General features: G+C 36.2%; 3 protein-coding genes across 5 annotated transcripts; 2 read left to right on the top strand and 1 right to left on the bottom strand.

Moving 5' to 3' along the window:
* Positions 1–10,112: 10,112 nt before the first annotated feature.
* Akt (AKT serine/threonine protein kinase) lies at positions 10,113–34,286 on the top strand. 2 transcript variants are annotated; one of them, XM_089642813.1, is made up of 9 exons: positions 10,113–10,278; positions 13,390–13,712; positions 21,719–21,890; positions 24,305–24,502; positions 29,791–29,958; positions 30,986–31,138; positions 31,640–31,708; positions 32,075–32,308; positions 33,857–34,286. In XM_089642813.1, the coding sequence occupies exons 2-9, from the start codon at positions 13,393–13,395 to the stop codon at positions 34,091–34,093; spliced, it is 1,551 nt and encodes a 516-aa protein (XP_089498939.1). In that variant the 5' UTR covers positions 10,113–10,278; positions 13,390–13,392; the 3' UTR covers positions 34,094–34,286. The 2 variants fall into 2 exon arrangements, with proteins under 2 accessions (XP_089498939.1, XP_089498940.1); XM_089642814.1 differs by lacking the exon at positions 10,113–10,278 and adding an exon at positions 10,314–10,645.
* A 12,006-nt stretch (positions 34,287–46,292) lies between these two features.
* Positions 46,293–49,267, bottom strand: LOC149415686 (protein transport protein Sec61 subunit gamma). 2 transcript variants are annotated; one of them, XM_089642526.1, is made up of 3 exons: positions 49,188–49,267; positions 48,975–49,076; positions 46,293–46,510 (listed from the first exon to the last, which is right to left on the bottom strand). In XM_089642526.1, exons 2-3 carry the CDS (start codon positions 49,066–49,068, stop codon positions 46,398–46,400), a joined length of 207 nt encoding a protein of 68 aa, XP_089498652.1. In that variant the 5' UTR covers positions 49,069–49,076; positions 49,188–49,267; the 3' UTR covers positions 46,293–46,397. The 2 variants fall into 2 exon arrangements, with proteins under 2 accessions (XP_089498652.1, XP_089498653.1); XM_089642527.1 differs by lacking the exon at positions 49,188–49,267 and having other exon boundaries at positions 48,975–49,181.
* A 6,465-nt stretch (positions 49,268–55,732) lies between these two features.
* On the top strand, positions 55,733–58,697 carry LOC149415685 (ecdysteroid-regulated 16 kDa protein-like). The gene is made up of 3 exons (XM_089642416.1): positions 55,733–55,814; positions 56,301–56,417; positions 57,726–58,697. The coding sequence occupies exons 1-3, from the start codon at positions 55,733–55,735 to the stop codon at positions 57,983–57,985; spliced, it is 459 nt and encodes a 152-aa protein (XP_089498542.1). The 3' UTR covers positions 57,986–58,697.
* Positions 58,698–60,948: the final 2,251 nt, after the last annotated feature.

Raw genomic sequence — 60,948 nt, 5'->3', positions numbered from 1 at the left:
TCATATTTTCTTCCTTTTATGATTAATTGGACGCACACTCCAACGTCGTTTTTTCCTTATTTTTTCGTCAACTGTGCGTCTCCTGTTGCAGTGTGTGCTAGGACCAGAATTGACAAAAACATTCCATATGCAACAATGTCTGATGAATCCATCGTTTCAATATGTATTTATATAAAACAATATGACTTTTTTAAGATGGAGAAAGAATATACTCTCGGTTGACAGTTGACATAGACAAGTGACAGCGGCATAGTCTCTTCTATGGGCGTATTCTATTTTATTCCTATTCCAATTATAAACGACGATGTAAAATATTACGGATTACGGATAACGGCACCGGCCTATTCTTACAGCTTATTCCTATTATAAACGGGCCTTAATTATCATATTAATTATCCCCCGTTGCCAGGTATCTAAATGTATAACAGTAAATCAAATTGTTCTTCCGAAATTCACAAATGATTTCGCAGTGAAGGCTATCGCTAGCCTTCGGTATCTTCTCTCTCAATATAGTGTTAGAAGCACCCAATTCGTTTCTCCATAATATCTATTTTATAGCCCACATACGACGTTCTTTGCATATTCTAAAGTTCGTTTCGTAAAAGGTCCGAAATCATAGAGACGCACGAAGTGATAACTTCACTTCACGCCATCTTCGGCATCTTCGCCAATATCGGTTCGAGTTAAATTGAAACGTCTGAACGATATTTTCTTCAATTTTTGTCGTTCAATAAAAGTCGTTCAACTAAATTTGCTCTTTCTGAACGGGGCATTGGACGGATCTACGGTCGAATTTGCAATAGTTTAACGTATTACTAAAATCTCAGACGTTTCTAACATAATTCCTCTGGAAGTTACCAACTACTGATAATCTAGGAAAATAAAATGTATTAAATGAAAAATACACTTCGTAATACAAGCTTCATCAGGGCTTATTATATTATAATTTTCATTTAATATATAATGTCACACCCCAAAGTGTTTGCTTCCTTCGAAAATAAAATAAAATCTAGTGCTTATCGCTAATTTTATAGTTTTACAAAAATATTTTAATCGTAAGGTATGCCTACTGTTTTTTTTAATCTCAATTATAATTAACTTATATCCCGTGTGTAACTGACTAACTAACCATCACGCCGTTTCCCCTCAGGGGTAGGCAGAGAGGACGGACCGCCAAACAACTCGGTCTTGGCACACACTTCTTGCCTCATTCACATTCGTACATCGTCTCATACATACTCTTCTATTATTCTGACTCTTGACATGGCCCAACTCGAGTATCTTCATCCTAGACACGAGAGACTGTAGATCATCCATACTATTAGCAATCAGCACCGCATCATCAGCATACAGCAGGCTACATACTTTCGGATTACTCAAATCCGCGCCCATTCCCACCTCTTTCAATTCTTGGATACAATTATCCATGTATAGATTGAATAACCACGGTGACATTACGCAGCCTTGTGTAACACCTTTTGTGATATCAAACCAACCCGTAAAACCAATCTGTATGTATCAGTCTGAAAAAGAGAGCTTATAGTTACGAATTCTTCGGAATTAATTAAAATGTGAGCTTCGAGCAAGCCCCCGTTATTACCTTTGTTGCGTCTTAAATTTTTCTAAATGTAAATTTACTAAACTACGTCTTTACAATGAAACTATTTCGACTGCTGTTGAACAATGCTTCATATTACATGCTGGTTACTAGGCTTGTTGGACATAGTTATTTGTAAAAGTGACGCACTGCCAAAAGAACATTAAATGTTGTGTTTGCGCAGGATGCGTTTTTCTCGCATATTTTGTGTTTATTATTTCACCCGATAAACAAATATTATTGAAAAATTGAAACACCAATAAACTGTTATCGCCCATTGATGTATTCATAGGCCTCTAAACGTTTATTTTATCGTCGTTTTATTTCTCTCATCGTCATAATACAATCCCACATATCGTACACCGGCTACATTACAATAATAATAATGGCAACGTCAGATGTGACGTAGGGCATTATTATTACTGATAATCTTTAATTATATTATTTTATTTAATCATTATTCTAATGATGATTTTTATTAACACGTGTTCCAATATCGCGTTTTTTTTCTATTATTTCTGGCTTTCACCCTGCAAGGGTGTTCTTGGCCATCATTTAAAATTATGGAGAGAAATGAAAGGTGAATTTAATTATTAATTTTATTTAAATAGGCAAATTTCAAAATTATAATGAAAATTGGAGTCGAGTTCAGACTTAGAAGAGATGAGATGTTGAATGGAGGGGAGGAAATTTTAGTTAAGGCTTGATAGAAGAGAGGATTTTTGTTTAGGGATATCCAAAAAATATATGTTCTAAAGATCCCACTTCTAGACCACAGAATGTACAATCTGGGGAGTCAAGGACGTGAATAAAACATTCCTTTTTCATATTAATAATAATTCAACATAATTCACAGTTAATTTGCACGTTCTGTGAACGTCCTATTTAAGTTCAGTTATGATGTCCTTATAGGCCAGTTGCTTCACAGAACTGAAATAACAACAGAACTTAAACAGAACGTTCACAGAACTTGAAAATTAACTTTGAAATTTGAATAATTGTTCAAATTCTGTTGCACAACCCGTCCTAAAAGTTTGACATGAAGCCTAACAATTCAGTATTTTTAACTTTTACTTACATGGAGAAAATTGAGAATGGCTGATTTATTTTTAAAAAATCTGTTCAAATTAATCGTAATACGGTTAAAACGGGATTGCAGGCCGTTCCCGGTTAAACTTTTAGTGCATTCGTAATATATTCACCTGCACCATGATAATATGTAATAAAGAAATGCGAACACGTGTTCCGACATCGCGATAATACATTTCTCTTTTACTAAAAATTTAACAGGAAATCTATAAAATCATTCGTTAAGGGCCTGCAGTCCCGTTTTTGACCGGATCACGAATAATTTGAAGGGATTCATAGTTAATTAGCAATGGTTTATATCAGTAAGTTTTCTCGGTGTACCTTCAGCACCTGTTCACAGTAAAGAACGCCCAACACGCCGTACTCGGTTCAAATATGTCAAATGAGAACAGGTCGCTTCTACGACTCGTTTATGTATTCTAGCTCGGCTGTTGAATGAATTGCAGAGCTCTGTGTTTCCTCCCTCCTGCAACATGGGTATTATCAAGACCAGGTTTACTCCTTCCTTTTCTCAAATAGACCCTTTATACAGCATCCAAATAATTTTCTGTATTGAGTTAAAACAAAAATTGATAAAAAATAATAATATGTGTAACCGCACAAGAGTCCCAAGTGCTCCCAACCATCTGGAGCCAGTAAGATTATAGCATCTTCAATGGTGGTACGTTGCGAGGCTGAAGGTAGTGGGAAGGGGAAGGAAGGTGGGGAAGTACCTGGCTATTCAGATATGGTCACCAAACACGGCCTTCTACAAGACTATACGGTGAACTGGCACCAGGGCGATGGTTAGAGTGTCTTCAACTCTGAAGCGTTCCACAAATCTACTATTTACCATTTTAAATGCGTAAATTGTGAAATAACACAAATAAATCAAATAAAATTCACTTGCTTACACCAGGATTTGAACCCACGACTTCAGCTTGCTAGTCGAGAGCCTTACCACGACCACGGAGTTACAATGATTACAATTCGGACAGTGATTTTTCTAAATCTTCATGGCTTTCATTAACTACTAATTTCTCATATTGAAACACACAGAACCATCAATTTCAATCAAATAAGTATAATAATTGGAGAACCGAACAGTCACCAACCTGACTAAAAGTCAAGTTAAAAAAATAAAAATTTCCAAACGTCTACTTTGGTAGATATTATCTCATCCTGTAGGTGGTTGCATTTAAATATGATTCTTAATACAGGGTGTCCGGGACTAAAGTGCGCTATCTTTGGGAGGTGATTCTACATAAGAAGTTAAAAAGTCAAATAACTTTTTTTAAATTACGATGTTCGTTTTCCCATATAAAACTATTTTTTTATGTGAGAATATTTATTTTCCCATACAAACAATTTATCTTTTTTTATCTAACTACGTTAAAACATTAGAATTGCGAAATAAGTAATTTTTCTTTTTTACTTCTAAAATCCGAAGTTAGCGCACTTATAATTAAGGAAAAAAAAAACTAAATATTTGTATAACGTGAATTACCTAACCACAAATAAAACCGCAAAATAAATCGCATTTGTGAAAAGAAATCAAATCATTGAATATTCGTCAACACATATTTGTCTCAGTAGAGGTAAAGTTACAAGGAGGAAATCCACAATTGGTTTTATTTTGTCGATTTCCCGAAAATTAATAAATAAATAAACACTATTATATCAACATTAACTGTCCCATAACATTGAAATTCATTGACAATATTCTGGCAAATGACTGTGAACAGTGAATTGAACTGTTATTATTATAGAACACATTTTAATGCGTTAAAATATTTGTAATTCAAGTAGAAAATAATATTGATATCTCACCTTAAATTAGGTAATCAATGACGGCCGAAATTCGATGAAACTCACAATCAGCAAATGTCGAAATATTTATCGTTATTGTGGCGGGAATGAGGATTTCAACGGAGCCGAAAAAATAGACGCCACAAAAAAGACTTCAAGCTATAAGAAAACAAAAACATGGCTTTTCTAAATCGCTACCGTTACGGTAAAAAAAGTTCATGTTAATTTGAATTAACACTGGAGATGAAAGGGTTAAGTGTACATTTTGCAATTTCTATGGTATTTGATTGGAAATCAAATATGGTATTTTTCGATATTTTGGCATTTTTTGTCGTTTTCACGCAAGATGTTTGAAACGGAAAATAACCATGGAAGTATATTATAATGATTTACATTATTTTTGTCGATAATTCACGGCGGCCTTCTGGGGTTAAGTATAAGAATATTAAATGCCAATGCCCAGTAGATCTACAGAAATTCTATTGTAACATTGTCATCAAATAAACTATGGCAACCCCGATTGGGGTATGTTATGAGGCTGGTGGTTGGGGGGAGGGGAAGGAGATGCGGAAGAGGGTGGATGGGGAAGTACCTGGCTGTTCAGATCTGGTCACCAAACACGATTAAAGCCAACTAAAGGCAACTTTTCAATTCTGAATGGTGGTCTTACACCAGGGCGATACTGAGAGTATCTTCCACTCTGAAACCAGTGGCGGCTCGTGACTTTTGTGTGATGATAGGATGCTAAGTTTGACAAATTCAACATTATTGGTGTTGTTGTATTCGAAAATGATTTTAAATTTTTTTAGAAAATTCAATTTTTTCAAACTGAAATTTCCCAAAAATATTCATACAAAAAACCGAATTAAAAAAAAATCATTTTTTAATACAACAACATCATTAATACCATTGTGTGTAATATTAGCACTCTAGTACACCCAAAAAACACAAGCCGCCTCTGTCTCGAACGTGCCGCAAACATACCATATATAATGGAAATGATAAAATAGTGAAATAACACAAATCGCTCAAAATAAAATTTACTTGCGCACGCCGGGACTTGAAGTCGAGAGCCTTACCCCTAGATCACGGAGACCGTCGAAGTCGATGCTTTAAATATGTTTTATTATTATTTACCCAAAAATAATATAAGTATCTACTACGCAATTGAAATGAAATTGTATAGTACGTAATTGTATATGTGTTGCTTCCTACCAGTGCGGTTTTATGAATGAATGAAATTATCAAGAATATTAATTTTATTGTTATCAAATCGTGGTCCGTGGTTCGGTAAAAACCCAAACACGATATTATCTCGATTTGGTGAGTAAGTACCTACCTATTCATTAGGTCGCCTTAAAAAGTATTAAAAATTATTGTGGTATTTTTACAATACGGTATTAATAGAGTAGTTACATACGTAATCTGCAATCGGCAGCCCAGCATGGATACGACAAATAAAAAGATTTAAAAAAGAAAACAAAAATTAAATTCAAACAAATGTATTTAAAAATACATGCAAAACGCTGATTGGTTTTTCTTTTTGTCCACACAGGAGGCTCTGAGGAAATAATTTCTTTCATGACCTAGTCATTTTTAGAGATGATGTATTGTGTATTGCACATTGAGTTTGGTAATCTACATTCTGCATCCTCGATGGGCGTTTTTGGGCTGATTTATGCAATGAATAATATCTAAGTGGGAAATATGAGAAAAACAAAACATAGATAGTAAATATTATAGGTACGTATATTAATATGCTGTGTTATCTAGTTACATAATAAATTGTCAGTACCTATCTTTGTTATTTTGTAATATCCCGTAGTATCTACCTACCTTGATTCGATTAATTCCGGGAACCGATAAGCAAAGCATGCCAAAAAACAGGTTTGGCGCATTTTCGATAGATTCTACTATTAATAGAAGTCTGTTTCACTTATTATTGTTTTATAAATATCTTGGTTTTCTCTCCATATTTACGTCCAGCAAAAACTGATTAGGTATGTACATATTCCAGGCCTCCCTCTTTACTTAAATGCGCTCATATCTACTTGTGTAGGTACCTACTTTCATTATTTAAAAATAAAAGAAAAGGTTCAACCCTATTGGTCGAAATTTTAGTATGTAAAAAATTACTTAACGCAGTACCTAGGTCAACGAATAGTGTTGCCATGACGTAGTACCTTACATTACGGTTATTACGAACGTAGGAACCTACTTACCTACCCAGTCATAATCGAGGAATCAAAATGAATTTCTCATTGTTTTTAATGAACAAACAAACGTACGCAATGAGTGACGACATTTTATTGTGACGAAGGTTGTGACGACGAATGCAAGCAATCTAGATTAAAATTCTTAATCTAGATATAATACCGTTCTAGAATTCCTTGCGGCTTAGAATGTTGGTCACGTTACGTAGGTAATGTATTACACATATTTATACTTCTGGCCGAATATTTTATGAGTGAAAAATAAGTCCCTGGATCTTAAGTTCTTAGGAAGAAGTAGATGATAAAATGTTTGGCATTTTTCAAAGAGCAAAATATAAATAACTAGTAGTCGCTTCCTGTTTTCAAAATGACACAAAACAAACAACTTCAATATATTCTCAGCTTTATAGAAATGTTATGACCTGGCGCGCGTAAAATTTTGGCGTTCCTCGTCAAAACCAGTAAACGTCTATCTAGGTAAGTGATCACTGTAATCAATAATATTTGAGTGATTTATATTTTTGTCTAGCCCTTAGGACTGTTAGGTGTCAAGTATTATCAGCGCCTTGGAGCGGACTGCTCCAATTGCGCCCGTGTAGGGCCGGCCCGGCATACTACTATAATTATAATTAGCTATTATAAGCAATCAATGTAATTACCAATTTTTTATGGTAATATTATTAAAAATACTAAGTTCGGTTGCCGGTGCATGCATGCATGCGTGATGTGAAATATTCCTGCCCATTCCCGCGTAATGCGTTAAATTAGAATGACTGGTTGAGGTAGATCTTCTTACCTCTTCTGCAGGATTCTCTCAACAAGTCACCTTCACCGCATTGGGGGGATGAATTCAAACTTTCGATACTGACCCTCAGATTCCTACAAAACCTGCCATACCTTTTTTCCTTCACAGACCTCCCTCTCCTTCATTTCATTAAAAGCCCTCCACACAGCATCCTCAAAGATGGCATATGTCCTGTGGGGAGCTAATGTAAAATAAACCTTTTTTTTTATTTGGTACAATATTTTTTACATTTTAAGTTTTCCAGTAATGTAGGCCTCACTGGGTGGCTTGCCCGTGCTGATGCCTTCATAAATAATTTATAAATGAGTATTTAAATAATTCTTATTTTTTGGAGTTCCTCAGGGGTCTATTCTTGGACCGCTTGTGTATCTGCCATTTATTGACGATATTGGTTGTCATCATTCATTCGCACTATTTACTTTTCGCGGATGACTTGAAACTGTATCGTTCAATTAAAAAACCTTCTTGACTGCGTACTTCTTCAACGTGATATCAACCGTGTCTCCAACTCAGCCAAAATAAACGGCCAAAGCTTCAGTACACCTAAGTGCAATATCGTCTCGTATACAAGATCAAATAATCCGGATGTTTTTGATTATGAAATTATTCTCCAACGCTTAAACCAAATCAAAGAGCTTGAGGTTATTTATGACAATAAACTAACTTTTCACCAACACATCAACGATTTAGTTAGGAGAGCATTCAAGCTTCTTGGCTTCGTAAGTAAAAATTCGTATGCGTTTCACAACGCACAAACCTTGCAGCTCTTATATAACATACCAGTCTTAAGTGTATTGGAGTCAAATTCAATTTTTTGGGCCTCACACGAATGAACTTACATTTTATGCATTGAAAGAGTTCACAAGTAATTTTTAAGGTTTTGTTTTGCGTCTCTACCGATATAACTCCTGGCTATACCCATCGCCGATATTGATAATGACCTCTCCTATTTGTAGCAGATTATCACTCTAGAAGAAGCCGCCATAACCCCCTTTATTGTTCATGAACTCACCCGTGGAAAAGCCACGTGCTTCTTTAATGTAGTTGATCAAAAGATCTACATATATGTTTTTCATGTCCTACAACGCTCTTACAAAGATTTTTGTCACTGCAAATACATTGTATAAACGGTACAATTATAGCGACCTAGATCCCAATCTGTAATGTTATTAAAAAAAACGTACAAATCGAATTAAATAAATAAATTAATATAGTACTTTCAGTTTCACAAATCCTACAATTACAATATTCCAGGATTTTTTCCTGCTATGCGCTAGTAATATAATAAATGTAGAGAATTCAGTTCACACCTAGTTCATCACACAGCGTCTGTGTTAATAATAATTTTTCTTTGTTTGTCACCTATAGACTCAAAAACTACTGGACCGGTTTCGCTGAAAATTTCTAAGTTTGTTCTTATTAGTGCTAGGAGTGTTTAGACAGTGGTTTGAATTGTAAAAGAAGTCGGGGACTCCGAGGAAGAATTTATTTATTATTTCTGCACTGGAATGAAATATGGAGACGAATTATAGTCGATATAATGAAGATTTTAAAAGTAAAAATTTGGATTCAGGATATTACATTAAGTGGTAAAATGAAGAGTATGTGCATAATGAAAGAAGTAAGAGGTGTGAGGACAGTGTAAGTCTTGGAAGTGAATGGTTGAAGATATCTAGGACGCCCGAGGAAGACATAGCACGATCAATTGAAACAAAATATACTTATAATAATAATAATAGTTTTTCCACTTTTAAAATGCACCCAGTTGACAATAGTAATCATAACCTCAAACCATTCATAAGTCCCGAGCAACCTCGGGCACACTGGTCAGCTAGTTTATTATAACTTTGTCTTCATAATATAATTTTGTAATTTTTTGATGTAGAAGTATTTCTCTGAAAAACTTCATTATGATTTTTCTCTAGATTATCATTCTTGAAGTATCGCGAGACCATCATAATTCGATAATCAATGCTGTGCTACCTGCCTACTTGTAAATTATATAAAAGTCATGAAGGCGCCAGAAATCTCCCATAAACGAGTAATTGCATGTTTGCTTGGTACAAGTATAAATAGCGCAGCTGTGATCGATGACGATTTGCTTTCCAGGAAAAAATGGCACAAACAACTATTTTTTAGCGTAACGTGCTTATCTGTCTGATTACGATAAATGCTTTCTGTTACTTTTCCATTTTCATTCACTGTTTGGGTAGCGGCGCCAACGGTAAATCGTTATAATACAACCTGTATTTTGTTTTGAGTTACTCGTATAATGTTTATCGTGCTTTAGTATTCAATAAGGTGTATTTTGTGTTTGATTCATTAAATGTTAAAAATGCGCGCTGTAAGTTGACTCTACGTTTCTTTTGTTTTTCTTTATATTATTGAGGGTTAGCTATCATTCTAGAATTATAAAACAAATGTTACAAAATTCACAGATGCAGACGCAGTGTACCATGTGCCTTTATAATTATCAATTTGTTTTATTTTATGGTTGTTTTTTTGTTAATTACAAATTTCGAAAATAGCGCTTACAATTGTTAGTTCTGAATTTTACCACAATGGGGCGGCGAATCAACAGTGTAGCTATCGCCTCTAGCGATAGAATCTCAAAGCATTTTGTCAAAATAGGGCTGCCGCAGAAGTTGTTGCGAGATTTCACTAAATAATCAGAGAATTTAAGTCGTAAAAAGCCAAAAGTTGATCCAAAATGGATTAAACGTTGTGTTCGGACAGTGTATCCGAGATTTGATCAATTAACCGCTGAATAATCACCGTTTAAACGGGTAAGTAAGCGCACACTGAAGGACCATGTGATGTTATTAGCTGTCTAGACAACACATTCATATCTCCGCATGATATTTTGGTATTAACGGGCTTCTCATTCCCGGAATCGATGTATTTGCGTAGTGAATATTGGATTATTGTCTCGGCTGGTAGTGATTATAAGTGCGTATGGGCGTATTGTGGGCTACATTACCGAAATTCGCAATCTTCAAAATTCGTGTTTGGTCACGTGACCAGACATGAATGTCGCTGCCTCGCGAGGTCACAGCAAACTTTATAAACATCCACTCCCTTGTCTGCCGTCAGCGTCAGCCGTCACCGTCTGTCTTGTTTACATCTCGCAGTAGCACCGACCAGTGACACGAGGTGAACAGTGAACACTTATTAACAAACAATAACTGACAAGCTCGGCCCGTGCACACTGCACGCATCTGCCGCAACTATTATCCAGGATAATAATATTATTTCGTTACCATAAAGATGCAACATGCAACCAACCAACCAACTTACAACTATTTGTGTTCACTTTCGTTTGATTGAACGCTGAAATTCCTATTATTTACAATGTCTGGTCAATTTATAAAAAAAACTATTCTTAAATCATCAATTAACTTTTTGTGTTTTGACCAAATACTTGTCAGAGTAATATTATTGTGCAATTTCATTTGTTTTTTTTTTACCCTGAACTGAAATAACATTAGTAGGTGTTTGGGAAATTTTTGTATTTTTTATTAATTATAAATAATTTGTTCAAAAGATAAACATTTATAGGTGAAAGCCTCACATCTCACATTATGTTGCTTATCCTATGCTACCATAAAATTAAACTTATTTTTCTCATCGATCATGCGTCTCAGTATGAAAATTTTGCTCTTTAGATCAATGTACCAGATTGTTTCGGTAGTTTATCCTCAGCACAGGCAAAGTACCCAGTGAGGTGCACATTATCATATAATGTTTAAAAATACATGATATTGATATTTATCAATAAAAATAAAAAGTTACATGTCCTACCGTTGGCTTTTATTTATCATGTTCACTGTTCAAAAAAGCGAAAAAAAATTCTCCACTGACTCCAATCCTCTTCTACGCAGTCAGTCCACTTCCTCCTCGATATACCTTTAGGATGCTTCCACTGTGGCATCCGTTTGGTCATGTTTTTCAGTATCCTATCATCTGGAATTCTTTCAACATGGTCAGTCTATGGCAGTCTTTGGACCCTACATAATCTTACAGTGGTTTAATTCTCAATGTACAATTTTGTACAATCAGTTATCTAATGCAGTTCCAAAACATTTCAGTGTTAAAATTTGGGTCTCTAAACCATAGACATTCTAATACATAGACCTGCCAATCGGGGAAAGGTGAACAAACCAAGTAAGTAGTGCAGAGCGTAAGAGACGGCGTGACCGTCCATACTCCTGTGATTTGTCAATAAATGAATCTGACAGTGCACAGGCAACTCGTATTGTAATATCACTATTTAGTCCTTGAAAATAAAATCTGCTTACGAATTACTACTCATTATTACAATGGCGCGCAAATTGGTGGCTGCATAAAAAACTTAACTACAAATCCCAAATCGGGTGAACAAAAGTTCAGGCTTGTCTCCAAAGTATAATATTTCGTTACCCTCTTTAGTTGGACACTTTTACAAATGTGTTATTATTTATCTACCTCATTCATTTTTAGAGTCCTTATGCCAGGCGATTTGTTTAAAAATGAACACTTAGTTCCTGCGCAGAAATGTTCCACAATGGAGTACGCTGCACACCTTTGCCTTACTTTAGCGAACTTTACTTTTCTGCGCATGGTCTCTTTATTTTAATGTATGCTCTTCGGTGGACTAACGTCGTAGTTTATTCAAAGAATTCCCAAACATATGGTCACGTGGTTTGCCATCAACTCATTGAAAAGATACCCAATTTTCATGTTAAAGCAAGGATATCAATTTGTGTATGTCAATGCTGTAAACCAGAGCTTCCCAAAGTGGTCTATATGGACCCCCAGGTGTCGATATCGGCTTGCTGGGGGTCTATGTCAGCGAGAAAAAAATTTGTGGGTTCACGAGATTCAAATTGGGGTACATACAAGGGGACCCCCATTTACTTCAAGTCAACATTTAGGAGTTCCGTAAATGACACAATAGACCTAACACAAATATAATAGACTGAAAAATTACTTATTTGATATTTGCATTTTTGTATTTCGTAAAGTTGTTAATTGAGGTATAAAATAGAGTCTACGTTCCTTTTCTCGTCAGAATTAATATATTCAAGCAAAACATTGCACATTGGAAGCCGCGAATTTTCCTAGTTCCCCAACTTGTTTTTGAAAAACGTCCAGGGTAATAATGAAGTTCAACATTTAAATGTACTTTACACAGACTTCAAAACTAAGTTTGAGGACATTTTGACTATCGAAATGGAACATTGAAGAATCGGAAAACATGTCACAAGAAGAAATGACCGGAATAAGCACTGACAAAGAACTTAAGAGGCAGTTCTGTAGGGCTAGCTACAAAAAGAAATTCCCGTTGCTTATCCTGCTTCATTTTCATTTGGTGTAATTCCTCACAAGGGTGCCCCTGTCTGCACAATGTAAAGACAGAGCAACTATACCGCCACCCGGTTGTTGGACAGGCAAGGGAAGGGAATCTTTTTACTAAAATAAATAATTATCACATGGGACGTTAATAGTTTAGGAAAATTCAAAATTCGGCATGCAGGGGCTCTATGGAAAAAAAAAATTTGGCAAGTGGTCTACGGGGCAAAAAAGTTTGGGAACCTCTGCTGTAAACCATTAAAAACCGGTGATATTTTGTCTTATTTTGATGAGCAGAATAGTTATTTTACTCAGTCTTCCTTCGATTGATGAATTAACTATATTGCGGCTACTCGGTTTTATTGGTCGTCCCCTTATTGCTGAGAATCATGACCTCTGCTCCAGTTGTCCTGATGAACAGGCTCCTCCACTTTTATTGCTGAATAGATTCGCTTCTGATATACATATATTTATCAGGTCGCCGAGGATGATAGATTCTTGAAAGAACTCTTGTACTCGATGGAAATGTATTTTTAATTGTTATAAATGTAATGTTTTTGCTGCAGGTCATGGCAGACGCGGTAACAACAGGCTGCGCCGCCATCGGTGTGGATGCGGAGATCATCAAGGAAGGATGGCTCTTCAAGCGGGGGGAGCACATCAAGACCTGGCGCTCCCGCTACTTCATCCTCTTCGACAATGGCAGCCTTGTGGGCTTCAAGAACCAGCCGGAGAAGAACAACTATAATGATCCGCTGAATAACTTCACGGTCAAGGGATGTCAGATCATGCCGGCTGACAGACCCAAGCCGTACACGTTCACCATTAGGGGGTTGCAGTGGACGACAGTTATCGAGAGGAGGTTTCACGTTGAGAGTGAACGAGAGAGGTAATAGTGCAGTATTATTCACGTTGAGAGTGAACGAAAGGGGTAATAGTGCAGTATTATTAATATCAATGGCTCCTATGTATCACTGCAGTTAACTGCACTTTTAAGTATTTTAACTTTTTCAAAAACACAAAATACTTCATTTTATCGGCTAAACAAGACAAAGTCTCTCAATATTTGATACCTAAAAGCGGTCACTTGCATACTTTTTGAATAAATCACGACTTACAAACTTGCATGTCAAGTTACACTTTTGTTCGGCGTTCCCCTGAGAGTGCAATTACGGCATATATGTGAGCAACGTTCAGTTACCGACCGTCTTTTGGTCGGAATGCAGGATTTTTTGTCGCACATGTGGATAAAGATTAATTATTTTTAATGATAAACTAATGTTTTTTAAGACGAAGATTTTTTATGCGCAGCACAAATGATAACTGATATGTAATTACAATTGAATTTTTAAAACCTCCAGAGTAAAAATAAGGCTGCTGGTTCAATTCCTTCCCGTCAGCGGCATTATTTTTACGCTGGAGATTTTTTCAATTTGCATGGGTATTTCAGGCAAATAATTTGATAAATATTCAATTTATCAATAGTTTTTGATAGTTACAAGAAACATAGTCTCATTTCAATGTTATTTAGATATGTGATGATTGTAATCTCCAGCATATATACAGTAGGGTGGATCGCCATTGTATGGAATTTTTTTATTTTTATAAATCAGATTTCGCGGGGTGCGGAATAGATGCTCTAGGTACATTCAATTAAGCATACAAAATATCAATTTAAAATTTTGATAACAAATACTGCCCCAAAAGTTGAATTATTTAAAATCTGGTAAAAATTTGTCTCTTTATAAAACAGTTTTGTGTCAATATTAATACTTTAATTTGTACTTTTACATTTCATAATGAATAAAAATTGCCGCGCCTTAAATAATAATATTAAAAAAATGTGATAATATTTATTTTCCCGCGAAAATTTGACAAATTGCTGAGTCCACTTTCGCGCACCGCGCATTCCCGTGTGCAGTCACACGGGCCGCGGGGGTGTTGCATGCGTTATTGCAATCATCAGTAAAGAATTGTAATTAGCAGCTAGTGTATTACCAAGTTAATTTGGTAAGAGATACTAGTGAAATTGTTGCTACCAAAATAGAAAATATTTGGAAACGAGCGTCTCTACCGATCTTGGAACATCGCACAATTTTGGCACGAATAAAGGACTACCATGAAAAATATTGGGCGATTCTTAAACCATGCAAAGGTAGAAAGCATAATGAGAGTTACCTTAAAAACTGGATGATTTCAAAAGACGCAGCCAGACGTTATTTGATATCGCTGCTTGCAAATGTACTTCCTTTAAAAATTGCTTTTGTGCTCAAGATCGAAAAGTACCTATTAAAGAAAGACATTTTTTGATAGATCAAAGAGGCGGCAGAAAAAGGATGATTGGTTCCTTAGATAGAAAAACTACTAAGCAAAATGAGAGCAAGGAAGTAATGAAAGCATAATGTTAAGAAAATTAAAGCGCAAACTATACCAAGAAACTCAACAAACATCTTTAGATCAACCGTCCACATCTCGCAGTAAAGTTTCAAGTTTTACTAACGTTGATCTTCCAACTGACCAACAATACTTAGCTTTATCTACTTCTTCTTATGTTATAAATCCAACAGACAGTGGACTATCTGTTGTATCCAGAACATTGGCTCTATACAGTATTTCTGATCGGGCAGGTGCTGCCATCGTCTGCGCTACATTGCAAGATATTGGATTAGTGACAACAGATAATCTAACAAACGTGATCGATCGTAATAAGATTCGACGTGCTCGTGCCAAAACTAGGACCACACTGACCGCCATCAATCAGCCCCATTTCGATTCGTGCATTTACATATCGTTTGACGGTCGAAAGGATAAAACATTAATCATGGAGGATGGACGCAGAAAAGTTGTGATAGAAGTACATATCAGTCTTTTGAAAGAACCTGGCTCACAATACATTAGCCACATAGGCGTTAGTTCGGTGATGCTAAAACAATAGCTCACAAATTGTTTGCATATTTTGTGGCAAAATCCATTGACTTAGCGTGCATCGTGGCTATCGGATGTGACGGAACAGCAGTTAGAACTTGAACTAAGTCTGGCATTATTCGACTTGTTGAAGGAAAGCTCCATCGTCCACTTCAGTGGTTGGTCTGTCAGTTACATGCTAACGAGTTAAGTTTGAAACACCTTTTCGAATACCTTCATGGAACGACAACAGGTCCTAGAAGCTTTAGCGGCCAACTAGGAAAGTTACTCAAGAACTGTGAACATCTTCCTGTGATAGAATTTCAAGCAATAGAATGCAACTTACCGGACATTACAAAATCCCGTTACAACCTTAGCACAGAACAGCTTTATTTATTGGAAATGTGCCGAGCAATCGCCGATGGACAATGTAACAAAAACTTTGCGAAAAGAAACCCGAGTAAAATCTGTCATTCGCGTTGGTTAACAACAGCCAATACTATTCTCTGACTTTACATTTCAACCAAGAATCCGACAGAAAATCAGGTGATATTGACTAAATTTGTGCTAAGAGTGTATGCTCCGATGTAGTTTAAAATAAAAACAACCTTCGTGTGTTTATGGGGCGAGACACCTCCACGAAACCATAAAATTGTCTCCTTACCTTCCAAGAGCAGTTGAAAAAGGTGGTAAATCCCATAATTCAAATATACTTATTAGTATGTTAAACGACGAACGAAGACAAATTAGAGAGTTGGCACTGAGGCGAATTTTAAGTATCCGAGAATGTACGTCAGGGTTCTCTCCAATAAGAGTATTTATGCTACCTTCTTTTAATTTCAACGCAGCAGACTATATTGACTCGATCTACTGGGAAAAACCATCAGAACCACCTCTTACAAAACTGATATCTAGCGAGACAATAATTGATGCCATTGCAGACCACGAAATTATCGAATCCAACATTTTGTGTAGGTTCCGATTGATGCCCTGTCACACGCAAGCCACGGAAAGATGCATCGAAGTGGTAACGGCATCATGCTCTGCTGTTTGTGGCACTGAAAGACGTGAAGGGTGGATACAAAACAAATTAGAATCTTGTCGTATAATGCCAATATTCAATTCGAAGAAGGACTATAAAACACAATAACTTTTATGATTTTTGACTTTATTTTTTAACATTGTTTGTGATTTTTTGTGAAGCAATGGTACTTTTATTGTTTCTTGATTAGTAAATGAAAAGTTTTTTTTTTTTATATTTTTACTATTTTTATTGAGCAAAGATTAAACCCTTCTTTTTCTAGTTTCTCGCTGTTTTTTTTATTAATTTGAATTGACTTGGGGCAGTACTTGCACTCGAAATATCTTAATGCTGTCATAATGACTTTTAAAAGTATTCCCATAGAGCATCCATTCCACACCCCGCTGCTAAGAAAAACAAAAAATCGATCCACCCTAATTGTTTCTGCTATCGTGGTACGAGAACACGCCGTCAGATGGAATGCAGGAAAACACTTCTTCTTCTTGACATATAAATTTATTAATTCACAATATAATTGCAGAGGATCTTATTTTCCTCTGCTAAAACTTAAACTGAAAGAAATAAAGGTCTAGTTTCCTCTATTCTTCAGTTTTCCCTAGGTTTACATAAACCTAGTAATTATCTCACGACTGACTGCCTAGGTACGCATGTACCTACCAGTTATATCAATACTAGCTCCTGCGTAGGTACGTCTGTACCTACCAGTTATAGCAATACTCTAATACTGTCCTTTTTCTGGGAGGTATCTGTATTTAAACTAAATTCTGAAGGACATTTTACCAAAATAAAGATGTTCCACCCGCTCGTTGGCAAACAACATTCTTAACATAAAATAAAATGCACTAAACTATTCTTAATGATACAAACGTGACTTAAACAATAGAAATATTTTAAAGGAATTATTTTGAGGGAGATGAAACTTTATTTGGGGTTTTTATTACTATGGGACAGGGGTGGGAAAGGTATTGGCAAATATTTTTAGGCATAATGGTTTAACTAGGGTCATCATAAAATAGATAGCGCACAGCTCTATTTGAAAACTGCCGCCGCTTGCAGTAAAATGTCACCAATTCTTAAATCATAAATGATACAAACAAGGCAATATGTTTATAAAAATACCAGGCCAATGAATTGTTTTATTGTAGGGTCGAATCTGCAAATGTGGGAAGCTACATTAACTTTGAAAATACGAACTATGGGAACGGGCCTCCTGAAGGCTAAATTTTATTGAGCAATATGTAATAGTCGCATTCTGGAAGATACATACCTCCTCCCGTGAAGATACTTCACAAAATAGGCAAAGAATGCGACTGTTATCTTTATTAGGTACCTACTGCTTGTCTACGAAAACTACCAGTTAAATTTATTAAAATGTCTAAAATACAAATATTTATGCTACTTTTAAAACTAGAAATTCCGTGGAATATGTAAATCTTATGACTAAAAATTGTGTAGTAGGTAATGTCTTAAAACTAGAAATTCCGTAAAAAATGTAAATCTTATGACTAAAAATCGTGTAGTAGGTAATTAATGTCTTAAAACTAGAAATTCCGTAAAAAATGTAAATCTTATGACTAAAAATTGTGTAGTAGGTAATGTCTTAAAACTAGAAATTCCGTAAAAAATGTATATCTTATGACTAAATGATTGTAGTAGGTAATTTCGCATTCACCTCCACCCTTAAACCCGCCTTGAGCATGTATGTATGTAATATCTTGTATTAATTCCTTCGCACTTTCTAATGAATTTACACTATCTAAATAGTCGTCCATGTAATGTTTTGTTTTTATCGCTTTGACGGCCTGGGGATACTGAGATAAAAATTGATCCGCGTTTTTATTTTTTACGAATTGCGCCGAACAAGGTGATGATTTTGCGCCAAAAATTATAAGAAGGGAAGAAACCGCGTCACGCGTCTCTCCTTTTAACGTTTTTTGTAATCTATATAAATTTTCGCTGTCAGATACTTTTAAGAAGTCTGCGGTATGATGGAATATTGATTTGAACGCAATCCATTCAATTGGATTGCCGTTAAATGTGGGAAGATCATTAACTTTGGGCCTGGTATTATATAAAGACATTGCCTTACCAATTGATTCCGCGAGACGGTCTTCAGTTATAGCAGGTGTTGGTCCCTGGAATCGGCCCTGCGACTCTGTCCACTGTTGCCCGTCGCGTTGCTCTGCTAAGTTGAATGGCTGCTCTGATGTAGGAAGCTCCCAGCAGCTACTGCTTGGCTGCTGATGCTGCGTCGACTGCAGCTGAAGAGATTGCCCTACAAAGGGCTGCTGATGCGATGTTCCTCTGGGTGGGAGTAGCTCGTACCGCCCGCCCTGCTGCTGCTGCTCCAACCGCTGTCCCAAGTGCAGCGGAAGAGTCTGTTCTGCCCGCGGCTCCAATTGCGATGGGAGAGTCTGCCCTGCCAAGGGCTGCTGCTCTGAGGATCCTTTTTGTGGGAGTAATGTGTACCGCCCACCCTTGTGCTGCTCCAACCGCTGTTCCAATTGCAGCGGATGAGCCTGCTCTACCCGAGGCTCCATTTGCGACGGGAGAGTCTGCCCTGTCAAGGGCTGTTGCTGTGCAGTTCTTGTGGGCGGTTGTAGTGATAACCGCCCATCATGGAGCAGTTCCTGTTGCTGCTCCATTTGAACTCGAAGAGGCTGTTCATCGTGATCTCCAAGTTCTGATGATGAACTGTGATGTGACTGGTCCACCCAGTCATTGACTCTATCCTCGAGAGTCCGTTGCGAAGTCCTTGATGCAGCTTCTAAAATGAGCGCCGCATGTTGCTCCTCTGCTTCCAGGACTGACATTGCTGCAGCCATCTTTGCTTCAGAAGCCTTTGCTTCGGAAGCCTTTGCTTCCGCGGCCATCTTTGCTTCAGCCATCTCCGTAAGTAGGCGGGCCTTTTGTCTCGTGATGTGCACCTTGGTTGCTGAAGCTTTTATTTGAGCCTTCATCCAGCTGCTGCTGGTTCCCGCCTTGCTGCCGCAGACAGATGACGTCTTTGAGTGTTGTCCCGCTTCCATGATGCTGCTGTTCCCGATGCGGCTCGAAGGACCATATGTTTCTGCTATCGTGGTACGAGAACACGCCGTCAGATGGAATGCAGGAAAACACTTCTTCTTCTTGACATATAAATTTATTAATTCACAATATAATTGCAGAGGATCTTATTTTCCTCTGCTAAAACTTAAACTGAAAGAAATAAAGGTCTAGTTTCCTCTATTCTTCAGTTTTCCCTAGGTTTACATAAACCTAGTAATTATCTCACGACTGACTGCCTAGGTACGCATGTACCTACCAGTTATATCAATACTAGCTCCTGCGTAGGTACGTCTGTACCTACCAGTTATAGCAATACTCTAATACTGTCCTTTTTCTGGGAGGTATCTGTATTTAAACTAAATTCTGAAGGACATTTTACCAAAATAAAGATGTTCCACCCGCTCGTTGGCAAACAACATTCTTAACATAAAATAAAATGCACTAAACTATTCTTAATGATACAAACGTGACTTAAACAATAGAAATATTTTAAAGGAATTATTTTGAGGGAGATGAAACTTTATTTGGGGTTTTTATTACTATGGGACAGGGGTGGGAAAGGTATTGGCAAATATTTTTAGGCATAATGGTTTAACTAGGGTCATCATAAAATAGATAGCGCACAGCTCTATTTGAAAACTGCCGCCGCTTGCAGTAAAATGTCACCAATTCTTAAATCATAAATGATACAAACAAGGCAATATGTTTATAAAAATACCAGGCCAATGAATTGTTTTATTGTAGGGTCGAATCTGCAAATGTGGGAAGCTACATTAACTTTGAAAATACGAACTATGGGAACGGGCCTCCTGAAGGCTAAATTTTATTGAGCAATATGTAATAGTCGCATTCTGGAAGATACACTAATATACCACTTGAACTGATAAGTACAAAGTAAGAACCAACATACAAACTTACAACTACACCCTTTCTCAAAATATAATTAATTTCATTTCAAACAGAGGCCGGCAAGTCATTCCACACCCGAGCTGTTGAACGCAAGAATGAATCTGGTCACAACATTGCTAAAGCCATTTAATGCAACAACGGGGAAGGTTGTCTAATTTATTGTATGTGGATGGTGCCTACTTTAGACCTAATGATAATAATGCATTAATCATTATTTCTTGTAGTAATTAGTCAACTAATTGCTTTACTTTCATTCATGGAATGTTCATTTCCACATTGGATAGAATATTTTCTTTATTTCACAGTTCAGTTAGTAGCAATACCTACAATTGTATGCCATAAGCTGCCAATATCCCTCAAGCTGCCTGTGCAAAATTTGCCTGTAAAAGGAATACAATAAAATTATGTGGATATTGAGAGTGTTGTAGGTTTTATTTTTATCGATTTACATACTTGTAGTAATCGTAGGTGATAATTGATAATGATATGAACCGCTAACAGCGTCGTGATGAAATAATAATTCTTGCTTGCGGATCTCTTAATGCATTAGTTATTAAGAGAAAACCAATTGACGAGTCCAGTAAACGAGGGTTTCGAGAAAACCAATTTTCTGAAAATTCTGCATTTCTGGCAAAACACACAAAATATCTGTAATTTTACATTTTCTCAGTTATTGATCCACATTTAATTTACGGTAAATCCACAGTATATCGAACAGTGTTATTCTGGCATAAATGAACCCAATTGCGCTAGAGTCTCACTCGGGGAAGTCGCCACAACTGGTTATATTGTTTTAAAAGTCTCTACATAATAAATAAATAACGGTACTTTTACAGCCAATTACGTATTGTTATATAACATGTTATGTTGTATTACTATGGACACAAATAAAATAAATATTAATTGAATGGAAAGGACCAACATGCCATGAAGCTTTTAAGTTTTAGTGAGATAGGTTTCACTGTAACAATAATGTGTCGTGATATTTGCAGAACCGACTGGGTGATAGCCATCCGCTCTGTGGCCAACAAGCTGAAGGAGACGGACGCGGAGCAATGCAGCGCCAGCGACGTGGATATGGGCACCATCGCTGACGACGATATGCTCACCAAGCTGTCCATGCAGGGCACTTCCATGGGCAAGTCGGGCGGCAAGAGGAAAGTGGTAAGTACATCCTTACAACCTAACCCCATTCATTTCTCCGCCTCTGCGACAAAATGTTATAATCTCATTATCACCCGGGATCGAAATATTGCTTGACATGGCTTTAAGTCCTTCTTCTTCATACAAGTTTCCGATACTCATGTTATGTACTCCCTTGGCAAACAACTTGTAGCGCACAGGCCTTACTTGTTATATTTACTAGCATTGATCTGAAACACACATATTGGTACAAAATGTCTGACACAAGTGAGGCCATGTTTAAAGTCTCAACGAGGTGAGTGAGAATAACCTTGCCTGACTGGTCGCGGGAGACTGGTGTCACCTACAAGTTTACAAAATGTCGGTAATATGTGCATACAAACGAACCTTCGCGCAGATGTATAGCGGTGGTCGCCAAGATACTCTAATCGTCTAGTATCAGCTACCTGTAGAAGAAGGGCCTTAGTTGTGTTTGGTGACCAGATCTTAATATCCAACTTTCCTCTACAGCATTTCTTTCCCCTCCCAACTCCATTCAGCCACACTTAAATCACCAATTAAGTGTGCCCACTGGTTTCGGACAGGTGTAACTCTTACGCAGTATTCACATTTAAAAAGAGCAATAAGATCCTTGTCTCTGGGTTCAGGCATTCCTGGTTCAAAACCCAGTGAGGTAAAATAAAAAAAAATTAAATACTCTCAGTATCACCCTTTGAGGAACACCAATTGTAATCAAAATGTTGCTTCAACGGCCTCCGTTGTCGAGGGGTAAGGCTCTCGACTAGCAAGCTAGAGGTGGTGAGTTCAAATCCCAGCCTGTGCAAGTAAATTTTATATGATTAATTTGTGTTAATTCACAATTTACTCATTTTAAATAATGTATTGTATATTTGCGGCACGTGCCAGAGTAGAAGATACTCTCAGTATAGCCCTGGTGTAAAACCACCATTTAGAATTGAAACGTTGTTTGGAATGCCTTAGGCCGTTTTTGGTGACCACATCTGAATAGCCAGGTACTTTCTCACCTTCCTCATCCCCATCTCGATCCCACTACCTTTAGCATCACAACATACCCCAAATGGGGACGCCATCGTCTCACTGGCTCCAGATGGTTGGAAGCCGACATTAGCTATATACATCCCTCTTCTCATTCTGTTAGCTGTAACATCATCACATTTGAAGGATGCCGTAGTGTCATTGGCTCCGGGCATATTGGACTGTGCGGTATTACATAAATATTTCAACTTTTAAACAGCTAGTTTCGGAAGAAACTTCATGTCAGCCAAACCAGAATAAAATTATTGAATTTTCAACAGTATGAAAATAATATTTCATCAGTGAATAAAATTCAATATTTAAGTGACAAATTATTTATTGATTGTTGAAGGATCATTATATTACTCTAATTTATTAGCAAATTGGAGGCTAGTATTACAGTGTTATTCTGTTCATTTTTATGTGTGTATATTCTATAACAACAATATCCAACCTTGGTTAAGTGTTTGTCATCTGAATAATTGTAATGGTGAATGAATCAAAAAAGTTATAAAATCAGATTACGCATGTTTGTTAGACAGATAAAAAAAAACTGTCGAGGTTATGGAAACTTGACATCTTTCTCCCTCTTCCCCCCAGATTTTTTTTTCTCTCCACCAAATACATGGTGCAGGGAATCAATCCAAACTTCAATCTTTTAAAGCTTATTCTATTTATTTTGTTTGGATACCATAGAATAAAGAAGAACACAAGAAATGCTGTGTGGACGTGTTTCGTGATCAAATATTTGGTCAATCGGGCCTTATATTTCCAATACAAAACTTTGCTCCACCATTTTTATGAAATTCAAATGGGATGGCGATATACAATGTCATGACAGAGCATGCTGAATTTATTTCGTTCAATTTGTACAATTTTTTTTATAACATTATAGATTTGCAGTCTATGTCGTTATAATTGTACCATTTATACAATGATTTGCAGTGCCAAAAAACTAGTAAAAGATAAAAATATTTAATCAGAGCAATACCTATATGTGTCTCTATGTAAATGGTCTAGAACCAAAAGGTACTAAGTCAGCTGCGACATTTGTTTCCATTCAAAATTGTACTCTATGATATAAATACTCTGTATCGCCTCTATTGGTGAAAGACCACCACTCAGAGTAGAAACATTGCTTGTAAAGGCTTTAACGGTGTTTAGTGACTTGATTCAAATAGCAAGGTACTCACAACATCCCTCTGGGCAGTTGGAATTCTCCCGGAGGTTGGTTTCTAAAGAACGGTCGATCCCAATAGATTTCAATTTTCAACTTGTTTGGGATGACCTTTCAATCGTTACATTTCAATTTTCATTGCATTAAATCATTTAACTTACAGCATTTATCTAAGTTGCGCTGACTTCTAAATTGTAAATAATCATCACTGATTTGTTTACAGACGCTGGAGAAATTTGAATTCGTTAAAGTTCTGGGAAAAGGCACATTCGGCAAAGTGGTGCTTTGTCGCGAGAAGGACTTTGGCAAACTGTACGCAATGAAGATCCTCAAGAAGAACGTCATCATACAGAAGGACGAGGTTGCGCACACCCTCACTGAAAACAGAGTACTCAAATCTACAAATCATCCATTCTTAACGGTAAGATATATATTTTTTCTTTTTACACTTAATCTACACATCGTCGCATTAATTCGTAGAATGCGTAACTCCCAAATGTAAAATTTTACAGGAGGCACAAAAACTTCGTAGTGAAAAAAAAATGAAAGACGGCTTATTCTTTTTATTTATGTTTCGAACATATGAGTCGTGTAATTTCTATACCCGCTATATCAACTTTCATTGATTTGGAGAAAACCGCAAAAAACTGTCACATCTCTAGCGTACATAAGTAAATGCATTACAATTTTTTATATAATGAATTGGAGTAATAAAATTTCGAAAAGCATTTATTTTTCTATGTATGTCTAGCAATAATTAAGTTATTTCGATAAATAAAATGGATATAGCGGATTTTGATACTCACTTCGTGATTTTGATAGTCAACTGAGCCGACATGGCGGGTTTAGAAACTCACGCGTAGATCATTTTGTAACACGAGCGTGGCGTCAGAGCGGCGGCCATATTGTATTTTGGCAAAATAACTGCTTGTGATTCGTTGAATCCGATATAGCGGGTTTTGATAGTAACTTTCTGTATGATATAGCGGATTTGGTTTCTCACTCGCAGTTTAAACATGGTTTTTGGTCGCGAAAAGGAGGGTTTTGAAACTCAATTTTAGGCTCCTCTTGTTGCTCGCAAAAATGTGAACAAGATGTCATACTCAGATCATTTTGTCAAAAAATCGGATATAGCGGGTATAGAAATTATAGGATTCATATAATATATTTGGAAATTTATTTTCAATCATTAAACTTTTGTAAGTTAAGGCTTTCTATTTCAAATCGGAGTTAGGAAGTTTACGTAAAAACCGAGAATGGAGATACGCATTTTACAAAAGATACATACTTTTCTGCGAACAGTTTTATGAACAACTCAGCGGAAAATTTGGGAGATAGGAATTTTACATTTACAAAATAAAACAACAATGTATGTGTATGTCGAGGCAGTCTATTTAGATGCATTTTAATGATTTTAATGATGCGGAATTTTATCGTTAAAGGAGTGGTAACCCTTTTCTAATGTCTGTTTTAAGTCTTGTAAATGCTGGTACTTTTCCTTCCTTAAGGGATTAAATCTGACTCTCAAGTGAAATCTTCAAACTCTGGAGATCATTACAGATTCGGCGACGGTTTTGTGCTGGGTGAGATCTTCACTGACCGGGAGTAGTCGTGTCAGAGATGATCGTTAAGTGACGCTTGGAGTTGAGAAGGAGATTGTAGAAGAATTTGATCTGACATTGTCGATCACCCTTGTTGTCCTGTAGAAATAAAACTGATGTACTTACTAGGGTTTGCAAGACCCGGGCAAAGAGTAGCCATGACAGGAAACGTTGTGAAAGAGACTCCTCAGAGTGTGAAGATAGGTGGGAGAGACTTGAAAGTGGAACTGGTGAGCAAACATGTGCTTTAAGCGTAGAAACTCTTCATGCTCAGCATCACTTTGGAGTAAAGTTAACGCTTCATCTTGCCCGGCTGGTCGATCCCGAGGCGAGAAGAAAGGACGTCGATAGATGCGTGCGTTCCTGCGTACAATGCAGGACAATTGACTCTCCACCATCATCCCATGAAGCGGGTAATCTTAATGTTGTGACAACCTGGAGTCGCTTAACAGTTGATGTTACTCATTTCGGTAGGAAATGTTTACTCACATTTATCGATTGCGGTCCAAGTAGATTTACCGTGTGGCAGGAAATCGAGTCAGATAATGCAGCTTCGATTATCAGACATTTGGAAGAAGTGTTTCGGGAAAGAGGCCCGCCCAAAGTAGTTCTCATGGACAATGGTACTGCATTTTGTTCCTACAGTGTTACAGATAAGTGTAAGAGATGGAATGTTCGTCAAAGATTTTGCGCGGCATACCGACCAGCTGGAAACGGTATAGTTGAACGACATCATCAAACAATAAAGAGAACTGCAGCCAGAAGTGGAAGCGATCCCCCTGCAGGCAGTGTTTCGGTACAATCTTTGGCTGCAAAAAGTCAAGATGATCGAGGTATTGCGCTGTCTAGTATAGTTCACACTCGTGGAGACACCCTTCTGCGCAAGTGAATATAGAAGAAGTATTGACTGAGCTCTAAGTGGGCGATCTTCTTGCGGTTAAACCAGTAGATGGGAGATGCATGGAAGGGTGACAGGACTTACTTCAGTCAACAACATCGAAGTAGATGGCATACCAAGACATGTGCTTGACCCGCGGAAGATGCCTGACAGAGAACGGACTGTGTCTGAGGAGATATGAGATGGAATTTCCGCACGTTCCACCGTAAATATTTTGGGTTTGTTTGAAGAGGTGAGTGAAGAACCGGATCCGGATATGCATCAGGAGGAGATCCACTTGCAAAGAGATGGTGACTTTGAAGAAGAGATAATCACAGAACAAGGACCTGTTAGGTATTTACGAAACCGCAGAGGCACATAAAACAAGAGAGCTACGGCAGAGCGTCACACGGTGCAGAAGACGTCAGTTTAGACTACAGATACAAAACACTATTCGTGACTTCACAATTAAAATTAAGGTTATAAAATGTTCAAAATTGATTAATCAACTTATCTCAGTTAATTTCACGGTAAAACTATTACACCGTAAATAAATTTCCTCAGTCAAAAACACAACAAGCGTGCACGGCTCACCGGCCAATACTGAATTAAGGAGTTACGAAGTATTCGCGAGTAAAAATGGCACCATAATTTTACGCAGTTTTCTAATTTGTGTTTATCTAAAAGGTTATTTTTTTTTAAATTTTCGAGTTTTACTAGTCGATGCGGGTCTAATTTTAACACCAGATGGCATTAAAAACGTATTTTCGAAAAATTTGGAGTTACGCAGTCTACGAATTAATGCGACGACATGCAACCTTGATTAGGGTGTTTGCGGGTTCTATTCCCACCTCCAGTAAAAAATATATTATTTTGATGAACATTGTTAAGTCTATAAAAGAACTTACAAAACGACTAAATGGTTACTGGGGCGGCGGTACCCATACCCGCCTCTGAAATTGAAAAGTGTTGCTAATGTTTGTTCATTTTTACGAAATACCTGTTTTAACCCCTAATTTGTTTGCTTTTGGGAACAGCTCTTACTATAATGGTGAAAAATATCATCTAAACGGGGTTAGAAAGAGAACACACCACGCTTTATATTCAAATCTAAAAGTTAACCAGTGAAAAATTTAAATGTACATTTCTACGAAACCAAAGTTTCTGACTGCGCTTAGAATTTTTATAATTTTATTTATTGACGTGAAACGACAAAAAAATGAGGTGACAATACGTTTATGATACAATTATCTAATAAAATGTGTTTTTATTTTTTTTTCATCATCAGTAATCTTAATTAGAGAAAACTTAAAGTAAGCCATTTTTAAAACTTATTATGTTTGCGTTGAAAAATGACATGTTTATTTGTAATAATAAAATTAGAAAGTGTATTTCATCACTTTTAAAAAACATTATTCACTTTTCGGATACATTCGAAATATTTGGATTTTATTGCAAAGCGGAAATACTCTGACCTTCTGACAGAATATGTCAGAGGCCTAAGGAGTTCATTTTCATATGCACTATAATCGACACTCACTAAAGGCTTTCGTGGTGGAGGTGTAAGGCTCTCAACTAGCAATTGGAAGGTCGCGATGAATTTTAGATATTTCACAATTTATTAATTAAAAATAATATATAGTATACTAACGGCACGTTCCAGAGTGGAATATAGTCTCAGTATCCCCCTGGTGTAAGAGCACCATTCCGAATTGAAAAATTGCTTGAAAGGACTTTAGCCGTCTTTGGTGATCAGATCTGAATAGCCAGGTACTCCCCCACCTTCCTTTTCTCATCTCCTTCCCCTCCCCACTACCACCAGCCTCAGAAAATACCCCAAATGGGGATGCCATAGCCTCACTAGCTATAGACGGTTGGGAGCAGTTGGGACTCTTGTGCAGACACTTTTACGGTGGCAGATTAGTGATAGAGTAGTGTATTTGTTTTTAATCATAATAAGTATCTCCTTATTCCAATCATGTTACAGTTCTGCCAAATAAGAGATTGGTCTGCACAATATTAGATTTGTGTTGTGAATTCCCTCGCCAAATGTAACTGACAGTTTGCTGACTAACTTTACTTATTATTTTGACACTGGTGTTGTTGTGTTGTAATGTGTTATTTGAATGAGGAAATGAGTCACTAGGAATGTTTGCTGAAATGTGAGATTGTTTTGAAATAGAAAATGACTTGCATGTCCACATATTTGTGCACCAATCATCTAACTCTCCCGACACAATACATTGTTAATCCGTGACTCACTTCATTCATCACAAATATTTGACTTTTTAGACAAGATAAATTTTAATTCATTTGACTCAAGTGTGTGCCAGATTGTATGGTTTATTTTGGGTTACTGACTCCTAGATCATAATTAAAGCAAGTTAGCTACACAGGAGATATTATATTATGAAAGCAAAAAAGGATCACAGCACAAGAAGCACAGGAGATATTATATTATGAAAGCAGTTGTGTAGCAGTCCATCATCTCTGCCTATCCCTGCGCTGAACGGCCTTATGGTTAGTTTGTTTTTAGTGAGGGGATGTCGAATTCGAATGAGCAGTAAAATATTCCGTTACTTAATCTAGTTTTGAATTTTAATAATTGAGATTATTTGTCGAATTCCTGCTAATCAGCATGAGAAAAAACCGACAACAGCCATTTATTTTATTTAAATCAGAGAAGGTTCTCCATCTCATTCCTTTATCAGTAACCTTGAGGTGGATTCCTTTTCTCGATCCCTAGCGAACCTAATATACCCATCACCCTCTGCATCAACCAAAGCGAGTGAGATATCTGCGTAGTGCTCGCTACGCCACTATCTCACTTCCTCTAGTCTAAGCTAAATCCAAAATGAGGGGGATAGGTACACTAAGGACATGCTCCTAGTCAAGGGTAAATGAACAGGAATGTACCTCCTGGTCACTTTGCCAGTGACTATGAGTTTCTCCAAGTTGGAGTCCTCAGTTCGGCGAGCAATGTGTCCAAATTAATTTAAAATATGTTATAGGAGACAGTTGAAAGTTTATTGTGGATGCCTAACCTATTTAGAAAGCCAAAAATCCACCAGAAGAAGATTTTTCACAATTCCATCTTAGAACAGACATTATCTGGTGAGGCGGGTAATGTGCATATGTTCAAATTAAAAGTAATGCCCGGTTTGCTGCCAATCAAATTGTCAAAAACTGTAATTTTTATTATTAATGCTAATAATATGGTTCATGTTCCAGTCATTACGCTACTCCTTCCAAACCGTGGACCGAGTCTGCTTTGTGATGGAGTATGTGAACGGGGGCGAACTGTTCTTCCACCTCAGCAAGGAGCGCTTCTTCTCCGAGGACCGGACCAGATTCTATGGAGCCGAGATCATATCGGCGCTAGGTTACCTGCACTCAGAGGTTTGTAATCAATCCATCCATCCATCCATCTGTATCATGTCATTAAAACTGACTGCTAAACCTTCGATACCATTATTAGTACGAAGCTGCGTACACAAACCACGCATCGCACAGCAGCGTCCTGCTGAGTCATAGCTCAACTGCAGTCGGCACGCTTCCATACCATATGACATGCTTCGACCTCTCAGTGGCTGAGTTGGCATCGCGTTTAGTTCCCACACAGGCGTCTCGAGTCAATTCCTCCATCGTGACTCAAACAACATTTTCCGCTTACGATCTGGCAGAAATTTTTCAAATATTGTCAGGTTAATGGTAACTCATGAATATTTGTCTTTTTTATTAAATAAAAACAAATTTGTCCTATCATTTCTTTTATCTATCCTCGATCTGGCATGGATCCCTTGTGTAAGGATCCCTCGCAATGATTGGAAACTTTGCTTGAAATGGCATTAGGAGTGTTTAGTGTCCGGTTATGAATAGCTAAGTATTTCTTCTATTTTCATTGTCCCCATCTCCTTTCCCTTACCACTTATTTCAGCCTCACAACATATTTCTAATTGGGGAAGCCATTGTCCTTCTTGCTTAGGACAGTTGAAACTCTTGTGCGGTGAGCACACAAACATAAAAATATTGAATCATTGAAGACAATGTTAACAATTCACAAATGAAAAATGTGAAACAGAAAAATCAGGATTCGGTCGCATCTAGGAATCAAACCCAGCCTTGCCTGGGCTCAGTTAGCTCAGGCTAATTCAACCCTATACCCTTCGGTCATATTTAACTGTATCATCATTTTACTAAGAGCTACCAACATTATCTTCATTTTCTTTATGCATATTTTTATTGGCTGCTATCTTTTATGTATGATTGCAAGATTCTACCCAAACTAAATGCAATCTATACATATATGTATTGGATAAATAGATCCATTTTAATTTGTATGTGGTTCATCTAATGAATCAACAATATGATTAATTAAGTGTTGATGCGCAATCATAGTTTAAAATGATTTTATCTTTTGTTTCAGGGCATTATTTATAGAGATTTAAAATTGGAGAATTTACTTCTGGACAAGGATGGGCATATAAAGATTGCCGACTTTGGTCTTTGCAAGGAAGAGATCACATACGGACGGACCACAAAGACTTTCTGCGGGACACCGGAATACTTAGCCCCAGAGGTTAGTTCTCTTCAAAATGTGCACATTATTATATCTTGTCCAAGTTGTAACATTACATACTACCAAGATGAATGGTCTATTAATTTATGACCAATAATAATAACTGTCAATTCATGCTGTGTTCTTCAGAACTGTGGGTAGATTGACAATGGCTAAAAGTCACCTACAATAATGCTAGGGAAATGTTCCTTGAAGGACAAGTGCACTCTTTCAGAGCACCACATGGGGGAGCTTATGACGCAGACTACGCCAATCCAAGAATACCACAATCACTGCTGTGGCTTCCTGGATGAAGTTTCCTCTGATTGCCCTCTCCAGACTCAAAAATATCCTTCGTTATGACTATTTGCATAATATTTTTTCACTCCTTTTCTGTTTATATTCTACTTATTTTGTCTGTTTTATTACTGTGAAATATGGAATGTATTGCACTGCCCCTTCATACTTTCTGGAATAAATTATTTTTATTAATACGTATGTATCTTATTGTTGGTTTTAAAGGTACTGGAAGACAATGACTATGGAAGAGCAGTAGATTGGTGGGGAGTGGGTGTTGTTATGTATGAAATGGTAAGAAACATTTTTATCTTATCGTCTAATTGGATTTTTAAAGGGATCAAACTATTTTGATGTGCGATAGTGATATTTTCAATGACATTACCATTTTTTGGTTTTATTCATTGAGTATATTTTTTTATTGCGGGGGAACTTTTAAAAGTTCTGGGACCTATGAAATTATTTTCTAACCACAAGGGGTACAAGCTTAGAATAAAGAATAACACTAGAGGTACCTTTCATACAAATTTGAATGGAAACATTGAGTTCCATTTACCCCAATAACCGTAATGGAGGACTAAGCCTACTGGCTGCAGAATGTTGGAGCAGTAGGGACTCGTGCGGTCGTGACAGTAATCATTGTCAATATGTATGTTTTAGATGTGCGGCCGCCTGCCCTTCTATAACCGTGACCACGAGGTACTGTTCACACTGATTGTGACGGAAGAGGTGCGCTTCCCGCGCTCGCTGTCAGGCCCCGCGCGCTCGCTGCTGGCGGGGCTCCTCCACAAGTCCCCGGCGCAGCGCCTCGGCGGGGGCCCCGACGACGTCAAGGAGATCATGCAACACTACTTCTTCTCCACCATCAACTGGCAGGACTTGCTGCTCAAGAAGGTATTGTGTCGCTCCTCTGAATGCATTTTGGTGACTTCCATCCATGGTTCAGCCTTCTCTCAATGCTTGTCGTTGATATGCATTGACATTGTGGTTTGCAATTATGAGATAAATCTTATCAGGCAAATCCTCAACTAATGAAAGGTGACTAAATTATGGATTGTAGTTGCTTCCCCAAACCTTCTCAAAATCCCTTCAATTACATAAAATTCCCTAAAGGTGCAGGTAAATGAGCGTGATATATTGCCTATTGCCGAACAATTGGCCAACACCGTGGCCAGACAATATTCAAACTTTCAAAAGTAACTTGAATATTGTATTGTATTGCCTGTAATCGTTAATGTCCACTTTTAATATCGGTACAGTAGAACCTCGTTAATTCCAAATCCACGGGACACCAAAAATCAAATTTCGAATTAACAAATTCCCACGTAATTCGAAATTTTATGAGTAACAAAATAAACAAAGACGCCGAAAATCGAGTTTCTCGGCCACCCCTTCAAATCCGAGTAATATATTAGGAGCAAATTCGCATTCATACGAATTATTCCTTTATTTTCGCGGCCGATTGCCGTCGCGGCTGGCCCTTTAAATTCAGATATTCAAAATAAATTCGTAAAAATACAATAAATTTCCTCGTAAATTGAGATTTCGCAGTCAATTTCCATCGCGGCCGGCCCTTTATTTCGAATATTTGAATTTAAATTCGTAAAAATTCGATATATTTACATGTAAATCTCTAATTTTCTCTGCAGATTTTCGTTACATCCGGCCTTTTAAATTCAGATAGTTAAAATATATAGTGTAAAAAAAAAAAAAATTATTCGCCTAAATCGAAATTTCACAGCCGAGTTTCGTCGCGGCCGACCTTTTAAATTCAGATATTTGGTGTAAATACGAAAAACTACAACATATTTCCGCGTAAAAGTATTTTCTCGGCCCTTCAAACTCGGATATTCAAAATATATTGGAAAAAATACGACATTCCAGTGTTAATCGATTCAGATTTACAAAATAATAATACTAATTAAGACGATGTATAACCACGTAATAATACATTTTTCGGCGTTTTACCGCCACGGCTGTCTTTTAGATTCAGATTTATGAAATTTTATGATTTATTTTCTCAAAAATCGATATTTTTTTCGAATTAACGGGGTTCTACTGTATAACGAAACCCGGTTTCAATTGTTTTGGGAATATTCTTCGAGATATGCTGAGGTTAATTAGTAAGTAAGAGGTTTAACACTTCATAAATGAGTCTCTTCAGTAAATGTACAGTGATACCATCCATGATTTTGTGTTTTAATTATTGTTTTCTTAACATGGCCATTTCTGTCTGTTTGAAATTTAAATTGTTTAGAAATGTCTTGCAAATGTGAATTCGAGGAGAAGATATTTTTGTTGTTGTTGTTAGTTTCACCCCGACATTAGTGAAAACAATAATTGACGTGGTTTAGGATTATTTCCGGATGGGAGAAGAGTTTATGTATTAGTTTAATAGCAGAGCAGCAGCTGTATTTATTCAATGATATTTGTGTATTGCAGATCATGCCTCCCTTCAAGCCACAGGTGAGCTCAGAGACTGACACGTGCTACTTCGACTCAGAGTTCACAGGCGAGAGCGTGGAGCTCACGCCCCCCGAGTCGGGTGGGGGCCCCCTAGACCACATCCAAGAAGAACCCTACTTCCCGCAGTTCTCCTACCAGGACATGGCCTGCACGCTGGGCAGCTCCGCACAGCACCTCTCCTCGGCCAGTTCCCACACGATGCAACACAACTAGCCCCGCCCGCAGTCGCCACGAGCACGGTTGCCACAAGAGATGTCTTCCCCTTGGCGGGTCCGGACCCAGCAAGTCGCGGCGCCGCTCTACTCCACTTGAAATGATGAAGGCCAACTGTACCGTTGGCAACTCAAATGTTCACAGCTTATAGTCATTAAGTAGGAGAACGTTTGACTGGCCGACCTTGCACCGCCTGCACCGCCTGCACTTGAAACCAACTTGTTTGTTTTGTGAATGGACTGGTCGAATGACTCGCAGCATTCGCGCAGCTAAATATCCACGCTCGTTGTTTTCATTTAAGTATTTAAAGTAAGAATGAATAAGCTAGCGTAAAGTGGCAATGGTAGGAGGCGCCAGATAGTTAATTAGTGGAATAAGTGTGGTGATATTTTACATTGACGAGACATTTGTTTTGGATCGAAGTGTGCCTTAATGTTAGTGTACCCGGTATGGTCCGAACCCAGGCACTTCCCAGGCCCCAGACATCTCCGTCAGTTATCTCACGGACCAACCAACGTTGCCAAGGACAACAGACAGTGAATTATAATTGGTTACCCAAAGAGTGATGACTGATGATATTGTGATGTGAATTGCTCGAGACGAAGCCAGGGCAAGTAGGTATTTAACTGTTGAACGCTGTAACGTTAATATATTTTACGTGATGTAAGAAAATAAGCCGGTTAAACTATTTACGTACCGAGAGATGTCATGCTGTAACACCAACTTATGTGTTTATTTGTTTGTTGGTAATGATTACTAACAAGTTTGCCTAAAGAAGTGTGGAATACCACTTACTACTTACTAGCTCAAGCTTCATGTATATATTGTATTGTAACTTCCCTTCCGTGAATCAGGGGTCAGGTCTTTTAGCCGCTTGAACTCGACACCGCAAGCAAACAAACAAACAAACAAACAAACAACCTACCAACACAACCAACCGCTCATGCTTCATACAGTGCAGACGCAGACGCTAGGGTTCCAATTTAAATATAATTAAATGAAACTCGACTAAAGTTAGTTTCTAAGTGTTTTATTTTGTAATTTAATTTCCGCATAATATTTAAGGGACAAGTAATAATGGACATTTTGTATTTTCTAATGTATTTTTTCACCTTTGCTACAGTGGTATATTAAAATATATATATTATTGGATAGTGTGGATTGCGAGGATTGGATAAAGTTCTAGTTGCATATTGCTGCCAGTGTGTGTAAAGAAAGACACTCTTTAGTGTTAATTATTAATAATAAAGGTTAAACGTTTAGTGGGGATTGCGGACAGTAGTATAACAGTACTCCAATCCAATTTACTCTAATCAACGGAAAACCAGGCAACCAACTGTTCCTATTTCATTTATGGTGGTGTTTTTATAAACGTCAAGTGAAGTTAGCCAACTCAACTTGGCCAAATATTCAGGAGAACCAATCCAAGTTTTTAACTTTTCAACTGAATCTAATAAAATTTATAAAAACCCAAGTGGATCGATCTGAACTACTTTCCTGAACACAGCTTGTGTTGTTAGCGTAGCTTGGAGCAGTTTTAAATTGCCTTTTTAGTCAGTAGCGTGATTGTTATTATAAGATCCATTTTGAGATCCAAATCCACTCGGAACTCTAAAACACTGTTCATTTGAACCCCGATAATTCCAAATTTTCCACCAAAATGGTTTTTTGATTTGAAATTCGTAATTCGATTTTTGCGAAAAAAATAATTTAATTTCGTAAATCTGAATCTAAAACAGTGGTGGCAAAATGTTTTTTTACTGGTTTTTATTTTAATTGTAAATCTGAATGGATTGACACTGAAATGTCATATTTTTTCGAATTTACTTTAAATATCCGAGTTTGAACTGCCGGCTGCGAAATTTCGTTTTACGCGCAAGCATCCTCTTTTTACGAACTTACTTCAAATATCTGAAATTAAAGGGTGAAATTTCGATTTACGCTCCTCTTGTTATTAGGAATTTACTACCTGAATTTGAAGGAGCGGTTGAGGAACTCGATTTTCAGTGAAGTTTTTTATTTTCCAAAAATTTCATGTTAACCCATCCAGGATCATGTCTTAAAATGAAACATCTTAATTGAGTTGCAAGTTTGGTAACAGTTGTTGACTGATGTTTAACATTTTGAATAATTGCCAAACCTTCTAAATAAGAAGCGAGTATTAGTATACCTATGTATTATGAATTTAACCCAATATATGAATGTTATTTTCTGCGGAACCTAGGAGTATTGTTTTCCTTTTTGTGACTTAAGATTGCTCGTAGATTAACTTATTGTAGTGGCCCTGTTTCTATTGATTTCTCTAAGTTAATCAGGGTTTTTTATGTGTCACTTCAATGTATTGTGTTTTACTGCACATTTTATTGCATTTTTATTCCACGGAAATGTTCAATTATCCCAGGAATTAATAAGCATTGTGTTCATACGAAATAGTGTTTAAACTACTGCTTTGCTGTACTAAAATTGACTCCATTGGAGTATTGATTGATTGGGAAGCAATAAAATAAAACCTAGTAAACGTAGGTACAAATTTGTTTTCTCACATTCAAAGTATATTTGATTGGCCAACGCAGCCAGCCCACGTTATTTCATATTTGTTACTTTAAACTTTGTGGCATTTCCACTTATTCAAACTTACTACGCATTAGAAATTAGAAAGGTCATCTGTGATCTCAGACTGATTTAACGATCGATTCGCAGTAGCATAATTTATAATTTTCTGTGTAAATTTTGAAGAAATTATAATAATTTTTAACAAATTATGCTCATTTCTAATTCATGTATTCTATAGCCTCTACAGATATGTGGTAAGTGATAATTTCAACTTGTATTCCCTTTTCATAGATGGTTTGTATAGCGTCGTTTTTGTGCAAAACCACCTCGAGGGCGCTGTACAAATATATATGTAATACATTTCCACAATATCTATGTTATTATGTACTAAATTTACTATATATGGAGATAGTATACAGTACCATACTTACCTGATGCTTACTTTTCTTCAATTATATAAATTGACACTTACGATAGTGTTGTTGATTTTATTGTGTAATTTTACTTATGTACCTGTGCGGGTAGCCGTGCAGTGCGACCAAGTTCAGTATGTATATCCAATCCCCCACATTCGTACATTATACATTAGAATTTATTTAATGGGGAATTTGATGCAATCATAATCAGCCTTACCAATAAAATGTTTCGAAATATTACTAATAAAAAAATGCCTTTAGCTGGCTGCTAAATAACAACTGGCAATGTTCATTTTGACAGACTGACGCATGATGTTCCCATCTTGAAAAATTAAATTATTTCACAAGTTATTTTTGTATAATGTAAAAATGCATTAAATAAAAAATCAATCAATCAAATCATTAAATAAGAAATCAATATTTATATTGCACAAATGAAGAATCCAAAATGTAATTTTTTTTGTTCTTTGGGAATTATAATTTTTTTATTGTATAAACGGGATAAAAAGTGAAGTGGCAATTTTCTTGCAGTCACCAAATAACATTAATTATTATAAAAATTTGTATTTTATACAATTTTTCAACGTTTGGGGTAAGAATATACATATTTATTTTTTTAACTCTTCATGTTCGACATTAAAATATTTAAATAATAAAGTATTTTTTAAATTTCAAATGTCAGTTTATCTAGTTTCTATGGTATTTGTTTTTACGACATCTTCAAAATGAACCTTGAAAAAACCTTGGAAAAATACCAAAATTCAAAGAGAAATTATCAATTACTCGAAAGCTACTAATTATTGCTTATAATAATTGGTTAAAACAAATTTAAAAGCATGTCTTATAATCATTAGTTTATCATCATTAAAAATAATAAATTATTATAATTTCAAGTGTATATGACATATAAACAAACGTCTTTGGCTGAATGTGCAACGTATATATCTTTTCATGGACTATTTTACGTTTCAATTAGTAAGGCTGTTTATGTATAACATGGCTTGTTCACACTGCACTGAAGTATACTTTTTATCATGATACTAATGTGAATTTACTACTGGCTTTCTTCTAGACAGTAACCTAACCTAACCTAACCTGTAACCGTGCAAGATGAGAACATATATTATGATAAATATGATTTTTAATTTATAGTGGTTGATGCATTTCCTTGAGTTAATTTGTTAATGTGTGTTAATTTTCAAAACAAACGCCATTTCTCATTTTCTCTGCTGCAAAATTTTCTATTAATCCAGTATTAGCAAAATCAATTGATTCTTTAAATGTTTAAAAACAATTGATCTTTATCATAAATGTTGGTTCGTAAATACTTTATTAGAGAAAATGTGAAACGGCAGTTGTGCGCAACTTTATACAGGATGTTTTCTTTAACCCATAGGGCCCGGACCCTTAGACAATACTCTAACTAACTGGTAGAATCAAAATGAATGTACAATGACGACACTTCAATTGCAGTGCTTTGTACCGTGCATGGGCACCATTCTTCAACACTGCAAATGCAGGGTTCCGGGCCCTAGGGGTTAGCTGCAATGATTGTGTGTATTTAAATGATATTATGATTTATTTTTGTCGTGTTTACATACTTATTACTTGCACAATAATATTTTTTCTGTAAGATGTTTGAGAAACTTTTTATTCTAACTGTGACAAAAATCTGCTAGAGACTAATGTCTTTATTTTCAGCCAAAACTGAATCCTGTTTGTAATGAAATATTAGTTTTCCGTAAGAAATATAACGGCAATACTCTGGAGCGGAATTCCTTATGGGGTTTCATGAATATCACGCTCTACAAAACGTTTATTACGATTGGTATAGAATACATTCAACATTGAAATATGACAATATTGATGTAAAACTGCAACAAATCAATGCGAATGTAATTAAAAAGGAATTGTTGTAATATTGTCAAATTCATTTGTTTCGTGGGAATTCAAAGATAGGATTAGACCCCATGAATTTCAAATCTGTACTGTAATCATATCTTGCATACTACTAAAAACTATTCCTGACGTTTCCTGGCACAGTTGATATTTTTATATACAGTGCTCAGTGCTCATTGCATTAGGACGTACCCAACAAACTTTCACCAACTATTCCCGAGCATATTTGGAGTCAAAAATATATATGGCATATCTCCGGTGACATTTTTTTTTCAATTAAAATAAATAATCGTCATTTGCCACTGACAAAAAAAGAAATGATGAATATTGGGAGTGAATTTACTATTTTATATTAACCCCTATACTGCAATCAACTGGACGTTCAGTTAGGGTAAATTGTCCCCACATTACAGTACACACCACAATATGTGGTGAAATTTAGACAGTTTTAATAAATATTTCCAAAGTAAAATGTCTTTTTGTTACACTTTTGTAATGTTCTTGGGAGTCAATGATCACTGTAAAAGGGGTTTTTTGAATAAATTAACGAAATTGCTCAATATTCTTAAAGTAAAACACTTAATTTTGAGTTATTAGTTATGCAATATTATAGTACCAATCTTTTACACTTTTGAAGTCATTATAAATATAGTTTTGAAGTTGGCTGTCAATGTAAAGTGGACCATGGGGGTGGTATCAGTATTGTCAATGGCATCTTTTGTATTCTATATCTATCTGTGTCCTGATTTATTATCATTAATGTTGTTTATAAGAAGGTTTCCTTTGATTGGAGCCAATTGAGAAATTCCTTTGGGTTGTACTGGAAGTCCCAAGACAAGTGTTATACTACTGGAGGTATTATAATGTTGAGTGAAACCAAATTTGATATGAAGCGTCAAGAGTATTTTGTCTCTAAATTGTATGGTGACTTATTGATTTTATGTTTACAATGCCTAGAATAAGTTAGGATAAAAATTAGTGTGTCGAGGATACAGGTTATAACATAAATGTATAATTTTCTTCCTCGATTTCCAATACATGATTTGTACTTAAATTACACTCGTTTTTACAATGGTTTGAAGTAACAAAATGATTTATTCTTACGAAGAAAAACCCTTTTTGGTATTGCATTTGTGGTGGATGAGAGTTCAGATGTAATGTTTGGCAACCGTGTCTACGACTAAGACTTGAATAGTATAATATAATATATAACCTGTGTCCCGCGCAGAGCTTTTTGGGTGTTGATTGAATACTTTCATTTGACAAGTTTGAACGTTAACCGCGAACAGCCATCTTCACAAAAAGAATGTGGCTATACCTAATGTTATTTATTTAATAAGGAAAATAACACGCGGAGCTCATTTCATGTACCCAATGCAAAGTTGCTTTTACATTTTTATGAAAACAGTTGATTTTCTACGATATTTGGAATTACAAAAATGAAGGCATAGTGATGGATTTTTATTATGTAGCGGTAATTTTTTCCAACTAAAAATTTTTATTATTATATATTCTTTCAGCGTAATAATTTTGCCTTGTGTATGTGAAATAAGATTATTCTAAATTATTATGGACGATGAGGGGGAGATTGTTAAACTAATTTGTAGGAAATGCAATCAATAAACTTGGCTACCATCTACAACACTTGTTTTATTCTGGTCTGTGATGAGCTGGAATTATAGACAGCTTGGATTTATTACGAATAGATGAATTCATCACTCCCATCTGGCCCGCCACAAGACCTGGACAAACCCCACCCCTGCATAGCCACCAAACGAATTTAGCAAACCACTTGGGGTGGTTATTCAATGAATGGTTCAAATTTAGCAATCACTTTGTGGATATACATTATTATAATAAATACACTAAAATTACTTTGTTTTTAATACCACTATATTGTATATATTTTTTAAGTATAAAACAAACCAGTTTCGCTTCACCCTGAACCTTCATCAGGGATACATAAAAACATTAAATCAATAACAGAGTTACAGTATGTTTATAGGTATTGTGTAAATACCCACTCGGTTATAAAAATATGTATAATTTTCAGTCATTAGTTAAAAGCCTTAGGGCCCGTTCCCACTTCCGTTTTAAAAACGGAGGCGGGTCCCGTTTTAAAAACGGATGCCCTAGTGGATGTATGGAGCTGTTTTGTCCGACACGATTTGAAAACGGATCCTACATTTTGTTGTCGGATGGATCGCCAGCGCAGAGCGTCCGTTTTCAAATCGTGTCGGAACACGCTCGCTCATAGTGTTCTATGGAGCTGTTCACACTTGTCGTCTAGTCGTTCCGGCAGATTCCCCCCCACACCCCGACCCATCCCCGCCCGCTCCCAGTCGCAAGGAAGCAGGCACGCTGCGTGCTTGTATTTGGTTATTTTGTTGAGTAAATAAATCAAAACTACAATAATGGATAAGGAAATAAATCCCGAAAATTTAATACCACTGGTCGAAGAAAGAGTGTAGTAATATTTTATTTTTAACTAAATAAAAACAAAACACTTGGTGTACACAACTTTTGTTTTAATTTTTTAAATTTTAAAACTTTAATGAGATGCACGATGCACGGAAAAGCGTATTAGTTTAATAAACACATAATAAAAATATTTGAGTTATTGTTTTCTTACTTTAAAATATTGATAGGGTTCTTCAGGACAAATGCACTCTCTCAATTTTTAATTTTGATATGTTAAGCTCTCTGAAACTCATTCCAGTAGATGGTTCAAGGAAGTGATAGACATTCTCTTAAGCCATTAAGCGCCCTTGAGGTGATTTTCTCACGGTAAAACGGCGCTATATAAATAATCCAATCATTATTATTCTAAAATAATTAAAGAACTTTAGTTCATCACTTCTCAACTCGCCAATTAACACTTGGAAAATTCCTACAGAAAATCATCCAGCTATGATTGGGTGTACACAAAATTTTCTTTTCACTTTTTTCCTTCTTTTTAATAAGTACCACATGACAACAAGAGCTTCATCGTCGTCCATTGCGCACCATTACTGAAGAATGAGCAAATAACATGTTTTGGTTGAATCGACAATTATTTTTTTTCGTAGAGTATGGTCCGTTTTTAAAACGGAAGTGTGAACAGGGCCGTTGGCCATCCGTTTTTAAAACGGGACCCGCCTCCGATTTGAAAACGGAAGTGGGAACGGGCCCTTAATTGTAAATCACTGAACAGTAATCTTGGTTATGAGCCACTCGTTATAAGTCACTAGCTATGAAACCTTTTTTTTTTTTCCCATTATTTCTTGCTTTCACCCTTCGAGGGTGTTCTTGGCCATCATTTAAAATTAGAAATCATTTAATGGAGAAATGAAAGGTGAATTTAAATAGGCGGATTTCAAAATTATAATGAAAATTGGAGTCGAGTTCAAACTTAGAAAAGATGATATGTTGAATGGAGAGGAGGAAATTTTAGATAAGGCTTGATAGAAGAGAGGATATTTGTTTAGAGAGGGACAACCAAAAAATATATGTTCTAAAGTTCCCACTTCTAGACCACAGAATGTACAATCTGGGGAGTCAAGGACGTGAATTTTAGAAAGGTGGGAAGGAACAGAACAATGTCCGATCCTCATTCGAATAAGTGAAGAAATTTCTTTTTTAAAAAAATGGAGGAATTGGGTTTTGATGGGATAGTCCTTTGTATTGAGGCATAGCAGGCTCCCTTGGATTGACTAGAAATGTACCAATACTCTGCCCAAACATTGCGAGATCTATCTTTGATGATAGAATAAAAGATAGGGGAATGTGTTTTTTTGTTGTTTGTTTTTGGGGTGTTATGCCGTGTTGCGCTAACTCCTTCTTTAGCCGACGTTTCGGACAGCGTTGCAGTGTCCATCATCAGGGCAGATCCGGTAGATCCGAAGATGTGTAAACACATCTTTTACACATCTTCGGATCTACCGGATCTGCCCTGATGATGGACACTGCAACGCTGTCCGAAACGTCGGCTAAAGAAGGAGTTAGCGCAACACGGCATAACACCCCAAAAACAAACAACAAAAATGCTTTTGGCCGTGAGAATCTAAAAACTTACCTAGGGGAATGTGGTTTACGAGGGTAACAACGGGGTTGGACACTCCTTGTTTTGCAAAGGCATCCGCAATATCAACACCCATGATGCTAACATGTCCAGGAATCCAAATCAGAATTACAGTTTTTTCAGAGCTTGGAATGGAGGGTTCAAAATTATTTTTGATTATATATTTGAGAGATTCTATTATTGCAATGCACTCAGCTGAAAATAATGAAAATTGAATGAAATATTCTGTCATTAGAATTATTGTGGTAAACGTTAATACCTATACCAAGTTAGGAGAGTCAGGAGATTTGGATCCATCAGTAAATAAAAGAGAAGAGTTGGGCCATTTACTGTAAAATAGGGGTTAGTTACACGCCGCAAACGACTTTGTAAATTGCAAAAATATTGACTTTCGTCCTGAAAAGGACGTTTCTGGTACATACACGACTTTTTTGCAAAACTCTAAAATATGAAAGCTCGCCTTTAAAAAGGCGGTTAAATATGTTATGTTAGGGTCTTTGCAAGCCTCGTGGTTCCCGCCGGCGAGTCAGTTCAGTCGATCAGGTAGGTAGGCCAATAAAATTCTCAGAACTTAGCGGAAAGGGGCTGCGGCAGGCAGCTGGTGCGAAGATATGTCCGAGGCGTGGGGGACCCAGTGGAAGAAAAGGATTTAAAATTAAAAGAAGCCCCTTTTTGTTAAAATTGCGACTCTAATACGCTACATAAAAAAAAGATTCAGCGGCCCGTTTATAGCTTCTTATTGGTCAGATTTCCCTTACCGCTTTCCAACCATTTCCAAGCAATTTCGAATGTGGCAGACCTTCTCTGTGAAAGTCGCATTTTTGTTAAGTAATGCCAGTAGCGTGGAATTATAAAGAATTACTAACTCTTCTACCTGGCTTTCTCAAAACTTTTCCTTATCACAGAGCGGCGAGGTTTTCAGTTCTTTTCAAAATGCTTCGAAGTCGAATTCTCTCCAATTTCTAGAAATGATGAATTTGAACTCCAATTTTGGAGGATCGAAGACAAACACAGATGTGACGAGACGATGATCCGATAGTCCAATTTCAGTAACGTGAGAGCTATTCGGGAGAAACTCGACTCAGAAAATTATAACATCAAGTGTACCTCCTGCATCATGAGTAGCTGAGTTCACCCTCTACTCGCAGCTGAAGTTACACAGGATTTTGGTGAATTTTTTGGACATGGGATCAGTTTTCTTTTCCAAGTGAATATTTATATCACCTAAAAGAATAACATCGCAATTGTAGTTGGAGGTGCATTCTGCGTGGGACTTAAATTCATTAAAAAAATTTGCAGTCGGTGCGCACGACCCGGGATGGTAGATGGAGATTATGACGAGGGATGCACCATGGGCAGAAGCCTTGCAGCCGACGAACTAGAAAGTGGTATACACCTGACGTATCCCTATACTGTCTAAGCGAGTACCATTTTACGCTACAAGTGTAATTTGTAAAATTAATATTGGTTGTATCAGTTTTAATGGGTCTTGCAGCTTCGTATACCGAGAACCTGCTTGACCGAAGGGTTTTGATTGACTGGGAGTCTGCATTTACGTGCCAAGTCTCCAATAGCGCCAAAATATGAATACCTTTGCCACGTATCAGATCCACAACATCATCGTGTTTGTTTGCAACGGATCGCGCATTCCAGGCGGCAACGGTGGACAAGCATTCCTGGTTTATGCTAACCACAGGATTTTGACTAGTTTAACCTTCCTCCCGACTCTACACCCTCTTATTTTTCCCTTACGTCGGGGAAATAGTACACTATTGTTATTGACATTATCTATGGTTATTGTCACTATCACTATTATTATGGTTTATTATTGGTAAGGGTCGTAAAGTATACAATTCGTCCAAAGTATATCTTATCATGATTTATGACCCTTACGAGCCATTTCGAAAATTCATACAAAAAATAAAACGTAATCTTATATCGGTCATCGCCCCATCCCAGCAGAAAACATGTGGCATGCATCTTTGCACACTGCACTTTTCAATAAACTATGTCTGCTAAAAGTTTTTGAATAAAACTTTTAATATTTTAAAATTACAATAAATTACAATTATTTTAACATGAAAAACACATAATTTGGCCTATTTCACTTATAAGGACGCACTTTAAAAACACTAGTATAAGAACTACCCTTTAGGGAGAATTATAATCTAGGAGCTTATATAGATGCGTATCTGCAGCTTCTAAGCGCGAACAAGATATCATACATGGTTTTACCACACATATGCCTCAGGGATACTTCAGTCTACTTTCATCCTTCCTCTGCCTATTACATGCCTCACTGCCATACATCAGGGTGGATATCAGCACTCCATTGTGGACTCCTAGACTATTTTTTGTTAGCGCCAACTGCGTTCAGTCCTCCAATGATGGAGTTACCTGCATTTACCCTTCTTTCAATATCTCTGTCAGCCTATCCATCTCTCGTTCAGATTTGTTCACTTAAAAACACGCTAGTCATTTCAAGAAACACTTAGATTCTAAATCTATCAATGTGGCGTGCAGTCTACCGAAAAGCTGTGCCTACACTAAGAAAAATAAACCATCAAAGTAATAATATAATGTAGTATAAAAATCATATCATGTACTTACAAATAAATAAGTATATGACTTGTATTCTCATTTACTCAGTTAGCCACAACAATAAGCGGAAGATGTGTGGTTCAAGTGGTTCGCTAAATTTGTTTGGTGGCTACGCAGGGGTGGCCGGGTTCATGGGGTGTGGTTTGTCCAGGTCTCGTGGCGGGCCAGACGGGAGTGATGAATTTATCCATATGATAATGGCCAATTTCAAATATTCATTGCGCAATAAATTCTTACCCGAACTTAAATAACTACAAACAGCCTACCGGTTATAGGTCAAGTGATTGTAATCATGATCGTAACTCTCAAATGATCGTAGGCAAATAATAAGCAAATGATTGTAAGCAAATAATAATCTAGATAATATGTGTTGATACCCAGCCTTCCTTTTGTCACAGATCAATGCAAGCCACTGGTATTGACTTGGTACCCCTTGAACAAGGTGTAAATTAATATATTATATCATGTTAACGAAATAATATGTGGAGTGACCCATGTAAATTATATTTAATCTAGTTTGCCAACATCGGGTTTCAAACCTACAACCTGAGTTCCGAGCCAATTATATGACTGCTCTCCCACGAAGATGATTTATATTACAATATGATCTATCCATTTAAGTCTGAATAAGTACTTTTCCAACTCTGCCACATTAAATAAAAACAATAAATTAAATAGAAAATGTATCTTTAATCATTTCTCTTTAACATAATAACTTAGATCTTAACTTAAAGATAGATATGAAGCGGAATCGGGGTTGAAGAGTGAGGAAGTCCTATGAGCCGACAATGATGTTGTTGATGGGAATGTGAATCAGCTTGACGAAGAAGCCGATGAAACCCATGATGCAGAAGCCGATGGCTGTAGCAATAGCAATCTTCTGGAATTCTGAAATCATATAAAATTCACTCAAAAAAAATCTTTCGGGACAAGCTAAGCAAAAAAAACAACTAAGAATGAATATATTTTTAACATAGTAAACAAAAAACAGACAGTAAAAACTGTGCGATTTTCATGATGCCAGAGTTTAAAGCTAGTGAGTTTGTTTCTACTTCAGTTACGACACAAACAGATTTTCATGGCCAGAGTTTACCGCTAGTGTGTTTTTGCTACTTCAGCTATGATACGAACAGATTTTCATGGCCAGAGTTTACCGCTAGTGTGTTTTTGCTACTTCAGCTATGATACGAACAGATTTTCATGGCCAGAGTTTACCGCTAGTGAGTTTTTGCTATTTCAGTTACGCTACCACATTTTCAGTATGTACATATATAGAAAAGTCACAGTTGGATTTGATTTTATTAAATGCTTCATCAGTTTTAATTTTAAAAGAAGGCTCCTTTGCCGTCGAACGGTTGCAAAATCCATTATTGCATACAGAACCAGTATTTTATCAGTAGTAAAGAGCCTAAATATATTTATGTAAATCCATAAATGCTCTAAATCAGTGTTGAATTTAAAAAACATAACGAAATAAAAAAGCTAGTAACGTGTTTATGTTATGTTTCAATGTTGTGCTAAATAATTGTTCCATCAGCAGCGCTAAAAATTGTTAACTATCCTGTTAACACTAGCTGTACTCCGCTACGCATTGCTGTGGCTACCCCATCTGTGCAGATAGAGAAACAATAGCGAGCATTCCTTTTACTTCCAACAGATTATATCTCACAACTCAATATATAATATAGATATGTAAAAACACCCGCGTATTCAAATGCAACGTTGTGTCAACATTTCAAAGCAATCGGTGAAGAACTATTGGAGACTTAAGATTTTGAACAAACAACATTTAGGACGGGTTGTTTCAAACGTTTATTTCCGGGTTCTGTGAAAGTCCTATTCAAGTTCTGTTATTATATCATTATAGGCTAGTTGCTTGACAAAACTGAAATAAAAACAGAACTTGAAAAAATATTTCACAGAACTTGAAAATGAACGTTGAAATTTGATGAATTGTTCAAATTCTCCGAAACAACCTGTCCTTACATTTTTATTTATATAGATGACGTATTCATAGATCTGCAGATATTGTCTTGATGAATGCCAACCTCCGAAAGAAGCATGTAATCAAAGAAGTTATGGAAATCTGACAGGTTTAATAGGGTAATATAGTTGATTGTTCTTTTTAAATTCATCAAATTTCTAAAAACAAACTATGCTGATATTGCATAAATTCATGAAATATCACATACATATCTGTTTACTTTTCGGTATGTGTGGCAGTTTACAAATATCACTCAGTAAGCTATATTTAAATAAAAATGACATCTTTTATTATTAGTTCTAGTCAGTGGGCAACATAACCTACCAACGATTCCAAATTTACCCAAGCCTCGTCATACTATTATTAAAGCAAAAGATCTTCTATTACCTAACATACCTACAATAATTTTGGTAAATTACACTTCGTTTCAACTTAATTATGAAAAGAAACAACTATCTACGTCGGGAGAGATGGAAAATGATGCATTATAATTCCATTTTTTCAGTTCAACATTACTTCATAAAATTATCCCTTTGCTGCCATTTTGCACTTTTTTCAGTATGGATTGACAATTGCGAGTTTAGTTTCAATCAAAATATGTATTAATTATTTCATTAACCCAAACTAAGAAAAAATAATGTATTTTGTTAGTGTAAATAGTTTTTTCTTGTAGTAATTGTTGAAACAAAGTGTAATTTGTGCCTAAAAGTGTGGCAGTTAGGTAAATAATTACCATAATTTCGAATACTGCAATAAGATTGAATTTTAGGGAAAAGTAAATGTTTTGCAGCAAAAAAAATATTAAACTATATATTGGGAGAATTGCATTTATAAAAAACAGTTTTTCAAAACTATCAATAATATGACTGGCAAAACTACTTGTGTTTAGAAGGTTTGAATTAGCCTAAATATCAATAGATCTGATAAAACAGAGGAGAAAAATATACTTTCTAGAAACGACATATGGTGGACCGTCAAATTTTGAAATGGAGCAAACTAATTTTGTGTAATATTTGCCTTGAAAAATTCAATAAGGGTCACGGAGTAACTGTATTTTTTTACACAGGACACAAGACTGCAAATCAGGAAATTGGGAACACTGAAGAATGTCGGACAATCTTTCTAATGTTATCATTTATAACATACATTCACCGATTATACAAGAAAAAGCCGATGAAGGTTAGAATAAGTCCAATCTAGAGACAAGACAGTCTACTTAAATTATATTCTCAAATTATTTACACTGAATTTGTACAAAATTATGACTGAATCCTTAAAATATATTTAATAAAAGGACAATTTGGGATTCAATAATTTAATATAATGAACATGTTAGACAAATACAATAAAAATAGGGAAATAAATTACCTTTTCTGTCGGGTTTGGTACAACGCTTCACCAATCTAATTGAGTTTTTGCCGAATTGACGGGCAGGTTCCAAAAACTTCACGATCTGATCCATTGTAAAGGCTATAAAGTGGGAAAAGGGTTTAGTTTTAGTGAAGAGAACTTCTATAAAACACTTATTTGACGAACAGCCAAGAAACACAACGCAATAAATGAGCGCAACGTTTACAATACCTGTAATACGAACAATCCGCAACGAGAGTAAATTTTCACAAGTAGCTGGCCACGTACAAATACTCGCTGTCACGTCAAAGATAATGATACCAGTCGAAAAATATATTTAAAAGATTTTCGTTCAATATTTAGGTACTGGCCAAAATTGTATTTTTGCATTACTACAAACACTAATAACAGATTATTTAAAATTTATTATGTATGTATTTTATTTTCTTAACATTATAACATATATTATAAAGGTTTAAAGTTTCACAAATAAATTTTACAGAAAAACTTGAAATAAGTAAATATTATTTATAAGTATTACGTTTATTTGTTCAATGATGCTATTCATCAATCGAAAGTTGACATAATGTGAGACAAAAATTGATGGCGCTGCGATAATTTAAAAAGTTTTAAATAGCAACACCAAAATGGCTCATAATCGTTAGAACAGTGGTTTATTCATGATTTTAACCCAATCTGATGGGTTTAAACAATCTGAGTATTCAGCATGTTTTTATTTTTATTTTTTAACCAAACGGTATTAAAAAATAATTGGGAACATTCAAAAAGGAGTTTTATATTTTAAAACATTATTAGATAATATGATATATTATTTTATCATGAATAGATAATATGTCATAGTCAAAAACAATTTTATGTTTAATTTTTTGTATTTCTGACATTTGTATATCAATATGGCCCATCAATGGATGCTAAACAAAATTAATAATTCAAAGATGAGAAGAACAAAAAAAATTAAAACGTTTAAAAATCGAGTTACTTGTGTTGTTTTTCCTTATTGGTAGTCAAACTCGATTGTGAAGAACAAATAAAAGAACGAAAAATAATGTTACAAACTCGATTTTTAACATATTCACGACTACATACTAAAAATAAAGGTTTTTTATTATCAGCAGAAAAACATTGTTTCTTTTCAATTAGTCAATGTTAAAATAATTCTAGTGGCTCATTATCATTACTTTGAGAGTGGGATGGGGGAGGGTATTGGAAGAGGTAGTTTTTGAAAAGGAAGTTTTTTATTGAAAGTGGAGATTTTATCATTTATCCTTAGAAAAGTTGTGATATACTTTTTGCATTGCTTGAAAAAGAGTAAATATACCATAAAATTAAGTATCAAGGAAAAATTTATTGTTAAAATTTTGTACGAGAGATGATTTTTTTTAAATAATGAAGTTTCTTCCTTTTTGGTGGCAATATATTATTTTCAGCAGATGATTTCATGCATGCACAATTTTCTTCCTGAAATATTCCCTAATGAAAAACTCACCTACGCTATCAATGCGTTAAAGTTAAGTGGATTGCGGTTCATGGGCGTAATGTAATTGTGAAATTCATCGCGAAATTCATCTTCCTTGCGAACTCCTTATTGCCTCCTTATTGAATACTAATGGAGGGTAAAAATGTGGATTCTTCAATTTATCACTTAATTAGGTAATACTAAAGATTGTTGCTTCGGTACTTCCGTCGCGTATAAAAAATATTTAAATAGCTTTTTAATATTAAGAAAGTGGTCACGGAATGGAACTAATGGATTCTTTTTCATGAAAACGTAATTTTTTCAATGAAGGTCCAAAGGTAGGTAAAAACTGTATTTATATTTTCAAAAAAAATATTATGCAAGCTATTTAAGACACCACTAAATTAATCTAACACAACCAAAATTATAGACGAAATCACACTTTGTTTAATTGAATGTAGAAATGTGACATGGTAAAAACGCACTTCCCTTTCAACTAAATAATGAATAAATATATAAACAGGATCGACAGATTAACTGACTTAAATATTGTAAATAAAGCAAAGTTTCAAATATAAAGTAAGTATATATATTCGTATATGCATATAATTATTCATGTTTATTGCAAACCAGTAAGACTGAAAACAGAAAAATAATTTACTCGTTAGGTAAATAAATATGTATAATATACTGATATGTATTATAAAACAAATGTTTAAAAAAGAAGATAAATAATGTCTGTTGTATCTATAGAAAAATTAAAACTAATAAGTAATGACAAAATACCAACGCCGTAATTAATATCGAATATATTAGTACTTGAAATGGTAAAGTAAATCAAAGTATAATATTATATGTGTATACAAGTGGAACATTTTCAAGTAAAAAAAATGTAATATAACTTTTTCTAAATTCCAGGTAAATAAATTAATAAGGTTAAGGAAAAATTAATATTCTTCCATGGAAAAATATTTTTCTATGGGATTGACATATTGAAAAAAAAATTACTTTTACCATCATGTAGATCACATCCCTAAGATAGTGCACTTTACCCCGGAAATCCTTTATTATTTTATTTTAATCGGTACATCCATCGTGCCGTTTTATGCATCAAGATGACATCAGAAAAATGATGTCCCCCAGCATCGATACATTGATGAAGACGATCCCTGAAGTTTTCGGCCACATTTTGGCACATATCGACGGGTATAACACGTATTGTTTGAGACCAAGGGATTCAGATAAATATTTCATAAATCATTAAATTACTTAAGGTAGAGCGACCTGTTATAAGGGCTGCCACCTCTCCGGGTTTGACCCGGAGTCTACGGGTTTGCATGGTGCATGTCCGGGCTACGGGTTTAACATCGATATTTCCGGGTCAGACCAAGCGGTGGCAGCGAAGCGACAGACGACCATCGTGACTGTCTGCCTGAGTGAATGCACGATGAATTTTACGGTGCCAAAATAATGAGAAACATAAAGTTTTTGAAGCCTTCTGATAAGGATCAATTAAAAAAAGAAGCCAATGAGGTTTACAGGAGAACTCTTGAATACATACAGAAAAATTATGATTTTGAGGATTTTGTGTTCAAAATCTTTTCCAAATTCGATCTCATAAGTGCAGTAAGTTACGAAGATACCGTGGAAGCTGTTGAATCACTCGGTTTGAAAAATGTCGACGAAGATAATTTTTATGACGAGACCCGAAAATTAAACCAAGTATTTCCTCAGTTCGTACAATCTAGTGATTCAACATTGCCTGTTGATTTACGATGGGTTCAGTTATTCAAAGTCACCTCAACGTTCACCGAACTGCCAAATATAATTGGATTTTTTTTCAATCCCTATAAGCAATGCTTTTGTTGAACGCGTCTTTTCTTTAATGGGAAATTTGTGGACAGATGAGCGAAACTGCTTGTCAGTGGACATGGTGAAGGCAGAGTTAATTGAGAAAATTAATTACAATATGAATTGCCAAGAATTTTTGAAGTTTTTGAAGAAACCTGAGCAAGAAAAGATGCTTAAACAATCCCTTCAGAATTAAAAATATAGTTTTAAGTGTCAAGCTGGTCCAAGTCAGCTTAGCACTAGAAGTCATTTATATTTTAAAAAAACATTACCAATGGTAATTTAGCATGACCTTAATTACCTTAATTAAATAATTCTAACTAAAAAAGTTTTATTTTAATAAAAAAAAAACTATTTCTAAAATCTCCGGGTCTACTGTTTTTGAAAGGTGGCATACCTGTTATGCAGCCAGGTTGGTTAGGAACAATAATGTTTTTGATAGGTTTTACAATGATATCTAGTACTAATTTCTCAAAACGTTTCAGTAAAGCAGTCCATATTATTATTTGTTATTGAAAACTCAGAAACGTGAATGGCGTCTAACAGTCCAATATGTGTCGGTACGATCTTTCATACGCTCACGCTGGGAGCTGGGAGCCGCTAGCGGGGGAGTCGTACCGGGGGAGCGAGCGCAGTATTTTCATTGCTCATACACTCTGAGCTCACAGATCCCGTTCAATTGAGTCGACTCTTTGAGCCGTAGGAAAATATTAAACTGGTACCGTGGCTCCTGCTCTTAATAAAATTAGTCATGACCACAGACATAGGAATTAATAGACGAGAAGATAATGGCGAGGGGTAAAATCAACTGTTGAAGAACGAGGGGGGTTAAGCTGACTGTGATTCGTCAATAAATCAATCTGACAGTAAATAGGCATCTCGCATTATAATATCACCATTTACTTCTTAAAAGTAAAATCTGCTTTTGAATGAATAGACAATTTTACATGGGAGCGCAAATTACTCGCCACGTTATGAACTAATTTGCGAAGTCCAAATTCGGCAAAGTAAATTTCTTCTGTTTGCAGAGTCGTAGTTAGTTTCAGAGTATTTAGTTAAGACACTTTTACAAATGTTTCATAATTTACTTACCCCAGTAAACAACGATGAGCACACTTGAGAATCGCTACATTGTGATGTGATAGTATATGTTTCTAAAACTGATCCATATAATACGGTGTGAATAAGCTTAAAATAAAGTAAAATAATGCTTACTTATGGAATGTAATACGACAATTGGGTTTATTCTCTTTTTCACATCTATTTTTACAAGTTTTCATAGTACAAGTCAACATTTTGCCGTGTTATTTCGTAAAATGAACCGATGATGCCTCGACCATAGTTCGCACAAGAATGATGGCGTCACGTTTTCAAATTTCACTTGAGGCCATACGCGAGCCCAGCCGGCTCCAATGGAACCGGTATGGGGAGTGGGGATAATACGCTTTTAATCACTTAGGGCAGGTCTACTAATATTCATATGTCTATGGTCATGACCCATCGCTACCTAGTACACGCATAGGTACCTATTGCTACTCGGCACGAGAATAATGGGACGAAAAAGGTAAGTAGTATGTGCTTTTGAAAAGTGTTGAGAACATAGAATAAATAAGAACAATAGAAGTCCCTTGTGGGCATGTTTCGTGATCCAAATATTTGCCTAATAGAGGCATAAATTTCCAATACAAAACTGTGTTTACGAAATTCAATACGTTGAAGATCTAGGATTAGTATAAGTGAGACGAAACGCTTGGCGGATGGAATAAAAAATGTAACATTTGTTTCCATTCAAATTTGCATAGAATTCAAGACTTCTAATGTCATCTTCTTTATTGTATGGTTAAAAAGTACTGAGTGTAAATAATGAACCCTGAAAATCGTGAAATAATCTATGAAATTACGTATACTTTACCTACTATTAGGGTTAACAATTTAAAACAGTTTAACATTACGTTTTTGTCAATTCAATATCTTTTTAGGTAATTCACATTCAAAATGCAATTATTATATTATACTATTTGTATTATAACCTTGGTATTATAATGTAATTAATAAAAACGTACAGGATGACTGAATAATTTTATAAGCTACTCTACATTTCAAAATATTGCATTTTGGCATTTTTTATTAATTTTGTCAAAATACTCGCTCAAATCGCTCAAGAGGAACTAGGAAATAAGGTGGCGACCATAGACATATGAATATTAGTAGACCTGCCCTAAGTGATTAAAAGCGTATTATTCCCCACTCCCCATACCGGTTCCATTGGAGCCGGCTGGGCTCGCGTATGGCCTCAAGTGAATTTAGAAAACGTGACGTCATCATTCTTGTGCGAACTATGGTCGAGGCATCATCGGTTCATTTGACGAAATAACACGGCAAAATGGTAGCTTGTGGTATGAAAACTTGTAAAAATAGATGTGAAAACGAGAATAAACCCAATTGTCGTATTACATTCCATATATAAGCATTATTTTACTTTATTTTAAGCATATTCACATCGTATAATATGGATCAGTTGTAGAAACATATACTATCACGCGATGGACGCGAAACACAAAGCTGGTTGGTTGCTGGGAAGTAAATTATGAACATTTATAAAAGTGTCTTAACTAAATACGTAAACGAAATATTCGACTCTGAAAATAGAAGAAATTTATTTTGCCGAATTTCGACTTCGCAAATTTGTTCATAACGTGGCGAGTAATTTGCGCTCCCATGTAAAAATGTCTATTCATTCAAAAGCAGATTTTACTTTTAAGAACTAAATGATGATATTATAATGCGAGATGCCTATATACTGTCAGATTGATTTATTGACGAATCACAGTCAACTTTACCCCCTTCGTTCTTCAACAGTTGATTTTAACCCTCATCTTTAATTTCTATTCTATATATTCATATGTCTGTGGTGGCGACCAACACCCTCAGAACTTTTTTAAGGCTGGACTAAAAATCTGGAACTTTTTCGACTACCAATGTGAATAAAACATTTCAATATTATAATAAAAAATCAAAGTAATAATTCAAGTTCTGTGAAAGTTCTATTCTAGTTCTGGTATTATTTAATCATAGACCTGTTGTTTTACAGTACTAAATAATAAAACTTGAAAACTTCCATTTTATCTTTGAAATTTGATGAATTTTTTTCTTTGAAATTTGTTCTAATTTTTTTAAACAACCAATCCTAAGTTCACCTAACTCTGTATCAGTAAATCTGTTTGCACCCTGTGATTCAATAATAACACTATTTAGCTAGAAGGTAGGTACCTATGTACAAAGGGAAGTGAAATCACTGCGAAAACGAAACATTTATTTGATTTTTATCAGTTAACTGTATATTTCCTAAAACTATTATACGTCTGTCCATTAGCTTTGTTCGAAAAATCACGGAGAAAATATTCAGTCGTTATTTGGTAGAGCACAAAATATGACCTTTCGAGCCAACATGAAGTGTCACCTATCTCTAGCTGCCACCCTATTCGTCTGCATCACTTCTGTGACTGCTACCGGTGTCTACACGGATTGTGGTAAGTTCATTCTTCATGAGACTTACAAGTAAGTGGAGGCCATCATGAAGTTTTGCGAGACCCTCTGGCCGCTACCCTTGTGATCTTTGTCACTTCTGTGACTTCTGCCAGTGTATACACAGATTGTGGTGAGTCCAGCGGCCAACATGAAGTTTAGTATGAACCTCTCACCCCCTGCTAATTTGCATCACTTCTGTGGTGTAGTACTCCACAGAACAGTCACGAACTGGTAGTAAGTCAATCTAGTAGCAAACGATAGTATTAGGTATATTGATATCCAATGCAGTAAAAAAATAAATAAATGACAATATTGTTCAAAGGGCAGAAAATTCTAAATAATCGCTACTGATCTGTTGAAGCTGAGTGACAACATAAACGATATTTTTCAATACGGGAAGTGCAGTGGTAAGACAGTCTGAGCCGTTGGCTCAAGAAGTACTTCGAGCGTATCATATTATCTAATCATACAATTGTTTTATAATCCAGGTACCCACAAGCTCGCAACGATAGAGAATGTGAAGGTCAGCGATTGTGATGGGAGCCGGGGAGAGTGCACGCTGAAGAGGAACACCAATGTGACCATCACCATAGACTTTACAACCAGTAAGCCACGGAATCATTCCTTAAAACAACCCGAACAGTCTCAATCGGGACGCTTATCCGTAAATACCAGACGAGTTATCCGTTCTGGATATTTCGGCAGTGGTCGCGCGCTCTTAATGCCTGACGTGTCGTGACGATACTTCAGCTATTTACCTCTCTCTTAATCAGTATTGTTTTAAAGTTAAAACGTCGTAAATTTAAAAAAAAAATGCACATTAAGATTGAATGCGTATTTCAACATAAATGTCTTAATGTTTCTAATTGATTTTTTTTCTAAATTAATCATTTAATTATTTCGATTGACAGCATGTACTTACCTAATAAACGAGCAATATTTATTTGTTTATTAGCTACGTATACATTTGCGAACCGAATCGCAAGGGACAAATATAGATGAATTATACACGAATTAAAAGACCAGCAAAAATCCCTGCAAAAAAATTGTTTCAAACTCACATTTTTTGTAAAGTCATTTTGTGTGCGGATCGATTCGCTCGCTATTTAGACTATGGGTGGGTGATATCATTTATCTATGTGGCGGCTCATATTTTGTAACTAGATGTTTTGCGTTGTATACACAATTACAGATTTATTTTTGTTTTAACCCTTCAGGCTTCAAAAGATTTTTACCTACAAGTCCCAACGATACGGTGAAATATCAAGGAATTTCTGAATGCTTCCGACGTATTTTATATGTGCTGTATATTTCTTACATTTGATGTTGTCTTAGAAAGAAATTCTATTTTTAAAAATTAGATAAAACTGTATTTGATGTTTTTATTTGAAAAAAACATGGAAATCGAAAACTATCGAAATATTTTGATTCGAAAAAAAGGTGATTTTTATTTTAAGGAATGTCCTTTTGTGTATAATTAGCAGGAAAACTGTCACTATGCCGTCAACTATCAACTAAAAAATACGCTTTTCGATTTTTTTTTTTGGATTTCATCTCTGAAATCATGCAAGCATAAATATTTGAGACAAACTAAGAAAAATAATTATTTCCCTTTCCAACGTTGAAAAAGTTACATACCTCCGCATTATATAAAAAATATACTAATGCTTGTATAATGTATGAACGCCCCGGTCAGATCTGTCCTTCTCCTCCTAATGGAATTTGAAGTTTGTTGCTAGTAATATCTTTCCAAGGTTTGGGGGGTTAAATTGTTACCTAATACTAACTAGACTATGGTATCCTCAATTGGGGTATGCTGTGAGGCTGGAGATAATGGGGAGGGAAAGGAGATGTAAAGAGAAAGGTGGATTACCTAATGGAACTTGAAATTCATTGAATTTAATGGCTTTCAGAGAACGCCATTTCCAAAGTGTACACCGTCGTGCACGGGGTCTTCGAGAACATGGCCGTCCCTCACATCATATTAAACCCCGACGCCTGCAAATCTTCCGGCCTGACCTGCCCCCTGAAGGCCAAGGCGGAGCACCACTACTTCGCCGTCATGCCGGTCCTAAAGGCGTACCCCAAGGTCAAAGTCGACGTCAAATGGGAGCTGCTGAACGAGAACTCTGACAATATCATCTGCATTATGATCCCCTCGATAATAAAATAAATGTGTTTGATTTTGCTACTGACCGCTTCCACATTTCAAATTACTGCTTTAAGACATCTGTTTTCGTATTGTTATTATTACGTTACAGTATTGGTTTAGGAATTCCAGGGTGTAAAATAATATATGCACACTATTCACAGTTAACAGTGGGTACCTAGTACCTACCCAGCATTATTTTAGTTTATGTTCATTTTTTATTGATATTTAAAATACTTATCTATTGTCTATTGGCATAGATTTCCACATGAGCCTAAAAAGCCCTGGATACCCGACGGAGCTAGTGGAGAAGAATTTTAAGCCGCGGGATGAGGTGGAAGATGTATGAAAAATATCAAAACCTATTTATTTTTTAATGACATATTTCACTGTCTCCGCAAACACGCAAAAAATCCAACGCAAAAGCCGTTATAATCGCGTTGAAAATATAAAAGTAAAATTTAAATAGTTTATTCCACTTTGAATACAAATCATTTCAAAAGTTTGTCGTACAAGATGGCTGCCAGGCTATTTCCCCTCACCATAACGGCTTCTCTTCTCTGTCCAGAGCTTTTTAGGTTCATGGATGCCCAGAAAAAAATGTTGGTCAAATGGGCGGGATTAGATGCGTCTACAAATTTTCCGCCAAGGGTGTTTTTTAAAACTTTGTTTTTAACCACTACTTTGTTTAAATTTATTCTTTATTCACCTAGTAGGTATTTTTTTTCATTCACATTCGCCCAGTTTTTATTGATGAATGCAGAGAATATAAATTTATGGATAATAAAGTTTTTCGATTACTAATATGCTTGTCTTATGTACTCTTGGGTTATCCTTCTCCTAACGCAATTTTTTTTTTACAAAAATATAAATATATATGATTTCAATTATTTACGTTTCTTTTATCGTTTAATTTATACATAATATGATTTAAGTTTTGGGATCTGGTGAGGGGGCACGAAAAGAAAGATGTAGCGAAGGTCACAGTGTTTTATTTGAGTCAGGTTGCCGTATATGAAATGACTCGAGGACCGATGATGAAGACTCCGGATTCAGGCGGTGAAGTGCTGGTCAAGCGCGGGTCAGTGAGTCGACACCGCTGCTGGTGACCGGACTCGTTGACGTATCAGGTACTGGTGAAGAGCGTGGGTCTTCCGGGTGCTCCAGTACTGACAGTGAAGCCGAAAAGGTGCGGTGGACCTAGTCGGCGGTTGTGCGGGAGGTGCATAGACCGGCGAGGATGCCGCGTGGTCTAGATGCGTGAATGTATCGCTGGTCAGATGTGCTGGAACCAGGGCGCTGTGATCCAGTGTAGCGCTGGCCAGGGACAATAGCCGGGGCCAGGGCACTGTGTTGATCCCGATGGAGTCCATGATTGAACCGTGCAAAGCCGGGTGTTATCGCCCCGCGCGCAGCGGAGGGGCGCGAGTTGTCACTCGCGAAGTCTTGTAAATTGTTGAACGACTGATAACTGACTGACTGACGAGTTGTTGATATCTAATGGATTTTTTTTTTCCGAGGTGCAAAGTCTCTTGTTCGGAGCTTTTTTTCTCGTTGTCTGAAGTGCGCAGGTACCTGGAGGGGGGTTTTGTGCCCTATGTGCGGGCTGCCTTTAGGCGACTGAGTGATGTGAGATTGTTTTTATTTTTATTTTTTTATTTTTTATTTTAAGGCGGGGGTACTATTTTTTTTTTGTACAGTACTAGTTGTTTTGTATTTTGGTATGAATGATTTATTTATTTATTTTTAAAAATATATTGTTTTAAGCCCGCACATTAGGGGGGGAGTAGAATGGAGATGGGGTGTGGGTATTTGGAGAGGGTGTCGCTTGGTTTGGATTTACCCAGGCTAGAGATGCTGGGGTTGGGGTTTGATGCTAGGTTGCTGAAGAAAGTTTTGGCCAGATCGACTATGTGTTTCCTAAGTGGGGTGATTTTTGTGCCTGAATTTACTATCGAGATTCTGACAAACCATGGACTTTTGGTGTATCGTCTGAGCGTTGCATTTTGGAATTGTTCCAGACGTTTGGTGTTCCCCGTGGCCCAGATGGGGGAGGCGTAGGTAATGATAGGTCTGATTTTAGCGCGGTAGATGGTGAGTTTATTGTAAAGAGAGGTTTTTGAGTTTACATGAAGGAGGGGGTAGAGGGCACTAGAGGTTTTCCTGGCCTTGTTAAGCGTTTCTGAAATGTGGGCGGTCCAGGAAAGTTTTTTGTCAAGGGTCACTCCAAGATATTTGGCGGTGTTGTGCCATGGTATGACTTCGCCGTGAAAAGTTACAGCCCTCCAAGGGGTGCAACGGTTCTTTCTATGGGAGAAGAAAACCGCTACACTTTTGGAGGGGTTCACATCGATGCGCCACTTGTCATACCAGTCTTGGAGTTTGTTGATGTCTTGTTGGAGTCGGTAAGTTATCATCCTGGGAAAACTGTATTGCGCCAGAAGGGCCGTGTCGTCGGCATAAATGGCTTTTTTGGAGTGGGGGGTTGAATTTTCTGGAAGGCCTGACGAGTTCCTTCATGCTGTCGCTTTTATAAGGTGAAGAAGATATTGCCAAACAAAAATAAAAAAAAATAATAGAACATCCAAGAAGCTTGTTTGGAAGAAAATCTAAACTTCTAAAATGACGTTCGATTCAAGTAGTGGCGTACCACTACAAAGTATAAAAGTCTCTGACCTTACGGAATTTTTAGAGCAGTATTTTTTTTATTGATTTTGAATTTGTAGGTACCTATCCACGTCGTGAAACTAACATTCCTTATGTAGATGGCGATAAGGTTGAAATTACCGCTTACATCAGCGGCCTCTTTTGATGTACTCAAAAAAAACATCGTCAAAAATTGTGTTTTATTTTATTTTACGTAGTTAACGCACAAATATTTGAATGTTTTAAAAATAACTTAATTTGCCACATTATACAATTAAACCAACCATAAAATATTCATAAGTAGGAGATTTTCACTTTAGCTATTTGTATAAACCTGATAC

The sequence above is a fragment of the Hesperophylax consimilis genome, chromosome 18 (assembly GCF_061612785.1).
Source record: "Hesperophylax consimilis isolate HC1 chromosome 18, BYU_Hcon_1.0, whole genome shotgun sequence".
In the NCBI taxonomy this organism is placed as follows: Eukaryota; Metazoa; Arthropoda; class Insecta; order Trichoptera; family Limnephilidae; genus Hesperophylax; species Hesperophylax consimilis.
Note: the sequence above shows the minus strand (reverse complement) of the source record. Positions and strands in the feature narration are given on the sequence as shown.

Bases quoted from the DNA above. Each gene is read 5' to 3' on its own strand.
- Akt (XM_089642813.1), top strand. From the start codon at position 13,393: ATGGCAGACGCGGTAACAACAGGCTGCGCCGCCATCGGTGTGGATGCG. The intron at 21,891-24,304 runs GTAAGTACATCC...ATTTGTTTACAG, and splicing joins CGGGCGGCAAGAGGAAAGTG to ACGCTGGAGAAATTTGAATT. The intron at 29,959-30,985 runs GTTTGTAATCAA...CTTTTGTTTCAG, and splicing joins TAGGTTACCTGCACTCAGAG to GGCATTATTTATAGAGATTT.
- LOC149415686 (XM_089642526.1), bottom strand. From the start codon at position 49,068: ATGGATCAGATCGTGAAGTTTTTGGAACCTGCCCGTCAATTCGGCAAA. The intron at 46,511-48,974 runs GTAATTTATTTC...ATATGATTTCAG, and splicing joins TACCAAACCCGACAGAAAAG to AATTCCAGAAGATTGCTATT.
- LOC149415685 (XM_089642416.1), top strand. From the start codon at position 55,733: ATGAAGTGTCACCTATCTCTAGCTGCCACCCTATTCGTCTGCATCACT. The intron at 55,815-56,300 runs GTAAGTTCATTC...TTTATAATCCAG, and splicing joins CGGTGTCTACACGGATTGTG to GTACCCACAAGCTCGCAACG. The intron at 56,418-57,725 runs GTAAGCCACGGA...AATGGCTTTCAG, and splicing joins CACCATAGACTTTACAACCA to AGAACGCCATTTCCAAAGTG.